The sequence below is a fragment of the Lycium barbarum genome, chromosome 5 (assembly GCF_019175385.1).
Source record: "Lycium barbarum isolate Lr01 chromosome 5, ASM1917538v2, whole genome shotgun sequence".
Classification (NCBI taxonomy): Eukaryota; Viridiplantae; Streptophyta; class Magnoliopsida; order Solanales; family Solanaceae; genus Lycium; species Lycium barbarum.
Genome location: NC_083341.1, coordinates 113,307,646 through 113,379,734, shown reverse-complemented (window position 1 = coordinate 113,379,734; position 72,089 = coordinate 113,307,646). Strand labels below are relative to the sequence as shown.

General features: G+C 38.0%; 2 protein-coding genes across 3 annotated transcripts; both read left to right on the top strand.

Moving 5' to 3' along the window:
- Window positions 1-20,083: 20,083 nt before the first annotated feature.
- Window positions 20,084-29,051, top strand: LOC132641167 (protein PECTIC ARABINOGALACTAN SYNTHESIS-RELATED). Its single transcript, XM_060358061.1, has 11 exons — window positions 20,084-20,559; window positions 24,933-24,983; window positions 25,084-25,174; window positions 25,545-25,621; window positions 25,804-25,892; window positions 26,133-26,252; window positions 27,189-27,305; window positions 27,389-27,532; window positions 27,622-27,745; window positions 27,840-28,031; window positions 28,298-29,051. The coding sequence occupies exons 1-11, from the start codon at window positions 20,263-20,265 to the stop codon at window positions 28,655-28,657; spliced, it is 1,662 nt and encodes a 553-aa protein (XP_060214044.1). The 5' UTR covers window positions 20,084-20,262; the 3' UTR covers window positions 28,658-29,051.
- A 29,909-nt stretch (window positions 29,052-58,960) lies between these two features.
- Window positions 58,961-65,938, top strand: LOC132641166 (uncharacterized). 2 transcript variants are annotated; one of them, XM_060358059.1, is made up of 14 exons: window positions 58,961-59,230; window positions 60,276-60,435; window positions 61,193-61,450; window positions 61,663-61,837; window positions 62,132-62,193; window positions 62,378-62,541; window positions 63,143-63,240; window positions 63,619-63,677; window positions 63,753-63,887; window positions 63,966-64,213; window positions 64,320-64,479; window positions 64,649-64,724; window positions 64,824-64,868; window positions 65,614-65,938. In XM_060358059.1, exons 1-14 carry the CDS (start codon window positions 59,178-59,180, stop codon window positions 65,823-65,825), a joined length of 1,905 nt encoding a protein of 634 aa, XP_060214042.1. In that variant the 5' UTR covers window positions 58,961-59,177; the 3' UTR covers window positions 65,826-65,938. The 2 variants fall into 2 exon arrangements, with proteins under 2 accessions (XP_060214042.1, XP_060214043.1); XM_060358060.1 differs by lacking the exon at window positions 61,193-61,450.
- The last annotated feature ends 6,151 nt before the right edge of the window (window positions 65,939-72,089 follow it).

Sequence of the window (72,089 nt, the reverse complement as noted above, 5' to 3'; positions counted from 1 at the left end):
TGCTAAACCAAGAAAACTACGAACTTCCGTAGGTATTGTAAGTCTTGGCCAAGTCTTCACGGCTTCTTTTTTCTGAGTGTCAACTCGAATGCCGTCATCCGAAATAACATGACCTAGGAATGCCACAGAATTAAGCCAAAACTCGCACTTTGAAAACTTTGCATATAATTCCCGAGCTCGAAGAATGCCAAGAACAATTCTTAAATGATCTGCATGTTCCGATTCTGTGCGAGAATACACCAAAATATCATCGATAAATATTATCACAAAGAGATCCAAGAATGGTCTGAACACATTATTCATTAAATTCATGAACACCGTCGGGGCATTCGTCAACCCAAATGACATTACTCGGAACCCATAGTGCCCATACCTCGTTCTGAAAGCCGTTTTAGGGATATCTTCTTCTCTAATTCTCACTTGATGATAACCCGATCTTAGATCTATCTTGGAAAACCACTTAGCACCTTGCAATTGATCGAACAAGTCGTCAATTCTGGGGAGGGGATATCTGTTCTTTACCGTCACTTTGTTCAACTGTCTATAATCAATACACATTTGTAGCGAACCGTCTTTCTTTCTCACGAACAAGACCGGTGCTCCCCAAGCAAGTCTTTCAACTATGCCTTTAGCTCTTTCAATTCTGCTGGGGCCATCCGATAAGGAGGAATGGAAATGGGCTTGGTGCCCGGCAATACATCAATGGCAAAATCAATTTCCCTTTCTGGAGGAAGACCTGGTAGTTCATCTGGAAATACATCTGGGAATTCGCTTACTACCGGAACTGATTGAAAAGCTAGTGGCTTTGCCTCGGTATCATGAACTCGAACTAAGTGACAAATATAACCCTTAGCTATCATCTTCCTTGCCTTAAGGTAGGAAATAAACCAACCCTTTGGAGAAGCTGTATTACCCTTCCATTCAAGTACGGGCTCTCCCAGAAATTGGAATCGAACTACTTTTGTCCGGCAACAAGCATTAGCATAGCACGATGCCAACCAATCCATACCCATAATTACATCAAAATCTATCATCTCGAGTTCTATTAGATCAGCTTTTGTCTGACGATCACATATAACAACTACACAATTCTTATATACTTGTATCGCTATCACGGGATCACCAACCGGAGTGAACACCTCAAAAGGTTTAATTGGCTCGGGTCTCACCCCAATACAATCAGCAATATACGGAGTAATATATGAGAAAGTAGAGCCCGGATCAATCAGAGCATATACATCAAGGGAAAATATAGCCAATGTACCTGTGACAACATCTGGGGAGGACTCAAGATCCTGCCGCCCAGCTAGAGCATATACGCGGGGCTAGACAGCACCTGAAGTAGATGCTCCCCCTCTGCCTCTACCTCTACCTGCTGAAGTCTGGGGAATCTGTGTTGTCGGGCGTACCGAAGAAGAACCCGCTGCTAAACCTGTAGGATGAGTCCCAGCCCTATCTCTTGCTGAAGGACAGTCTCTCATCATATGACCAATTTGCCTGCAGGCATAACAAGCATCCGAACCCTGACGATACTGTTCGGAATGCAATTTGCCGCACTGGCTGCACCGCGGTACTGGAGGTCTCCTCTGACTAGAATCTCCCCTAAACTGAGAATCTGGGGCCCTCGAACTATGGCCCTGTCCTGACTGGAAAGAACGGTCAAACCTCCTGTCTGAGAATCTGGGAGGCGCACTGGTCGCTGACTGACCTGAGTGCCTAGAATGCATCTGTCTCAGTCCCCCTCTATACTCACTGCTCGTTCCCATAGATCTAGCCCTCTTACCTTGTCTCCGATCATTATCACGATCACTCCTCTGTTGCTGTCGTCGTTCCTCAAGATTCTGAGCATGAGCCTTTATCCGGGAAATATCCATTCCGTCTTGCAAAGAGGCCGTCAAACAATCTCTGAACAGATATGGCCCTAGACCACTCACAAATATATAGACCCGGTCTCCCATGTCGGCCACCATAGTTGGAGCGTACCTGGCCAATGAATTGAATTGCATACTATACTCTCGGGCACTCATGCTTCCTTGCTTTAAATTCAAGAACCAGTCCGCTCTAGCTCGGCGGACCTCGGGTGGCAAGTAATGACGAATAAAGGCATCCACAAATTCTTGCCAAACGGGAGGTGGTGCATTCTCTCCTCTTGATGCCATCCAATTTTTGTACCATAACACCGCCACATCGCGGAGTCTATAAGAGGCCAACTCTACGGATTCGGTCTCGGAGGCATGAATAATCTTTAAGGTCCTCAACATTTCATCAATGAAGTTTTGCGGATCTTCCTCCGGCTTCGACCCAAAGAATTCCGGGGGATTTAAGGTCATAAAATCACGGTCTCTCGTACTAGTTGAACGATCTTTTGGGCCCACATTCTGTCGTTGTGCCTGAGCGGAAACCAATTGTGTCAATAAATGTATGGCCTCGGATACTTGTTGACCCGAAGCACCCGGTGGAGGAATCGGAGCTGAGGCTCCTCCTTGCTCTTCTACATCGGGCACAGCCTCATTTTGTGATTCACCTTCCTCTACATTCAGCGGAAGCTCTCGTTCTGCCCGTCTTTTTGTCGTAGCCTTTCCCTTCTGGGCGGCGGTAGCTTTTTCTTTTGGCGGCATTTTTCTGAAACCACAACACACTTTTAGGAAGGATGTAATCTTAGGCACGGCTCTATCGCACGATCTTATGAGAAGAAGGATGGTCATTTTCCTAAATGCCCTGTAGCCTCTTGTTTATTAGCGTGGCGCGCAACACACCATAAATAAGACTCTACTAGACACGGCTCGTAGACACTTCCTAGGACGAACTGCTCTGATACCACTTTTGTCACGACCCAACTATGGGCCGCAACGGGTACCCGGAGCTAGCTACCGAGCACCGCTCGCTCTACTACTCATCTTACTCATTTAATGCTCATTTGCAAAGTTATACATAAAAGTATAAGAAAACATATTTTTGTATAGAAACGTAAATGCTTTATATTCATTTTCCTCTCGGCCATCAAAATACTATATATACACGTGATAACATCTTGTGAGACCATCTAACCCATACTGCGTACCTACGAGCCTCTACTGACATACTGTATATATAAACGGAACAAGACTCCGCCGTGCCCAAAATATGCATATATACCAAAAGAATAACCATAAGCACCTCCGACCGATGGAGTGCTCTCAATCAGCTGACCGCTACAAAGGATCTAGACCAAGCTCACCTCCCTGTCTACCTGTGGGCATGAACACAGCGTCCAAAGAAAATGGACGTCAGTACGAATATTGTACTGAGTATGAGAGGTATAAATAATGAAGAAAGACATTAATAGTATAATGAGAACATCAATGTGAAACATCTGGACCCGACTGACATTCATAAATGAAATAATGCATGCTGTCTTACTCATACTTATCATCATAACATGTATGCATCATATGCAAGCTGCCCGTCCATATCGGAACGGTGTGATAATCAATAACATTAGCCCGCGTCCAGGCCTCCTGCGTCCGGGGTACCATCTCATGCCGCCCACTAGTGGTGTCTGCCCATGCCAGAAGGTCATGGTGTATCCGTATAGCTGCCCGCCTTAGCGCTGACTGCCCGACCAACTAGGCCCGGTGTGAAATGTTCATGCCATACTTATCATAAAATAATTGATAATATGCTCATTATAAAATACTTATCTTATCATAGTACCTGCATAAGACTCGAGATTGACTTTACTCTATCGGGGTGACGTAAGGTCGTGATCCCCCGATTACATTATGGAGCAATCATGGACATTCTGCCTCACCTTGAAAGAACTAGCACATAAGGTGAGTGTAGGCAATGAATAACATCATCATCATTCTAGCATCATCATATCGTGTCTCTTATCTCATATAAGCATTTATGGAAGTAGGCTTTTAACTTTTCGGAATATAGGAACTCATGAAGAAGATAGGGATTCGAGTTATAAGATTCATGATGTTAGAAGGAAAGGACTAGCCTCACATACCTTGTCGCTTAGCTACGTTATCGATCCCTTGTCTTCCTTTAAGGTCACGTCGTTACCTTCACGAGAGAATTGGACTAACATTAGTTAATTGACTACAAGAACGCATCGTTAATTCTAGGAAACATTGGGCAGCACTCCCTTTTTTTATACTACTTCTCCCATGTTCTATATCAACTCCCAACATTCACAATACTACTCACAATATCACAATCAACAATCAACAATCATCATTTATGTATATTTAGCAAAATCCACCATTTTCCTCCAATTTTCCCATATTTCTCCTTATAACTCATCTTTGTGTTCTCACGCGTTTAATACTTGTTTCATGATATAAACATCATTATAACGTATTCATAATCACCACTCTTCAACTTTCATGATTCAATTCCACTATCATTCAATTATGTCACTATTCACTCAGTAATGACCCACTTTCTATGTTCTTCTACATTTCAAGTATCTAAGCCTTCCAATACATTAAACAACATGAAATGATCATGAAACTTACCTTGGATGATGGTTGAACAAGTCTTGAGTTGAAATACTCCACTTAGACAAAACCCTAGTTCCACCTTCTTTGGAGTTCCTTGACTTAGATGAACTATGAGGAGTTTCACACTCTTGATTTCATGAATTTGGTTGTTATTGATCTTGATTTTCATTTTAATTCTTGGTTTGGAGTGTTTGGAAGTTTTTAGAGAGAGATAGGGTCGTGTAGTGAGAAGAGGAAATGAGAAAATGAAACTTGGATCATATTTTTATAAATACAAAACCAGTCCCGATGCCATTTTACGGTCCATTATACGGTCCGTATAAATTTATACGGTCCGTATAATTGACCGTAAAACTGACTCAGTGATCACCCCTTTCTGTGTCAACTTGACGGTTCATTTGATGGGCCGTATAATTTTATACGGTCCGTATAATCTACCGTAAAACCCACTTTTCCTCAACTTCTTTCTGTGACACTTTAACGGTTCATTATACGGCCGTAAAACCATTATACGGTCTGTATAACCTACCGTATAATTCGCCAGTTCACTGAGTCCTATTTTGTCACTTCGTTTAATCTCCGATCCTTACGGGACCTTCTTAACAGTTGTTCAACACCTCGATACCAATCAAATGAATGCTATCACTCGTCTCCACAACATCGTATACACTATATCCTTGTTAGCCTATTCACTGTACGCTTAACGAGAAAATTTTCGGGGTGTAACACACTGACTTCGGCTCCACAGCCCCCGAGGCCAGCTCCACAGCCAGCTGGTCCCGCTGCACAGCCCCAGGGTACAGCCAAAGTTGACCCTTATGCTTTCTCGATGGAAAACTTTAGAAACTTTGCAAAACAGGCAGCTACAGCAGATCAGCAGTCGAAGGTTATAATGGCCCAGCTCGATGATTTTGTGACAGAGAGAGTGGGTGCTATTGTAGAGCCTGTGGGGTCGACACTGTCAGCTCGGACGGCTTTGACATGAGATTGACAGCATTAGAGATGGCCCGGCCGACCTCTTCCACAGATGCTTTGAGGGTACAGTTAGAGCAGCTTAAGGATGATGTATTATTGTTAAACGCTCGTGACCCGAGCCTAGTAGCAGCCTCACCATCTGTTGCGGTGAAGATTGAGGAAGAGCTTTCAGTGGTGTAGTTAGTTGCGCCTACCGTGGCTGGTGGTCGGGGAAAGAGAAAGAGAGTGGTTCTTGATGAGGAAGATGAGGTAGAGGAGGTGAGAGAGAGTACTCGCCCGAGGGAGGTATAGGAGGTGAGAGAGAGTACTCGCTCAAGGGGTTCGAGTCCTCGCTCGAGGGGTTCGAGTCTAGAGGAGCAGCAGGTGGAAGAAGCCATGAGGAGATCTCTGGTGGAGAATCTCCCTGTTGGGACCACATGAGCCACTTCGAGCAGTGCTCCAGTTTGGGTACCATTGCACCGCCCCTTCCTACTCCAGTGCCAACAGCTACAGGCACTACTATTGATGTTGCTACAGATGTTGTTGCTGATGCGGCCACTGATACTACTGCTGGTGCAGTTGCACCACTTGATGCCTCGTAGACCGATGAGTCGCGAGAGGAGCAGCGCGCCTAGTGCGCCACAGGTATTCCTACTCCCTTGTTTTCTTTTTACTGCATTGGGGACATTGCAGATTTTTTTTAGTAGGGGGTGGGAGTATTTGTTTTTTTTATAGTGTATATATGTGTTTAGGACCCCCTCGGCTTTTCTTTGCCATGGTTCTTTTCCTAAGGGGTTTATTTTCTATTGAACCTGGAATGTTTAGGTCGTGTTTAGATAAAATGGAGTAATTTTGAATTATGTGGTGGTGGTTTGATTAACTTAAGGCAGTCTTGTTATGATTTGAGAAAAAGCACTCCCCTCCAAAAAAATTTGAAAACTTAGACTTGGTTGTTTAATTGACATGCATGCTTCTATGTGTGACATTTAGATTATTGAGTTAGCTTGTGTGCGGAATTTGAGCGGGGAGACTAGTGTGTTGACAATTCTGATGCCATGTGTTGAGAGGTCTTGTATATATATATATATATATATATTCTCTAGTTGTGTATGTAATCTAGAACTTGTCTGGTTAGTCGTGCCTATATTCTGAGGATAAGTGAAGCTGTGAAATGATCTTAGGGCTTGTTTGTGTTAGGAACCCATTTTAGCCTAACTTTAAGCCTACCTGTAGATAAATATCCCTTGTTAGCCCTTTTTTAGCCTTAAAACTGTTCTTTGACTAGCTGTAATAAGCCAATACATGTTCTGAATATCTCTTTCTTTGCACCTGGTCCCTCCTTCTCACTAAAATGATAAGATTGAGGCTAAAAGCCTAAGTTGGGAGTGATAGGTGGAATAAGGGGAACATGAGGCGTAAGCCTAAAGTTGGGTAGAAGTGAATTTCCTAGTTAAAAGACATCGATGTGGTAAGTGTAGAGAAAAAAAAAAAAATGAGAAAAACAACAAACCAGAAAAGAAAAATAAAGTAGAATAGAAATAAAACAACACCGAGGCAATGAAACGAAAAAAGGTAAAAGAAATGAAAAAAGTGTAGTGTTCAAGGAGGGCGAGTCACAGTTATCCAAATATATATCCGACTCATCCCCGAGGCTACATTACAAGCCTAAAAAAGTCCTAGTGTGATCAAGGTCGAACTGTCCAAAGGCGAAGGTACTGAAAATAAGGGCAAGCCTCTAGTAATTGCATGCTTAGCTAGCGAATTTATTTGTGAGTGTGAGTGTTTCTCTTCTCCTTTGCCTTCTGTCCCATTCTGTGTGTACATATATGTTGGGACATTCTTTGGTCTTTGTAAGGGCATGAAAATTTGTTAAGTGACTGGTTTCCCGTAAGTCTTGATTCGTGTGTGCTATGGTTTCTGTGATAACTAGATGTCATTAATTGAAGCCTCATGGTTAGTTGCAACGAGTCCTTGATTGGTTTTGTCTTTAGTGGGGGGGGGGGGGGGGAGTCATTGTGATACACATGATATGCCGGTAGTTAGTTGCCACAGCCACTATAGATAGTTTTACTTTGTGATATCAAGACATGTGTAGATTGAGTCGGTTAGTTAACTTGCTTGAGGACAAGCAAAGACTTAAGTTAGGGATGTTGATGTGCCGTGAAATTATGGCACATCTAATGCTTTTTAACTCTAAGAATGCTTTTAAACTCTAATTTTTACTTATTTTCGAGTAAGTTTGTGTTAGTTTAATGTGTTTTGTGTTTTGTGCAGGTATTTCAAAGTTAGAATACTCGGCAAGAGAAAAACAAGGAAATCAAGTGTTCTGTACTGATATGCACTAAGTACGGACCATCGACATGTCGACGGCCCTTCGTTTTGGATTGTAGAATTGCAAGGAAAGTTCCTGCAGCCAAGGAAGCTCGACGACATATAGAGTTGGATGATCGACAGGTCGTCAACATGTTCGACGGTCCGTCGAGTTACCTCGTCGACATACTTCCTGCAAAGTGTAAAGTGCATCAGACCGTCGACTTGCACCATCTACATGATCGACGGTCATCGAAGTGCAAAGACGATTGAAGTCCTGCAAGTTGAAAATTTGTCATCAGATCGTCGTCATGCACGTCGACAAGTCGATGAGCGTCGAAGCACAATGACGATCCGTCAAGTTGCAAGCCTACTTGGAACAGAATTAGGATTAATTATTCCGAGTTTAACTTGTATAAATACCTATTTAGGTTTTATTTTTCAGACATCTGGAGTTTTAGACTTGTAGTAATTACTTTTGGGTTTTTAGTGCAATTGAAGATTTCCAGACAATTACATTCGTTTACTTTCAAGTTTTATTCGTAAGTTCAATACAAAATTCAATTATGCAATCTTCAATCTTTTATTGTTTTCTTGGCGCCATGAGTAGCTAAACACCTTTACTAAGGTTGTGAACCCAAGGATGGGTGTTGTGTGATTGGGATTGCGATTGATATACGCATAATGAATTGTTAGGGTTTATATATTCTTCGTTTTCATCATATAGTTAGTGGTTGCAAACATTAGCTAACGCCATAAACTTTAGTTTATTTGGGAAAATAACTAGGGTTCGGTAAGAACAAATAACAAGAACTCAAGGCTTTAAACCTTGTTTAATAAATTCACTTAGGAATAAGAGGAATTTACTTGGCATAATTAACCGTTCTTCATACATACTTTCTTATATTTGGAAAAAGCACAGAAAGAAATAATCTTTTCCTATTGGGAAATAGTCTAGATTCCCATAGAGGTTAAGTACATCCATACAAACGATCCATTAGAAGTATATCAAAATCGATACCTATGACAAACCAAAACAACAATAAAACCCTTTTTTCGGAATACACCAGGACCGCAAGATTAGTATAATACTTATTTAGTAAACTTTTCATACCATATTCTCTGTGGATTCGACCCCAACCTTGTTGGATTACTATATTTGAAATCATCCGTTTTACGCTGTTAAAAGGTGTAACTTGAGCACATCAGTGGATTGAATGCATTTAATTATTTTCGCAAATTTCTATATGATTATCATCATACTTACGTGATTCTTATCTCTTCCTCTTGTTTAATAGTTAATTAATGACTTGGCAAATTTTGGGATAAGGGTTCGCCTACCGAGCTGGGAAGGGTAGGTGCCCGCACGACTTAGCCAAATTGAGTCGTGACATCAAACATCCTCCACGACAAGTTAAAAACCATAAGATCTAAAGAATATTATAGTATATTACACACATCCCAATATTCAAAAGTATATTTTTATTCCTTACACAAATATTTTTTTATGATGACAGCTATATAGTATATAGCAGTAACAATATACTGCTATATAGTATATTTTTTTGAAAATGGTAACAATTGCTATATAGTTTTCATTTTGGAAGAAGCGTTGAGAACCAAAAAAGGACTTTTCACAGCTCGAAATTTAACTTTGCAATTAAATGTGTGTAGATTTCATCTGAAAATGGGAATTATCTCAAATGTAGTTCACTTAGGCAACTGTGGAGCTGTGGATGTAGTAGGCAACAGAAACAAAGCTCCATACGCATACATTACAAAACTTGAAAGAAGAAGGGAAAGCAAGCACCACCAAAAAAGGATTGCAACGGATGCAAGATACAGTCTTCAAGTTTGAGATTAACAATACCTACCCTTTTTGTTTTTCCCTTTTATACACTCTTATGAATGGGAAGTGAAACCTTCACTCAATACTCATTAAAAGCTTCCGAGTATTCCCTCTAAACCCTTGTGCATGTGCTATAACATGTTGTTTATTTTTGGAAAGATTAAGTAGAAGACATTCTACTTAATGCATTACTTTATTTGCTCTAACAATTTCTACACGGACTTAATTTTCAAACATCTTCATGCTCTACAAATTAAAATTGCACACAATTAAGTGAGACAAAAAGGAATAAATCAATTAGCTATACAAAACCTCGGAGTGCACAGATCTTTTTTCCCATTTTTTTTCCTTTTGCTCAGTGGTCTTGATGAGAATTAGATGCCTTTTTATTCTCCTACTATTTTATCCTGTTTCTACTTTTATCTTTGGACACCATGCTTTCTGTTGCCCACTTGCCAATAATATTTTAAAGTATAAATGATGAAAAAGATAATCTTTTCTTACTTGGACTCCACAACACGAGTCATTCATGATCTTTGGTAAGAAAAACTGGGAAAAATTAGTTTTCCTTCCAAGAAAAAAAAAACTCTTTTTCTTTTAGCTTGCCAGATCCTCATGATCTAATCCCTACCATACCGTTCAGCTTTCTATCCCCATGGGCCCTAAGGTTCTCCACTCTCCACGCACTGATCGGCTTTTGGCCCTTCAATCCGAGGGGCGAATCCAGAACAAGAGCACTGGAGACATGAGCAGAGACGAAGAACTAGAAATGGCTAATATTCACCAGAATCATTTTAGTGATTTCGTGAATGAGCGTTTGCTCTAAGACAAAAAGATTGAACAAATAGACTACAAATTGTTTGCATTTATCCATGTGCCCAATCCTTTCATTTAAGTGAAATGCTTGCAAAATCCTAAACTCTGAAGCCGGCATATTCAGATTTGGAATAACAACATAGTAAAGACAACATTTGTTTTACATTACTCTAAACACTTGCATACAAAACGGAATCTCAACTCAAGGAACTTATCTAAATTCAACTTATACAAGAGTACACATTTTATAATTATGCGGTTTCTTTGATATTTATATATACCTGAGCTCTTCCCTTTTGTACATAGGTAAAACCAAATATAGGGAGATGGACAATTGGGTAACTCGAGAAGTCACTACTCCTTATGGTGTTAGCCTTTGGAGAGCCATCAGGTTCTTCTAGCCATTCCTCAAAAGTCAGTCTAATATTAAGGTCCACAATGGCAATAAGACTTGTTTCTGGAAAGACCAGTGGATGGGTTCTAACAGCTTACAGGGCACTTTTCCTGATATTTGTGCTCTGGCCCAGCACCAACACAAGACAGTAACTGAAATGTGGACACAACAAGGATGGCATTTGATACTTAGAAGACATTTGAATGACTGGGAGATCCAAGAGTAGTTGAAATGTACATGAATCTAGAAAGTTTGCATGGAGTACAGAGTGGAGAGGACAGGTGGAATGAAAATACCAAAGGTATATATAAGGTGAAGGAAGGCTACAACAAGGCAAATCAAGTTGAACCTCAGATTACCCAACTGGCCTTGGAAACATATTTGGAGAGTTGAAGTGCCCTATAAAGTGGCATGTTTCACTTGGCTCCTAACTAATGAGGTTGTTCTAACTCTTGACAATCTGGCAAAGAAGGGAATCCCCTTATGCAATAGGTGTTTCTTATGTGGTAGGGATACTGAGACAGTTAGACACCTTTTCCTATACTGCAAAGCAACTAACCAACTGTGGCAAATTTTTATCAATCTCAGAGGCATCTCAAGGACAATGCCTAGTAAGATTGGTGACACTCTTTTCAGTTGGGACGAAGCTGGATTTGGTGCTAGAAATAGAGATAGATGGAGGATCATTCCTGTTTGCATTTGGTGGACTATATAGAAAGAAAGAAATGACATATGTTTTGAAAATGGGAGTAGCAACGTGCAGAAGATTAAGCTTAACTGTATTTTGTTGTTCTGCTTTTGGTTTATAAAAGTTTTCCCTAATGAGACAGAGACAATTCTAGATGCTTTAGGTTCTATCTAGTATCGTAGGCTCAGTTTTGGAAGTTTTTTTTTTCTTTCTTTCTTCCTTTTTTGTAAATATGGTTTCTCCAAGACTACTGAAGTACTGAATTCAATACAAATGTTACCAGTTCCCAAAAAAAAAAGTGCAATGGACATTAACTTCTTAAATCTCTGTCTTCTGAACCAAATGGAAGAAAAAGTCAATTTTAAATCAACTTCAGAAATAAATTATCCCATCAGTCATTACTATGGTAAAATACACCTTATCACAAATTGTAAAAATGATCTACATTGCACACATTTAGATTTTATTGTGCATTACGACTTTTGTGTTTGAGTCCTTTTATCCCGCCTTGTGTTATATTAGATACGCAAACGCAGCCATATATAAGTGTGCTGGTGGATTTAATGTTACAGACATACTAAAGTGGAACAAGTAGCCATATGTAAACATTATTGGAATCTTTGCAAGAAAAGGACAGGCTTTTGATCCAATGGATTCAGACTTACTACATTTTTCACACTTACTACATTAAAAATCAACCCATCAAGGAAGCTAACACTAAGCAGGCTGTTTGGATAATCAGGAAGATTCTCAAGGCTAAGGAGATAGTGGCTAAAGCTGGCGACACACAAATGGAATTTCAGCAGCTTCTGGAGTTCAAGATCAAGTCCATATACAATGCCATAAGGGATAGCCCGCCTAAGGTCAGTTAGAGCAGGCTTGTTTGTAACAATGTTGGGTGCCCCAAGTGGATATTTAACTTGACTCTGGTAGCTCATGGGCGACTGTATACTAGAGACAGACTTGCAAAATAGAAGATCACTAATATCACTGCTTGCCCACTGTGTGATGATGCTGAGGAGACTATAGATCACCTATTCTTCCAGTGCAGATTTTCAGCAAACTTATGGAGGAAAATGTTAAAGTGGTAGCAGATCCAAAGAGCACCTCTGTAGTAGTCTCAAGAGCTTGAGTGGGCCACAAGGAATGCAACTGGGAGATCTGGCAAGCCTAGGTTGTCACGACCCAACCCCGTGGGCCGCGACTGGTGCCCTACTTAGGCACCCCAAACAGACTCACAACCCAGATCATCATATTAAGACTCATTCAGACTTAACATACGTTGTTCAAACTGAAAACTAATAGCAGACGTCACACAAACATTGATCGAACACTTATCTTAAGCGGTCGCCCGTGCAGAACAGTCATATCAAAATCAAAAAGGTGGCGGAATATACATCGCCCAAATGCACACACACACGTACAAACTCATGGGCCGTCTTGGCCATAGTAGCATACGGGCCGCTTAAGAACGCAAAACAGATCCACATACAAACACACCGGACCCACGACCCACAAATATGACTACAGGCCTCTAAAACAAAACAGAACATACGAACATATGACAGGACAGGGCCCCGCCGTACCCACACAGCCACAAATGTACAGAATCCACACACAGCAAAAGGTATGTACCAAAAGTTAAGCTCCGGATCAAGGCGAGCTCTCCAAAATAGCAGAATAGGTAGCCTAAACCGGAGGATCACCCAAACGAGCTTCTGTACCTGCGGGCATGAAACGTAGCCCCCCCGAAGAACAGGGGGTCAGTACGGGAGAAGTACTGAGTATGTAAAGCAGAAGGTACAGAAATCACAATCATAACTGGAGTCAGAAGGAACAAACACAAACGTCAAAGTAGCAAATCAAACCTGTACGGAAGATAAATGTACAAATGCAAATAAAAATCATGTATAGGGCTTAGGAACGTGGTCACCCCCGACGCTGGTGCCACAACACATCATACTCCAGAAGTTTTTCAAATCTCCGTACAGTCTCCAGACAAATCGTATCACACACATATCACATCATCAGAACATATCAAATGCCATATCACATCATAACTCCATAGACGGTAACCGGCCCTATGGCGAGGCCTCGGAAACCGTAACACATCATACTTCCGAATATGGTATAGCGCGCACGATCACAAAGCCGGCCCGGGTACCGACGAACGAAATTATAGCGAATGGCACGAACGGAGTAGTGCAGAAACCATATGCATATTAAAAGTAATTTACAAGACTCGACATATAATTACATATAGGCATATACCGACGCCAGAAGGCTCGGGGTAGGAGTCAGGGCGATCAAAATTTATATATGGAAGTTACGAAGTTCCAAACTGCAAAACCTTTGAAAAGCAATTCACAGATCATTTTCCGAAAATCTAACATCATTCATAGTGCAAAACGTTCAATAACGATATAGGAAATTTCAAACAGACCTTTGAGTCATAGGCAAATGATTACTTTTCATATCGAACGAAAATGAGCCAAACAAACCAAATAAGGGAAGCCTCGGGGCTTGCGGGCCCACCTTGAGTCAAATCGAGGCGGCGGACACAAATCACAAACTTTAGGCTCCATAAAGCCATCTACGAAAGTTTCGGAGAGATTCGGACACAATAGCAAAAGTTATGAAGGTTTGAACATTCTTTCAACCAAATGTAAGGAATAGGTTTCAATTGCGCTGAATGAATAGTGCCCAAACTTGAACTCGGATTTCCAAGAGCAGAATTATCCCCGAGGGTCCGATCTTGACCTAGTGTAACTAGGACATGCCAAAAGAAGGAAAGGTAAGCTTTACATACCTGGATTGCGCCTTACGCTCGTCAAATCTCAATTCCCGTTTCGTCCAAAAACTGCAAATGGTCACTTTTACCAGTTACTATTCATGAAAGTTAACATCTCAATCTTTGGGTTATACTTGGCTACCGAAATTTCGGCAGCATTTCCCCTATAAATCTAACACCCCCGAGACTTAGCTCGGCTCAAAATAAATCAACAACAACAACCCAAACATCACAAGCAACATAAATCGCAATCAAATCATTCTAACTTCAAAGTTCTACCTTACTACACAAGTTGACAACTTTCATTCAAACTTCACAATTCCAAACTTATGCCCACATTATTGTATTCATTCACCCATTCAAGATTATTCAAACCCATCCCAATTACACTCCAACAATATACAAAATTTCCCGAAGTTCATTACTTTCCATATTTCATCCAAAACATCAAAAACTTACGGCGAACATTCTAACTCGCATTGTTTCATTCCAAATTCATTAACATCAACCATAAGTCACATTTAACGTCTTTAGCATCATAAATATACAATGATATACACAAATACACCAAAGGTATATACTTTCCCATAATGTTCCGAAATCATTTTCCAACGCCAATTCAATTTATTAAACGATCATTTACGTCATAAATGTCACAACGACGCAACAACCAACTAAACAAGATCAAATTCACATGGCCTTCTATTTCCTATAACTCACGGCCCCAACACTAACCACACACACACATACGGTCCCATCTACACATCAAAGTTACGGAATTCTCGTCTATTCTCAATCCTTAACACATTCATATCAATTCCATAACATTAGAGGGGCAAAATTCTTACCTTTTCTTAAGTTTCCGACTTGTCGCAAACGCGCACCTTCCGCCAAACTAATTGTACTCCGTCGGAGAGCGTCTTGAGTACTTTACAATATGTGAAGAACAAGGATTTTTGGATCAAACACAAGGCTTGGGAATTTTTTTTCTTTCTCTCTTTCCCTATTCGGCCGAGAGCCTCTTTGTGGTGTTGCTCACTTTTCAATTTTTTTTTTGTTTTGTTCTTGATAATTACCAAGGCAACTTGATATATATCCATTATATGACCACATGCATGGCACATGATCATAAGGAATTGGGTTTGGGCCTTGGCCTTTGGCCGGCCACCCTTTATCTTTGGGCCTCAATTCTTGATCAATTTTTCTTGGCCCAATTCATTAAAAGTCTCGTTTTGTAATTCCCGAAACTAATTTCCAAAATTCCAAATTTACCCTCGGCCTTCCCCAATGTCTTGACATTAATGATTTCATAACCAACATAGTCACATCAACTAGAATCAAAATATTTCCTCATAACACACAAGTCTTAATTATTTCTCGATTTCCAATTATCCGAAAACACGGGACATAACATGGTGTTTAGAATGGTGCTGGCCTGTTGTGTGTATGCAGTTTGGCAAGAAAGGAATGACAGATTCTTTCAAAACAAACAAAAGGGAATTGAGGAGCTGAGCAGGGTAATTGTAAGGGATGTCCATTGTAGAGGAATCAGCAATGCAAGAATTGCTAGCCTGTTGAAGGATGTCCATGGAGATGCAGCAAGGCAGTAGTAGTAGTATGTTTGATGTAGCTCTAGGATCGAGTAGGGATGGGTAGAATGTTGTTTGCATTTTCATCTGATCTCTGATTATCATGTAAGGTTGCTGGTTTGTATGTACATATCTTCCTTCTAAAAAAAAAACTTATTTACCAAAAAAAGAAGTGCATATGCATGTTTAAACAATAAATCATAAATACCATGATAATTTCTTTCACATACAGCAAGTTGGAGATTGTTCGCTAACATGAGTCAATCAACTTCCTTGGTGACTAAACATCAGTTATAATTTTCGTCCATCTTAAATAAGCAAAACTAAACCTTGACGACAGAAGGTGGAGTAAACCCTAACCCCACAATAAGACACCCATATGCAATAATCCACTCTAAGCAGTTGAAGCCTATTGCCAAGCCAACTTTTTTACACAGATAAATGTAATATTTTCTACATATCATAGCAAAAACTAGTCCATTTAAGTTCTCAATTACTATTTTTTTTCTTTTTGTGTTGCCTCATTGAGGGAAATAACTCTCTGCTAATTCTAGTCATTATCAACAATTAATTCATGACATCTAGCATGTGATTAACATATAAACAGCTGGCTATGTTCCCAACACGATCCATTAGAGCAGTGAAATCTTTCCTACATTATCATAGCACAAATTAGTCAGCTTCAAGTTCTCAAGTTGCTACTTCTCTACTATGTTGAACGGCCGAGTAGAACTTTCTTTGTGATATATATAATCAATCAATTCATTTCATCTAGTGTATGCTTCTCATAAAGTATCTTGCTATCTCCCAACACGGTCGACTGACACGGATAAAATCAACTACATTGCCAGTCTTCCCAGTACCATTCCTTACTTTAGCAAGATAAAAAAACAACACCTACACCTCAATCCTAAACTAGCAGGGTTAGGCTACATGAATCCTATATATCTATTCGCTCCATTAAGCCCATTTCTTTTCAATAATGCTAGTTGCTACTAAACTGAAACTCATCCTACAACAGTCACTCCTTCTTTATCCGAACCTTAAACCAACAATGAAAATCTCAAAATGGATGTGAAGCTCACATAGAAGGAAAAGCAACTTCATAAATAATTTTAAAAATTACTCCCTCCGTTCCAATTCAAGCGTCTTACTTTCTAGAGTGCCTCTTTTTATATTTAGTAAGTTGATAATTCAAACATCCTACATGACAAGTTTAAAATCACAAGATTCAAAAGACATTCTAGCACATTACACACATCTTTTAATTTAGAACCACAAGATTCAAAAGTCTCTTTTTATTCCTTAAATTGCGTGCTCAGTTAAACTAAGACATTTAAATTGAGAAGGAGGAACAACAACAACATACCCAGTGTCTTCCCACAAAGTGGGGTCTGGTACCTTGGCAAGATAGAGAGAAGTTGTTTCCGATAAACCCTCAACTCAAGTAAAACAGAAACAAAGCAAATATGAAAACATACACGGTAACAACAACAGGATAGTAAGAAAACTGAGGCATAAAGAGACAACAAGTAGTAGTAATAGAAAAATAAGAATAAAGAATACTAGGATACTAAAATAATAAAAATGACTTATTTATACCTGACTTTCTTGATGAGGATGGATTTGAGCTTACAAGCCAATTCTTGAGAATGGATTTTACGTTCAAGAATCTTACGAGCCAACAACCGCTTCTCCGAATTCTTGATATGATGTAACTGTTCACGCTTAATCAACCTTTCCATTCCACTAGACTACATTTTCCTCTACATTAGAAACAATGCTTGGTCTAAGTTGTTCCTCTCACCTTCACTCTTATACTTCGCCATTGTTGTAGCTCCCAATTTAGTGAATTTAAGGCTACGTTTGGTCGACTGAAGACGGTTGATACATGCTTCACCACTGACCTGGACATTTCTAGGTGTATTGAAATTAGGAGTTTTTTTCTTTCAGTTTTTGGTATTTAACGTTTCATTCTCTTTTAAGAACTGTGATTATTAATTTAATTTAAAGAGAAAAAACAAATGGATAAATGCACATTAGATTATGCAGTTTTTATCCATGTGGATTTAAACCCCTTGTAGTATGAAAATAGTCACATTACGCTTTTGTTTAAAGAAAAACTCAATAAAAGTCCATTTCTAGAACACTTCTCAAAAACGATTAGTTGTGGTTTGCTTTTATTTTGGGTTGTTTAATTCTATTCTTTTATGACTGTTTGAATCAGATTTTAAGAGAGTTGTTAGTAGAATTAGTACAAGTTATATTGCAATTTCAATATATGGTTTTACTTTTAAAAACAGAATAAAATGTATTTGGATACAAAACAAAATAATTCTGCAAGATAGCAAGATACTTTGCTTTATTGTCCAAGATATGTTACCCGTTTGGCCATGAGAACTTTTGACTATCTTCCGGATATTTTTTTTAATTTTATTTGAAAATTTGAAAACACCTAAAATCTTGTTTTTACTTTTTTCACTTTCCGCACATTCAAACAACCAAATATTCTTTGCAAAAACTACAACCAAACACAACTCCAACTTCAAAATTCCAAATAAACTGAAAAATATTTGGTTTTCATGACCGACAACCCACTTATTTTTAGTCATAATAATTAAATATGTTTTATCCAAAAAGTAGCTCTATTAATTTTTGATATATTAATATTCTAATTAATCTCTCATTAAATTTATCCTTAAGTGACTCAGAGTTGAGTGAATAGCAATGTATTGGGGAAAATTAGCAGAACACAACTCGACAAATATTGTGATGACACGTGTCCGTAGTGGTGAGTAAGATCCATGTCAGCATTTTAGGCCTCAGAGGGAAAGCTAGTGACTCGGGAGGCATTAGGGCCGTGGAAACGATGAGGCACCAGTTTGAAAAGGCAATGGTCAACCGTTATGGAATGACCTTTCACATTCTATGGGTATTAATAGACATTAGCTCTCTTTATAGTCTATAATTACTATGGCATGAATTTGTATTATAAATGAGGGCATGATACGTGAGATGTGTACCTTTTAGCTCAAGTATTAATAGGGATTATCATTTCATTATAAGGACACAAATTACAGGAGATATACTACATACAAACTTGATACTTACTTTGCTTTTTTTACTTTCATTTCTATTCGGCTAAATTGATATCGCAATCAATGACTGGCCCAGAGACTCTAGCTCAAAGCTTCTCCGAGGCTCAGGCTACTCTAAACTCTTTATTTCGATAATTCTAATTGCAAATTATATCATTACCTTGTCATAGTTGATCCACATGTTCTTGATCACGTATACAAATTCAATTGTACCAATTTACAGGTAAACAAGTAATATTAGAAAATTTACATCATATAATTTGTTCAAAATAATTGATGTATATTTCAATTAATTAGATGGATTGAAAATTTAACTGAGTATAAACTTTATCAAATTTTATTTTATTCTTATCGGGTTAATTGAATGATATCCTTACACTCTTTTTTGAGGCGTTGAACCACAACCGCATAGAGATGATATAGTTAGGGGTGTGCAAAAATCGATAAACCGAACCAATAAAAATACTATTGGTTTATCTATATCGTGTTATTGGATTAACGGTTTGTAAAATATTTTATTGGGTTATCGGTTCTGTTTTCTATTTTAAGGATTTAGCTAATGGTTAAACCGATAACCCAATAAGCTTACATTAATTTTTTTTATCCCTAATTATATATTAACGGCTTTAACTTTTAATATTTAAATACAAACCTATTTCGAAATTATAGTTTTTGTTTTGCATTTTATAATGTTGTCTTGCTGCTAGTATTTTCTTTCTGAAGAAGTTGGGGTTGCTTGTTTACGAACAAATGAACTATAAACTGGTCTCGTTTTGTTTTTGAAAGATTGTTATAGTGTATTTTATAGTTTTTGTATGGTAATTTGTGTAGATTTTATGCATGAAGGCAGTATTGTTTACATGAACAAATGAAAACAAGATAAAGCAGAAAAAAATTAGTGGAGTATTCTCTTATTGGTTAAACCGAAAATCAAACGGTTAAGGACCCAAAAGCGATAACGAATATCTTATGGATTTGGTTTTTATTTAGCGTATTTACAAATCAAAAACCGAACCAAGCGATGAGCACCTGTACGTATGGTGAACTTACTTGTCCAAATGAAAGGGGTTAAATCTCACATATTCTAAACATGCGGGGCTCAAAATGAAACATTTACCCGTGAAAATGTAATCGAGAAAAATGAAGAAGTCAAGAAGAGATGAGCGATCTAGAACAGACACACACAGTGAGTGAAACAAACAAACAAACAAACCCATCCCAATAGCCGTTACCGAAATTCTTCTTCGCAGTGAAGTTAAGTGGCGTTTAGTCCAAAGCGAGCAATGGCGGAGTTACGCCATTCAAGCTCAATCGGTAACAGAGGAGTGACGGCGTCACCTAGGAAGCGTGATGACGTCATCACCTCATCTCCTTTGGTTGCTGATAACAGTAGTGCGAGTAACGTTGACGATGATGATTATCGGGGACGGTATTATCCTAGAGATCGGTTTCGTTTGTTTGTATCTTCCTATTTTTTCAGTGATGAATTGAGGTCTCATCCCAACAAGTCTAAGATCTCGCTTTTTCTCCTTCTTCTTCTTCTTCTCGTGCTTTCACTATCTTCTGTTGTTCATCGATTGGTAAGCCGAGCTTCATTTTATTCATCCCAACAAGTCTAACATCTCGCTTTCATTCTTCAGTTGTTTACACACTATTTCTAGTTTGGATATTTGTTGTTTATCAAAGATTTTGCGGTTCTAATTTGTTACTAGTTACTGCTAAGGCTAAATGTTGCTTAGGTTCGGATAGGAACAATGTATTTAAGACAACTCGTGAATTGCCTTGTATGATAAACTATTTACCGATGTTGGAATGTTTACATCGATTGTTAAGCCTTGATGTTATTAATCTCAAAGCACATCAAAATATTGCATTTCAATTACTGCAACTTCTTTTTTTTAGTTTTCTAGTTTGGATTTTTCTTGTTTATCAAAGATATTGCGGTTTGAAGCTGGCATCAAGTAGTTCCTGTTAAAGCTAAATGTTGCTGTTATGCTCAAATTAGGTTCGGGTATGAATAAGTGTGTGATTTATGAAATGTGTGTTTTTAGAGTGATGCCTTCATTTTATTAATCTCAAAACACGCTCATAGACATATGAAATATATATATATATACATATATATACACACACACACACACACACACACATCATAGACAACTAGTTGAAGCTGGTATCAACTAGTTGCTATTCAGACTTGGATGCTGCTTGTCAGTGGTGGCAATGGGGCGGTGCGGTGCGGGTTTTCTCTTAACCCACACAATTTAAACCCGCCCCGCACCTGCATAACATTTCCACCCGCATCTATCCGCCCCGCACCATACCCGCATCGCCCCACCCCGCCCCGCTGAAGAGTATTTTTATCCTTCACTTTATTAGTTGTATTTTCATTTAAAATTGTCATAAGAACACAACTTTTTCTGTAATCATCTGAATTACAATTAACTTTAACAAATGCTAAGTTCATTTTTCACTATATTTTGATACAAAGTTTTGATATTGTTGACAGAACTCGACATCATGGATATGAACAACTACATTAAGAACAATTAAAGATTATTCACCTAGTATTGCTTATTTGAGTTTTAATTATGACCATTGAGTACATCTTAATTCAGTTTTATAGCATATCATTATGTTCCAAGGTATAATTTACAAGCAAAAAAATAAGAAAAAGGAACGAGTTATTAGAGATTAATTTTGAAGTATGATCTGGCAAGGATCACAGAAAAAATGTTAAATGGACCAGTCTCCATCTCCACCGCTACAGTGCAAAAATATAATTTTAAAATGAAATATGAATGAAGAGGAACATAACTTGGTGAAATGCTAAATCATCTAATTAGTCGGCTGCTCCTAAAAGAAACTGCACCCGCCCCGCAACCCGCAAAGAATCTCTTTTTTAAAAATGAACCCGCCCCGCCCCGCCCCGCCCCTCAACCACACAAGCCCAAACCCGCCCTGCACCGCCCCGTTGCCATCCCTACTGCTTGTTATGCTCACAGTAGGTTTGGATAGGAAGAAGTTTGGGGTTTAGGGAATGTATATTTCTAGAGAAACTGGAATGATACATTATCTAACAATGTTGAGTCTGAATTGAACATGATGGAATAGAGGATTCTTATAGCTACTGCAACTAGTTGAGTTATTTGTCAGTAAGCGACTAGAGATAATTTATCATTCAAGGAAAATCACGTGTTCTAGAAATACACATTCCCTAAATCCCACACTCCTTCCTATCCAAACACTACTCAGTTTGAAGCTGGTATCGACTAGTTCTTGTTAAGGCTAAATGTTACTGTTATGCTCACATTAGGTTCGGATAGGAACAAGTGTGATTTAGGGAATGTGTATGTTTTTTTGGAAAACTCGTGAATTGCCTTGAATGATAAATTATTTACTAATGTTGGAATGATGAGCTTGAATAGAACGGAACGGAATGGAAGATTCTTATATCTAGTTCAACTAGCTGAATGATTGGGCAATTTAAAGAGATAATTTAGAAAGTGCTTTTGATAACTTTGGTCAAGTCAGGACCTTGACTTCCATATTATATATATACATTCAACATTTCTCAAAATATAGCATCTCAATTTGCCCAGACATGAGATTGGAAGTTCTTTTTTTTTTCTTTTTCTAGTTTGGGTATTTCTTGTTTATCAACAAATTTTGCAGTTCTAATTCGTTTGAAGCTGGTATCAACTAGTTGCAATTAAGGGTTATATGTTGCTTGTTATGCTCACATTAGGTTCAGATAGGAACAAGTGTGTGATTTAGAGAACTCGTGAATTGCCTTGAACGATACTCCCTCAGGTTCAAAATAAGCGTCCTAGCCTTTTTATTTTGGTTCAAACTAAGTGTCCACACATATAATCAAGAAGGAATTAACTTTATTTTTCCAGGTTTGCCCTTATTAAGTGCTAAATGACCAGATCCCAATGTGTCAAGTTATTAGTAATATAAAAAGTTTAATTAAGGGTAGTTTAGTCAAAATACTTAGTTTCTTCTAGGATTAGTGTTTTCTTAAGGGGTGTGCTAAAGGCTAAGTGGACACTTATTTTTGAAACTGGTAAATTTGTAATCCTCAGCATATCCTTAATGCTGGGTACCTCCAAAAAGTTACAGAGCTCCTAAAAAGTCTACAATTTGATCTATATCTTCTATACATTGTTGTTTACACCAAGAAAATAAAGATATAATACAATTCCATTTAACTTTTTGGATGGAATTAGTGTTATTAAAAGCGAAAAGCGCAAAAAAGCTCTAAGGTCAGTTGTGGCTTTAAGCGCAAAGCGCAAATAAAGCGTGGGCTTTAATGAAAAAAGGCGCAATGGTGAAATAATACAAATATATATATGTTTAGTCCAAGACTAATGATAATAAGCATGAACAACAAATATATGGACAACGAAATTGTAAAAACATTACGATAAAGTGAAATAGAGAGGCTCATTATCAAGGAAAAGTATGTCTTAGAGCCTTGTTGATGACACTAAAGCGCAAATAAAGCGAGGCGAAGCGCTCAACATGTTTTGAGCCTCGCTTCAGGGCTTAAGCGCGCCTTTGACAACACTGGATGGAATTGGATTTATCTTCAAAGCATCTTCCATTTCTCTCCTTCCACACTCTCCACGAGACGCATGATTGTATAATCCTCCACCATCTTTTTTGGCTTTTGCTCCCTCCCCTTCTGATCCAGCAGCTTAGAAGATGACACTTATTTTGAACCGGAGGGAGTGAATTATTTGCCAATGTTGGAATGATGAGCCTAAATAGATCGGAACGGAATAGAAGATTCTTGTTGCTACTTCAACTAGTTGAATGATTGGGCAATTTGAAGCGACGAAAGATAATTTAGGAAGTGCTTTTGGTAACTTTTGGTCAAGCCAGGACCTTGAATTCCATATAATGTTTAATAGAGATAAAAACAGGAAGTCCTTTTGATGAATATTGGTCAAGTTAAGACCTTAAGTCCACAGTATGTTTAGTAGAGTAGAAATGTATGTCTTTCGACTGCTAGTATAATTAAGTAATGCCATCTAATTTGTTAAATGCAAGTCAATCTTTTAGAGTTGTTCTTATATGAACACTAACATGTAGCTGAAGTTTGCTTTATATTATCTCTGATAGCAATCAAATTGTGGGTCGTGTAAGCATCTTTTTTCCTTGACTTTCTTCATATAAAGGATTTCATTTGTGGTATGGAATCATATGAATAAAAAGCTTGTTACTTCTGATTTCATATATATGAACAATTAGTTTTGATGAAGTAAGGTATTTCATTATAAAGGCATCAAGTAGATGCAAAGTTACATAAGCTGAAAACAAAAGTGTAAATAAGAGTTTGTAGGTCCCTATACGATGTGTCAATCTATGAATAGGGATCTTAGAGCTAACAAATTTCAAAAATTGGTTAGTGCTAATTACAGGGGTTAACTTAAACCAGCTAAAAAGACAAAGTAGACACTTAGCTTTGAGGAGGAGTTTGGAGTTGAGATTCCATCAGAACATCTTCCATTTCTTTCAGTCCACAAATACCAAAAAATAACTGCAGATCATCTACCGTAACTTCTTGATGGCCTTACCCCTAATCTATCTTGCTGTTTGCTTAGTTTGCTTTCTCACGATGTTCCTGAGGGTGGTGAAATTAAAGCACATAGTTTTAAAATAGGTAAATTGAAGCACATAGTTTTCAACATCAGCTGTCAACAATTACATGAGTAGCTGCCTCTTTCCACATGTAATAGTTCTTTTCACAATTAGGTAATGCTTTGCTTGATTAAAGAGTTTGTCATCACGACTATTATTTGTTTTGTGTGCTACATTGCCTATTTTATTTGATTAAACAAACTATTATTGAGAGGATGTGTAATGTATTTCCCTACCTGATGTTCGTTGACTCTTGCAATTTCAGCATCTAAAACATGGTTTACGGTTTTTTTTTTCTATGTAGAATGCCCCATATTTGTGCAAAAAGGATGGCATAACTCTTCAGTGTCCACGGGTAAGTTCTTGAAAGACTACCCTTTTGTCTGCCACTATATCCTATTACATAATGACTACCATCATTGTAGTCAAACGTCCAATCTGTCTAATTTTATTAGGTGAAAGAGACTCCTTCCTTGTGGGAGAATCCTTATTCAGCAACAACCTCATGGAAGCCTTGTGCGGAGCGACGTGAGGGTTTGATATCAGGTATTCTTATGCTCCTTAAATTATATCTGTACGTTTGCCTTGTCATGTCTTTTGGGCGGGGAATTTGTACATATACTCTTCTTTAAGTTTATGAGTTTAGTGTCATTGAGAAGTGGGAAAGCAAAGCTGGTCTTCCCATTCATGGAACTTGTAGCATTACTAAAGAAGTGGAAAAAATGGTGTAACAGGTTTCTGCCTGATACTCCCTTGTTTGCCAAAATTCATCAAGTCTCACTTTAGGTTAGATGTATCATTAACAGCTACAAACCTCTTGAGCTTGTTAGAATACTTTATCCAAATGGACTAAGTGTTCTCTTATCCTTTTACTTCCTCACTTTGCAAAATAGTGATATAGCTTGGTGCTTTGCAGATATTCCGCCTGAGAATGCCACAAACGGTTATATATTCATACATGCTGAGGGTGGTTTAAACCAGCAAAGGATCGCTGTATGTTTCATGTCTTATGCTATGCTTTTGTCTTCCATCTGCTTATATTTGTCTTTGTAACTCTTGGATGTCGGTTAATGAATGAAAACTATAGCGTATTTGTTAATTTATGGATCTATGAAATCTGTTATGTGTTCTCAAATGATTTGTACCACTTTAATTAGTCATGCATTTTTTTGCAGATATGCAATGCTGTTGCAGTGGCCAAAATTATGAATGCTACTCTTATTTTGCCAGTATTAAAGCAAGATCAGATATGGAAAGATCAAACGTAAGGGAAACTTGACTGATGCGATTCGTTGCTCATAAGGACGGATGTTGTAGATTTTTTATGTTGCATTATAGTGAGATTTTAGTCAAACTGTATAGAAATTAAAATTGAGGTTTATGGTTATAATATCAGTTACTTGTAGCAAAAACATTCGAGAGTAACTATCATAGTATTATGAGAATTTTCCAATAGATTGGTAAGACGTTGACTATTCTTGATAAGAGTTAACTATGTTTACAGGAAATTTGAGGACATATTTGATGTAGATCATTTTATTAACTATCTGAAGGATGATGTGCGAATTGTTCGTGATATCCCAGAGTGGTTTACTGACAAAAATGAGCTGTTCACAAGCATAAGGTATGGTCTCCTAGCTTGCTTAGCATTTTACATTTGGATGCTAGTTTCATTTTCACGTAGCAGTTCTAAGTTAGTTTTCTTAAATAGTTCTAAAGTATGAATTCCCTGACTAGATTACTCAACGTAGTGCTGTACAAATTCAAGTTAACATCATAAAAAATCCCCAGCTTCCCTTCTTGTGGTGTAGCTTCTTTTTTTTTTTTTTTTTTTGAAAACATTGCAGTAAGCAGGACTTAAGCTCATGACCTTGACATAAATCTGAACCCCTTAACCACTGAGCCAAGCATCTCAGCTGTTTGTTGTGGTGTAGTTGTAATGTCACATTGACTTAGATGGAGTACTGAATATGGATTTGGATCTGATAGTGATGCGCTCAGTTTCTAGCCAATTTTGTGGTTTTGAAGGATCCTTTCCATAAAAAAATAGGTGGATATCAAATAACAGATGTCAGATATATGCATGAACTCATCTTGCATGAACCATCTTACTGCCTAATGCATGACACCTTGCCCTACTTGTAATTTTATCAAAATTCAAGGTCCAGCCAAAACTCATCAGTTGCATTTACTTGTATCAAATATTTAAGACCCTGTTAAGTTTTCAACTTTGTGCTGTAAACCTTTTTGTTTTGTAATGGTATATAAACTCCACTAGCCCTGCTTGTTAGATCTTTTATTGCTTCATAAAGTACAAGATAAAATGCAAGATAGTTGTATCTTTAGTACTCAGCATTTGTGTAAAACGTTCTTATAGGATCACCTTATTAAAAAAGCGTTCTTATAGTGTCAAGTTTGGGATCTTCGATTACATTCTTATAGGAGGAACATTTTATTGTTCCTAGTAGTTGCTGAACGTGAGCACATTGTTGCCGCTTCATTTACAACAGTGTGTTATGTTTTGCATTTGTGTTTCTAAAGCTTGTGCAATGCTTGCCAGGCGTACAGTCAAGAACATTCCCAAGTACGCTTCAGCAGAGTTCTACATAGATAATGTTTTGCCTCGTGTCAAGGAGAAGAAGATAATGTCACTGAAACCTTTTGTCGATCGGCTTGGGTAACTAGATTCCCCTACTCATTTAGTTGGCCTGAGTTTTTAAAACTGGTATTGACCTCATAAACTAATTGCGTATTATTCAGGTACGATAATGTTCCTCCAGAGATAAACAGGCTGAGGTGCAGAGTCAACTATCATGCTCTGAAGTTCCTTCCCGAGATTGAGCAGATGGCTGATCAACTCGTTTCAAGGATGAGAAACCGTACTGGTAGTTCAAATCCTTTCATGTGAGTTAGTGTGCTTGTAACTGTTGTTAAATATTCTGTTTCGCTTCTTTTGATCTATAATGGAACTTAAAATATTTTTTCAAAACTAGGGCTCTTCACTTGAGGTTTGAGAAAGGAATGGTGGGTCTATCATTCTGTGATTTTGTTGGAACACGGTCAGAGAAAGCTCTCATGGCGGCATACAGAAAGAAAGAATGGCCTCGGCGGTTTAAGGTTATCTAGATTATGATCACTATTCCTATAAAGCCGACAGTTATCATTTCATTGGTGATATATTTATCTTCTTTTCTGTTTGTTTGGCTGATAGGATGGTTCCCATTTGTGGGCATTGGCTCTGCAAAAGCGTAAGGAAGGACGATGCCCTCTTGAGCCTGGTGAAGTAGCCGTGCTGCTTCGGGCCATGGGTTATCCTAAAGAAACTCAAATATATGTTGCTTCTGGACAGGTCTATGGTGGACAAAACCGTATGGCACCGCTGAGGAACATGTTCCCAAATCTGGTAAGCCGCTTGCCTAACTTCTTATCAAGGGACCTTTATCTATATTTTGTTCAGGTTCTATTTGCTTACTATGGTCATCTTTAAAAGAAACATGGATGGAATGATTTTGTGTAAGAGACCCTTGAAAATATCTGGATTTTTCACTTTTGTCATTTTATTTTGTTTAAGTGTCCCTGTAGACATGTTTTACCCAGCACATTTTAATATACCTAGTGAATTGTTTGTGTTCTTTTCTTGATTAATATTGTATTTTGGGATCTTAATAGGTTACAAAAGAGGAACTAGCTACAAAACCAGAATTGGATGGCTTCAAGAAGCATGTGACAAGCTTGGCAGCCCTAGACTTCCTAGTCTGCTTAAAATCTGATGTATTTGTGATGACACACGGAGGAAACTTTGCCAAACTGATCATAGGAAATCGTAGGTACATGGGTCATCGTCTAAAATCCATTAAGCCGGACAAGGGTCTGATGTCCAAATCCCTAGGAGATCCATATATGGGATGGGCTGGCTTTGTGGAAGATGTTGTCCTAACCCACCAGACCAGAACTGGTTTACCTGAAGAAACATTTCCAAATTATGATCTTTGGGAGAATCCTTTGACCAATTGCATGTGTAAAGCCTGAATTGACAACCTTTACTGTGAAGATAAGCCCTTTAAGTAGTGCATCTTTCTAGAGTTGTGCACAGGGAACTGCGAAATTTTCGCTGTTAACAGAGACAGAATTACGACAATTTACACATGGTATCCCAGAATGAGGAGAATGTTGTAGTGTCTGAGGGGATAAGAGTATTAACACAGGAGTTGCAGAAACTGGCTTTAGGAGTGGGCTCTCTAGCTGCTGCCCTGTATTGACCACCTGTGTTATTATCTTCTTTCTTTGGGCGGGGACACCACTGCAGTTTTGTATTCTGGAATATTAATTTATTCTCCAATTGTTTCATGATATAATGTATATTATTTGCAGTAATAGAAAAAGGTTCTTTCATTTCATTTGAATACAAACCAGATTTCATGCATCCCAGGGTGATTTGGTGCATCACAGGATACTCGAATGTCTTCATTGAAGCAATCAATCAACTGCCCCTGCCCCTCCATTTTTTTTTAAAGAAAATTCCCTTATTATTCAGGTGTTGAGTTTCACTGTATAGGGATTTAACTCTTGTGCTGATGATATACAGAGGTGCAATCTTTGATAGTTTTGCATTGTTTGTGATATCCAGTTTGTGTCCCTGTCATTCGAAAACACAATTGAAACAAAAATAAGAAAGAAGACAAGAAAGTTGTGTCCCTTTGTGGGGTCAAAACTGAATCGTTCAGGATTATCCATTTACTTGAAGAGTGCTTTCTTGTTCCTAATAGCCTTACTAGAAGACTCCAAGTGTGTTGAAATGGTTTTCGTAATATTGTGACATTTCTTATTTGATGGGTATGAATTTTCCATTAACAAGTACTCCCTCTGTCTCAAATTATTTGTCGTGGTTACTAAAATAGTTGTCTCAAATTATTTGTCGCTTTAGAAATTCAATGTATAATTAATTACTTTTTCTCCATTTTACTCTTAATAGGATTTTATCATTAATGGAGATGATAATAACACAACAGCACATCACTATAACAACCATGAAATTTTCAGACAAATGTCGCCACTATAGAGAGGTTTGACTGTATTACTATTTTTTCACATTTCTTGATATATATATTTTTTTTCCTTCTAATTTCACTGCCTCCAGCTCAAATTATTGAGACAAGTGTTGTAACACCTTAGTTCATTCATATCGGTAAAACACGACACACATGTTGTGTATACAAGTAGAAAATTTGAACTCTAGTGACGCGATTTAAAATCGTGTTGATGTAGACCCAAAGTGAACCATATTAGTGATCGGCTGAATTTAAACATATGCTAACAAAGTTATTCTAGATGCCTACGATGGGCTAAAATCATGGATTGTAACTTCCGATATCAGATTTATTCTGCGTGCTTATGACGGGGCAAAGTGGTGGGTGATGATCCTAATTCACTTAGGAGGGTGTACGTAACATATTGAGTCACAAAAGAAGGTAATATTCTAGGCAAATCCATATAACAAAACGAGTTTTAAAGATTAGGTGAATATTTTAAAGTCGTGCTAAGACTAGTCTCAAGGCAACACCATCACTACTTAATAAGCAGGACTGTTACAAATGCCGTGACTAAAAAAAAAATCAGAAGTTAACATGTCTACGTTTTTCCTTCTATTTGATTTCATCTTGTCATAAAATAACTTTTAATGCACGTAATTGAAAAACAAATTTAAGTCTTACGCTGACATTTTGCTATTGACACTGAAAATGTACAACGAGATGGTAACAGATAAGCTTAGGTTGGGTGAAAGTGTCCAATTTCAACATAGTGTGTCAGAAAAGTTTTATTATTAGCATCTTAAATTAGTTGAGGAAAGTAGATATATTCTGAAAAGATGCTCAATTAGGGAAAAACAGTATTAGTAATATTTTTCGTATTCTCTCAAACTCTCATATTAATAAGTGTTTACCCCAATTCGGATAATCAATTAAATTTGTGAGTGGGTATAAGATATGTAGTTAAGTCTCAATCTACTTGGTGAAAGGAAGGTATAAATATAATACAATATGAAGAGAGCAATGATAATCGGCGACTTGCTATATACTTATATATTTACTAATGTATGAATGCTACTTGATTGAAGAAGTGCAAGAAATAAACACAACAGATATGACCGAAATCTGGTATTTGAGAGAGAGATTTTGTATATAAATTGCTATTACAAAGTGTTCTTGATATGAGCAAGCCAACCCCCTAAAAGGAGGCCAATGCCCCTTATTTATAATGCTGCCCCATGGGCTTCACACAACATAAGAAATAATAAAATAAAGAAAAAGTTCTGAGTTGGATTAGGTTGGATTAGGTGGACCGTACGGTCTGACACCCGTACGATTGGCAGTTGAACACAGCAGGACGCCATCGACGCGTGACAACTGCGCAACGAATCTCCCGGACTTCCGGCCACGATCAATCAGACACACTATCTCGAACAACCGGCCATGGAAGAACCGGACCAAATGACGCCCTTCCGTCGCTCCGGTCTAAACACTTCCCCGGCTCAGCACAGGGACCTTCATGCGCGTTCTTGTCCCTTTCTTCCCTCGGCCTTTGATCTCTCCGGTTTAGCGTATATCTGGTTTTTACCGTATACAGATAGTCCCCACACTTCCCGGATCATAGATTTTATCGGAGTGACGGGGAGTGGATGAATCACTAAGCCGGTGACTCCTCTTTGCCCGTTGTTATCGTTTCGTTTTTGGCGGGAACAGTTGCCCCACGTTCTTCTGCCATCGGCCACGTGTCTCGTCCCGGATGGTCTGCTCTGACAAACCGCCGTATGCACGTCGTTTCAAGTCATTCCTCATTAATTATGGGGGCACGTGGCGCTCCCTGATTGGCCGGGGGATCGTAACCGTCACAGTCCCATGCCTATATAAGGCTCTTCCATTTCTTCATTTGAACATTTAGCTCTTTAATTAATCCTTTCTGCTTCAAACATTCTGCCTCTTACACATTCAATATCTCTATTCATAATCATCTGAAAAACTCGGTTCTTGTTGATCTGTTGCTTGCATTACGTGAAAAGGATCGATACTGCTACCCTCTCCACTCGTTATTCTCGCCTGTTGCTGCTTCCTCCTGTTGTTTCTGCCATTTTTTAAACCTTTTGACTGTTCCCTTTGCTCTTTTGCCTTCCTTTTCGAACCCATACAACCTCTTATTTTCTTATTTCCAAATGTCTGAAACAACTTCTCATGATATTCCCTCGGTTTCATCTCAGGGAACCGAGGCTGCCTCCCCTTCTAAAGCAAAGGCCTCCTTCGAGCCCACGGCCTCGGATATCATACCGGCCAAAACCAATTTCAACAAGGACTTAGAGGTCGAAAAACCTTCCTCCGTATCCGACAGAGGGTATGACGTGAGACGATACCCCTCCTCCATTACCGAGGATAGACTCGACCTTGTCCGATCTGACTGTGGATGGGACAATCGCCCGGTCCGAGTTTTTGCTCCTGGGCCCGATGAGTCTGTCACCGACCACCAGGAGGGTTTTTTGTATGTCTACACTTATCCCTTCACTCTCAACCTCGATCCTCCGGTAGATCCGGTCATTTTGGATATGTGTCGGACCTACGACGCGACCTTGGCACAAATAGGTCCGATCGTGTGGAGGGTCGTAGCATGCCTCCGATTGTTGGCCAACAATGCCGGTAAGGAGCTCACGCTGGCCCACCTGATACGCCTATACTCCCCGAGGCTGTTCCGGGGTGGCGTAATAAAACTCGCCAAGCGTAGCCGGAATCCATTTTTCTCCAAAATGGATGAAGACAGAGACAGGGGCTGGCTGGAGCGATATGTCCGGGTGAGGACCGAGGACATCATTTCGGCCGACCACATGCCTTTCCCAGAGAAGTGGAACAACAAGCGTAAGCCCGACCCTTAAGTGATTACTTTTGTACGTTTCGTTAAATTTTGATCCCACTTTCTCACCGTTTTTCTTATTCATATCAGCCAATAGGTACATTCCTCTGGTCGTCCAGGACCTGAGCGAATGGGTCACTGCACTTATCAGCCAACATGTTCACGATAACCGGACGTGGGTCCACCTGTCACGTGGCCGATGGATCGCCCAGAACCATGGTAGTACTTTGCTTCTTCCTGTACTCACCGCACCTTCTGCTATTCGTATTCATTGCATCTTTTGACTTTCAGGTTTACCCAAATGCTCGGTGGATCCCAGGCCGGAGTCGACTGTCGAACCCACAACATCGACACCTGAGTTTGACTCAGCGGGTGCGTCCCGTGCCCTTGCTGCTGCTGCTGCCGCCAAAAGAAAAAGGCCCTCGGATAAAGGGCAACAATCGAAGAAGAGGGCGAGGAGCGTCACTCGGACCTCACGGGATGAAACGGAGGTCGACATTATTGTTCGGAGAGTCGCTGTCGATGCTCCCGTGGCTCCTATCCCGGAGGAGGCTGTCGCCATTCCACCCCTTCCTTCTGCTGGTGAAGGACTTTTGGTTCCGGTTTCTCACACAGGTGCGGAAGAAATTCTTTCCCCAGTTCCTCTAAGGTCGATTGACTTCGTCGACATTTCAGGTGAAACTTCTTCCGAGGAAGCTCCCCTGCAAAGGACAAGAAGGCCCGGGGAGGCGGCTGCTGTTGAAGTCGGTCAAAGGACTGAGCCGGTCCCGGAGATCGAAGTCCCCATTGACGTTGATCTGACGCCCGAGCATGAGCCTGCTGCAACTACGGAGCCCCCGAGCTTTGCCAAAGATATTGAGGCTGCTCCAAGTTCCTTTACTCCGGCTCCGAGGCCTGATGAGTTCGATGATATGTTCTCGAGCACCCCTCACGCTATCGGCGAAGCCGCGGGATTCGGGCATCTCCCTATTCCTCGGGCCACGAGGTCGGCCAGCCGGTACTTCAAATCTAGGGCCAGGGACAGCTTGGTGCGTATTTTTCCGACCCCAAGCGTGGAGCCGAGGAGAACAAAATCGGTCGTGGTCACCGTCCCCGAGAACTACAACTTCCTTTCTCGCCCGGTGGGCGTAGCGAGCTACCTGAGGCCTCTTGTCTCAGATTCGGACAAGTGGAAGATGACCGGGGTCTCCTGGCAATGCCTCATCAACGAGGGTATGCATGCGGGCAACCGGGTAAGATTTTTAGCCGTCTCTGCACACCTTTACTGAGAATTTTAACCTTGTCTCGTTCAAGATTTTAACTTACTTTCTTTTGCAGAGTGTGGTGCTCGTCAACGAGGCCTTCGTCCGCGCCCAGCAAGAGATGGACGATCTTAAGGGCCAATTGGATGCCTAGGGCCGGGAAACGGAGAAGTATCTGCACCTTCTTCAGGAGAAGGAGGAGGAGTTGAACCGAGCCGTTGCTCTTTCCAATCTTCGGCCCGAGCTCGATGCAGCGAAGGCCGAGAATCGTCAGCTGAGGAGTGAACTGGCCACCATGACCGAATACAACCGGAGCCTCGAAGCTGAGAAGATTGGCCTTATCCGGGATAACGCCCACATTTCCTCGATGCTCGGCGAGCTTGAAACCACCTTCTCCCAACTCCGGGAGAAACTGGACTCGGTGAAGTCGAATGCTGCGAGCTTGGCCGAGAGGAATCGGCTACTCGAATCTGAAAGGGCCCAATACCAAGAGCGTGTCAGGGTGTTCGAAGAGAAAGCGAAGAGCAGGGGCCGGATATGTGATGATCTGAAGAACGAATTTAGGGAAACGGCCGATGCAAATGACACCCTCCAGGCCGAGCTTCAATCGGCCATCCAAATGCAGAATGTTCTTGGAGAGGCTCGGGATGCTCTAGCGGCGAAGTTATCCCGGGCCGAGGCTGATTTGGACGAAGCTTGGAAGAGCGTGGAAGCCACCGAGGCTCAGTCTACTATTGTTGCTGAGTACGAGAAATGGAAATCTCGGCGGATCACTCTTGAGCAAGCCGAGCATGGCTTCACTGATCTTCCGGCCCTTATTGCCGAGGCTAAAAAGATCGAGGGAGAGGCCAAGGATGCTCTCGGTTCTGACTCCGATGACTTTGAGCGGACAATGTCCGAACGTTCTGGCTCCAGCCATTCCGGGTAGAGTAGGGCCTGTACTTGGCTTTTATCTTCATTTTTTTTTTTTGCTTTTGTAGGACTTTGGTTTTTTGATGTAAAAACACCCCTTGTATAAATGAAAAACGAATCTCTCTTGTTCCTTCATTTGAATGTTCAATATTTTTTGTCCGTTTTAAGGATAACGAATTGTTGGTCCGTTTTAAGGACAAGCCGACTCGTAGTCATTTAGTTCACAGTGCCCGTAGGACTTACCTAATGCTTTAAGAACTTAGACGCCTTCGAATCACGATAAGCATTTCCTTAGGGCCGATATTTTTCGGCAACATTTTAGGGCCGGTGTTCATTCGGGCACCCGAATCTCATCCTTGGCTGGATTTTGACATACATTCCCCGTTTGGGGAGGTTAGAAAATTTCGGCTCGGATCGTTGTGATCTCGCTGCCTTAGTTCGAATTTTTTAACGATTTTGGCTTGGCTCGCTATGACCTTGCCGCCCTTGTCGAATTTCGACCATAATGCCCGGTATAAGGCGTGTGAATGAAGTAGTGCCGAAATACGGCGGTTATCACCGAGGTAAAGCCTTTTAAAGGGAAGATAACCGAGATATTGCTTATCCAAACTTTTCGATAATTTTTCATTGCAAAGTATTTGTGTACATGAGGACTTTGTTTCCTTCTGCTTTCGCCGTAGCAAGTACTAAATGGACACGATTCATTTTGATCGTTTGGTCCTTACACCGTAACCTATAGCAGAAGGTCCGGCCTTGCTTTTTCCGTAGCAAACACTCGGTGGACACGATTCATTTTGATCGTTTGGTCCTTACATCGGAACCTAACATTTTTAGCCCGGTTGGTTTGCTGGGGGCGGCCTCGGGCGTGTTAGTCCCCTAGCTCTTAGCCGGGCTGCCAGATCGGGTGAGTGCTATTAAGTCCCCACTCGTTGGGTATGACCCCGACAGTCCAGACGTTTGTCCTTTATCTTCGTCAAGTAACACGTTGTACTTGTTGCCTCATTAAAAACCTTGTCAGAAAACCCATTTTGGGACAAAACCGCACTAAGGGTGTCTTTACCTCAGCAGTAGTATCTTTTCAGATGATCCACATTCCAGTTATTGCGCAGCCGTTGCCCATCCATGGATTCCAGCTGGTATGATCCTTTACCCGTTACCTCGGTTATCTTGTAGGGTCCTTCCCAGTTCGGGCCCAGTTTTCCTTCGTTGGGATTCTTGGTGTTCAAGGTAACTTTTCGGAGCACCAAGTCCCCCACTTGGAAATGACGAAAATTGGCTCTTCGATTGTAGTACCTTTCCACCCTTTATTTCTGGGCGGCAATACAGACCAACGCGTTTTCGCAAAGTTCGTCCGTGAGGTCGAGTCTTACGGCCATGGCCTCCTCGTTTGACTCCTCCGTCGTATATCAGAACCGAGGGTCGGTTCACCAACTTCTACGGGGATAAGAGCTTCAGCCCCGTAGACCAACGAGAAGGGAGTCTCCCCAGTGCTTGATTTCGATGTGGTTCTGTAAGCCCACAATACCTCCGGTAATATTTCTCTCCAATGATGCTTTGATGCTTCAAGTATTTTCCTCAAGTTTTGGATTATTGTCTTATTCGTGGATTCCGCTTGTCCGTTTGCACACGGATGATACGGAGTTGATACAATTTTCTTAATCTTCAACCCTTCGAGAAATTTGTTGACTTTGCCACCCACAAACTGGGGCCCGTTATCACCAGTTATCTCGGCGGAGATGCCAAAGCGACAGATGATGTGATCCCATATAAAGTCGATGACCTCCTTTTCTCTAACTTTTTCAAAGGCCAGCGCTTCAACCCAAATAAAATAAAACGGGCTTTACCTGGTGCCCATGGTAATGGACCGACGATGTCCATCCCCCATTTCATGAAAGTCCAGGGTGACACCACCGAATGCAACAACTCCCCGGGCTGATGAATCATCAGAGCATGCCTCTGACACCCGTCGAATTTACGGACAAAATTCTTCGAGTCTTCTTCCATCCGGTTCCAATAATAACCGGCCCTGATAATCTTTCGGACCAAAGCATCAGCACCGGAGTGATTGCCGCAGGTTCCTTCGTGCACCTCTCTCATCACATACTCTGTCTCTCCGGGACCCAAACACTTGGCCAGGGGTCTGAAGAAAGACCGCCAATATAACTGGCCGTCCACCAAGCAAAAACGGGTAGTTTTGGTCCTTAGTGACCATGATTCTTTTGGGTCACTTGGGAGCTTACCACCACGCAAGTAGTCGATGTACTTGTTGCGCCAATCCCAAGTTAAACCCATTGCATTTGCTTCGGCGTGTCCGTTTTCTATGACCGTGTTTAACAAGTGCACCGTTGCCCCGAGGTTGATTTCCTCCCCTTCGACCGAGGATCCCAAATTCGCTAATGCATCGGCCTCGCTGTTCTGCTCCCTCGGTATGTGCTGCATGGTCCATTATTTAAACCGATGTAGTACCACTTGGGTTTTTTCAAGGTACCTTTGCATCCGTTCGTCCTTGACCTCGAAGACGCCGTTCACCTGGTTTACGACCAAAAGCGAATCGCACTTTGCCTCGATTATTTCGGCCCCCATACTTCGAGCCAATTCCAAACCTGCAATCATAGCCTCATACTCGACTTCATTGTTAGTCAATTTAGCAGCTCTAATGGACTGTCGAATGGCATCCCCGGCCGGGGTTCTAAGGATGATCCCTAGCCCGGAACCTTTGAGGTTCAAGGCCCCGTCCGTGTGCAGAGACCAAATGCCCGAGGCCTTTCCCGAGGTCAGCAGAAGCTCTATCTTGACCTCGGGGACCATAGCCGGGGCAAAATCTTCCACGAAGTCGGCCAAGATCTGGGATTTGATGGCCGTTCGAGGTTTGTACTCGATATCATACCCGCTAATTTCTACAGCCCATTTAGTTAACCTACCCGATAATTTCGATTTATGCATGATGTTTTTCAGAGGGTAAGTAGTTACTACATGTATTGGGTGGCATTGAAAGTAGGGCTTGAGCTTTCTGGAAGCGCTTACCAATGCCAATGCCAATTTTTCCAAATGGGGATAACGGGTCTCCGCATCCCCCAAAGTTCTACTCACGTAATAGATAGGAAATTGTGTACCTGATTCTTCTCGGACCAAAACGCCACTTACCGCTACTTCGGTGACAGCAAGGTAGAGAAAGAGCAGCTCGTCCGCCTTCGGTGTGTGCAGCAGCGGGGGGCTAGACAAATACCTTTTCAATACTTGTAAAGCTTCTTGGCACTCCGGTGTTCAAGAGAAGTCGTTCTTCTTCCTTAGTAAGGAGAAGAAACGATGACTCTTGTCCGAAGACCTCGATATGAAGCGACTCACCGCCGCTATCCTCCCGGTGAGCCTCTGTACCCCTTTGACGCTATTCACTACTTCGATATCCTCGATGAGTTTGATTTTGTCCGGGTTTATTTCAATACCCCGGTTTGACACCATGAAACCCAAATATTTACCGGACCGGACACCGAAGGCACATTTTTCCGGGTTAAGCTTCATGTTATACTTGCGGAGCACATCGAAGGTTTCCTGCAAATGCTTCAAATGGTCCTCTGTTTCCAGGGACTTAACAACCATATCGTCAATATAAACTTCTATTGTTTTTCCTATTTGTTCTTCGAACATCCCATTAACTAGGCGTTGGTAAGTTGCACCGGCATTTTTTAGGCCAAAAGGCATTACATTATAACAGTAAGTCCCATAACGAGTGATGAAGGACGTTTTCTCTTGATCCCCCGGGTGCATCCGAATTTGGTTATACCCGGAGTAAGCATCGAGAAAACTTAACATCTCATGCCCGGCCGTCGCATCGATCATTCTGTCGATGTGAGGCAACAGAAATGAATCCTTTGGGCATGCTTTGTTTAAATCCTTATAATCAACACACATTCAAAATTTATTACCTTTCTTGGGCACCACTACCACGTTAGCAAGCCAATCCGGGTACTTTACCTCCCGGATAGAACCTATTTTTAAAAGCTTCGTTACCTCGTCTTTTACGAAGGCGTGTTTTGCTTCCGCCATGGGCTTCTTTTTTGCTTCACCGGGGAAAACTTCTCGTCCAAGCTGAGCTTGTGAGTTGCTACTTCCGGTGATATACCTGTCATATCTATATGAGACCATGCGAAGCAATCTGCGTTAGCTCGAAGAAATTCAATTAACTTGTTCCTGAGCTCCGGGGTAAGCCCCGTACCCAGGTATACCTTTCTGTCCGGTAGGTACTCGAACAAGATGATCTGTTCCAGCTCCTCTACAGTTGACTTGGTTGCATCCGAGTCATCCGGCATGACGAACGATCTGGGTACCTCGAAATCATCCTCTTCATGTCCTGGATCCGACCCGGTGTGCTTTGATTGCTATTTGGTGTCCTCTCCTCCGGTTACATCTTCTTCCTTCTGAACCGACTCTTCGGGTCGAGGCGCTGCTTCCTCTACTGCGAACATCTCCCTTGCAGCGGGCTGTTCACCTCGGATGGTTTTTATCCCTTCCGGGGTGGGGAACTTTAGCAGCTGATGCAGTGTTGAGGGCACGGCCCTCATGCTATGTATCCAGGGTCTGCCCAGTAGTGCATTATACTTCATGTCCCCTTCGATCACATAGAACACCATTTGCTGAATGGTGCCATCGACGTTCACAAGTAATGAGATCTCCCCCTTTGTGGTTTCACTCGCCATGTTGAACCCGCTGAGTATCCGAGCTACTGGTACGATCTGATCAAGCATCCCTAGCTATTCGACCACTCTCCACCGGATGATGTTGGCCGAGCTACCTGGGTCAATGATAAGTTGGTATTTTACCAACTTATCTCTTCTTTAATCTTATATTTTTGCTATATTTGCTTGAGAAAATAGTGTATTTAATATCATTTACATCTATTTTACAGGTCTTATGTGATTTAGAAGTGATCAGAAGAAACCAAGTGAAAATTTAGTCAAAAAGAGGCCAAATGGGACAGTTTTGCAAAACTGTCCAAACTGGACAGTTTTGCAAAAACGGGACAGAACTGCAAAAAACGGGCAGAACTGCAAAAACTGAAAGTTGGGGCATATTTTGTCATTGTTTTGACTTGGAAAAATCTGGGCATAAAGAGAGGCTTAGGGCAACAAAACATGATCATCTTTGGCACAACACACAAGTTCTTGGAGGCTAGGGTTCATCACCAACACCTTGGAAGAGAAGATTTGGAGACACCAATGAGAAATTCTTTACCCATTTCTTCTACTCTTGCTATGTATTGAATATTTATGTGTGTAGTATTTCATTTCAATACTTGAATTTCGTTTATGGAAATATTCTTGATTAAAGTTTGGATTGAATCTCTTGTTTTGCTTATGTGTTGAATGATTTTATTCCTAATGAAGTGAGTTATTGTTTCTTTAATTAATCTCATTTTGAATGATTCTTAAGGGAGTAGCTAACCCTAAGACTTGCCCATTTATTTCGGTTTAAACTTGGAAGAGGCAAACTCGGGATTGGGAAAGATTAATTAACAAGAATTTGGGGCGTTAACCCTCATCTAATGGAAATCGACCTAGGAATAGGCGACACCACTTGTAGCCATATTCGGGTGTTCTTAATGCTCCTAATTGCTTTAGGGATATTCAATTAGGTAGTCTAGTTAGTCTTCGGAAGAAGCTAATTTAGAGTCATTATCCGAGGCTAAGTAATATAAACTCACCATTATTTGAAAATCATGAAGTACATTGGATCGTTACTTGAGCGTAGTTTCCCTTGTATCCATGCTTGTGGCCATTGATCATTTTACTTGCTTTCTAGGTTAGTTTACATTTTTGCATTAGTTATAATTCTCTCAAACAAAACCAAAACATTATCTATCGTTTGGCTTTAGCGTAGTTGGTGAAAATTCCTACTTTTCCTAATCGCCTACATATTGTTCTCTGTGGGATTCGACCCCGACTCATAGTTGGGTAAATTATATTTGCATACGACCGTGCCCATTCTAATTAATAGGGTGGATTTGGACGTTATCAAAAATGGCGCCGTTGCCGGGGAACAATTTGGCGTATTTAGGTTAGTTTAGGATTTAAGCTAACTTGCTTTGGTACTGTCCAGTTTTTGCTTCTGCAGAAACTGTCCAGTTCTGAAAAACTGTCCAGTTTTTGTTTCTGCAAAACTGTCCAGTTTCTGAAAAACTGTCCAGTTTTTGCTTCTGCAGAAACTGTCTAGTTCTGAAAAACTGTCCAGTTTTTGCTTCTGCAGAAACTGTCCAGTTCTAAAAAACTGTCCAGTTTTTGTTTCTGCAAAACTGTCCAGTTTCTGAAAAATGGCATCATATAATGAAAATTGGTTGGATGGTAGTTGTTCATACTTTGATGACCCATGTCCATATTGTGGAGGACCTCACTTTTGGCAAGATTGTGAAAATGCTCCCGGGAGAGAGATGTGTGCACCATCTCAATCCTATGATGGGAATATTTGTAATATATGTGGTGGTCAAAATGGACATTGGAGTGATTGTCCTAATTATTTTCCTTTCCCTCCCTCAAGTTGTTCTAATGAAAATACTAGTTGTGCTTTTGAGTTTGATAGGAACAACGATATGGCAAACAAAGGGCAAAGTACCGGATATGAAGGTATCATGGAATTGCTCCAAGCATACTTTGACCGGGAAAGGGAGGAGGAGCAAGAACTCATCGGGCAATCCATTTTAGAAATGAACAAATCACTTGAGGATGAAAATTTTTCAATTTCCATGGATGTGCCTATTCCTCAAAATGAAGTAGTTGAAGAAGAGATTTCAAATTTACAAGATGAGCCTGAAAATTCTTGTGACCCCAACAAGAGTTGTGAAATTGAAGAAGTGGTTCAACTTGAAGAAAATGAGCCAAGTCATAAAGAAGAAATCTCCAATACTCGAAAAGAGGAAATTGAGGAAATGTTGAGTGGCATTATGGGGAGAAATGAAAAATATGGGAAAATTGTGGCCAAATGGTGGGAAGTAGTTCAATATGGAGATGATGAAACTATCCAAAACATGGATTTCACCACGTTAGGATTTTTACAAGCTTTGGACGATTCTCACCATGAAGACAAACTTGACAAAGTGGATATTGTGAGCCAAGATTGGCTAATGAATCAAGCTCAAAAACTTGAAATCTATGGGGATCACCGTGAAGGCTTTTCACGGATGATGAAACAATATCTAAAAATGCATGTTGAGCAAAGTCAAGAAGTGGAGCTACTTGAAATTGATATCCGGAAATTGGAGGCCGAATTGAATGCAAAGATTGAAGCATGTAATGCTCAATATCAAAGGGCCATGGATCATAATTTTGAGTTGGTTTCCAATGAAGAAGAGGTCAAGATTGATTTTCATGAGCTAATGACAAATTACCAACCAACAAATCCAAAAATAGTGAATGATGCCGAGATTGAAGAAATGATACTAGAGTTGCATAAAAAAGTTCATGAAATCGTTTTTGAAGACTCTAGTTCATTTATGGGTAAGGATGTCAAAATTCATGCAAATTTGAAATTTGAGCGCGTTGGACCACATTCGAACCATTTTTCAACATTGTGCTTGGTTGATGATATGGAAGTTGAATCAAACAAGCTAATGAAGAATTTTGGATATGAAGAAGAAAGCGTTTTTATTTTGAAGTTTGCTATGCCAAGAAGAAAAAAGGGCATTCCTCACTTAAGGGCCAAGAAGTGCAAAATGCGACACTCGAGAGTTGGCCTCTTTGCTTTCCTACCACCGCCTCATGAGCATCACCGGAATCTTGATTCAAAGTTGGGGCGCAAATTCATATCTTCCAAATGGAGGGAAAAGTGGTAAAAGGTAACCGTCGTGCCGCGACGTTAACTTAAGCGCTTGGTGGGAGGCAACCCATTGTTTTAAAAATTTTAAATTATTTTTGAAATTTGATTTTTTAGAATAGTTTTGTTTATGGTTTTTGACTAATCTGCAAAGTTTCAGAATTTTTGGAGTTGTTTTGAGCAGGTCGAATTTTCGGACAGCCCCAAACCAGTAGCTGCTGAAAATTGCAGAAACTGTCCAGTTTTTTGCTTGTGCAGTGAGGACACTGCAATGTTTTTAGTTGGGGGTGGCATGTGGTAGCACGCTATATTTTGGTTATGCTTGATTGTGTGCCCTTGTCGGGTTTATTTTGTGACTGTTGGTGTGGCTATGGATAAGCGTTACAAATGGAACTTGCTCAAATTCTTGAAAATTTCGTTCTTTTTGCATGTTGTGGATTAGTTACTTTTGTTATTTTATTTCCATTCTTAGTTAGGTAGTTTAGGAGTAAAAATGGTGTTGGGATGTGATTTTTTACCCCTGGGCTAATTTTTGGCTTGCTTGGTACCAACTTATTTAAACCTTAACATATGAACTCTTGATTTTTGAAAAAGAAAAATGATTGAAGTAAGGTTTCTTGTTGTGACTTTTAGATTTAATTTTTGGCTCTTACTTTCACTAATTAGTCTCTTTAGGCTATGAGTGACTTTTTGAGTTCATTTGTTTCAATTGGTTCTTGGATACATATTCTACTTGAGTTTTCATGTGCCATGTGTGATGAGGTTTATTTGTGAGTTCTTTTGCATTATTTGTGGTCTAGAACTTGCCCGGAATGAGTTTCAAGGCGAAATCCTAGACTACACTTGGTTTGAAAAATGATGTTAGGCCTTCCTTGAACCGCTTTTGTTGCCTTAAATTTCCTACCCTTGCATATTTTCCCTAGTCAACCCCTTTTGAGCCTTTAACCTTTTCTTTGGCAACCATATTACAAGCTTTAACATTCTGTTCTTCATTGATCCATCTTTTGGTACCCTACCTCCTTAAGTGCGTTGAAAGTGCAAACGTAGGCTGAAAGCCTAAGTTTGGGGGTGATAGTTGGAAAAAGTTGTGATGTGGGAGTTACTTTAAGGTGAAAGAAAAAAAAATGAAGTAGTAAAAAAAAAAAAAAAAAAAATTGGAAACTTCCTTGTTATTTTGAAAAAGAAAAAAAAAGGAAGGAATAATGAAGAGTTGTGAATAAAGGGAAGACTAGTTGGTGAAATGGAAAATGAAGAAAAGGGTGGAAAAATTTCAAAGGAAGTGTGCTTTGATTGTTGAAAATTGTAGTGCTTAGGGAGGTTTATGAGTCACTATTTCCAAATTATGTTCCTACCTTAACCAAAAGCCTACATTACAACCCTTTTAAGTCCTAATTGATTTTGAACCAAGTGTGTCTATATTAGTGGAGAAATACATGAAGGGCAAGCTTATGGTACTACTTGTGCAATTGAACATCTTTGTGAGAGAAGAGAGTTAATTCTTTCTATTTAATATCCCATTGTGTTTTGACTTACATTTTCTAAATGTGGGATTCTCTCTTGAGTGTGAGGGCACATGAGAATTTAAGTTGTGAAATTGTTCCATTTTCCAATTGAGAGGAATGAACAAAAGAAAGTTGTTTTGTGATAAGGAGTCAAATTTTGAAGCTTTAGTGTCATGACTTGATTGCTACTTTGATCAACTTGGTGTTTGAGCACTTGAAAAGAAAATGAAGTTTTTAAGAAGAAGTTGGTGATTCATATGTTTTGAATTAATTGTTGGTACCAATCAAAGTCATGTTTTTGTGCTTAAAGTAGACTTTTTAATTTGGTATGATGTTGGTGCACTATTGAGTCAATTCCTTAGAAAGAGATTTTATGTTTTGAATTGCTTGAGGACAAACAATAGTTTAAGTTTGGGGGTTTGATAAGTTGGTATTTTACCAACTTATCTCTTCTTTAATCTTATATTTTTGCTATATTTGCTTGAGAAAATAGTGTATTTAATATCATTTACATCTATTTTACAGGTCTTATGTGATTTAGAAGTGATCAGAAGAAACCAAGTGAAAATTTAGTCAAAAAGAGGCCAAATGGGACAGTTTTGCAAAACTGTCCAAACTGGACAGTTTTGCAAAAACGGGACAGAACTGCAAAAAACGGGCAGAACTGCAAAAACTGAAAGTTGGGGCATATTTTGTCATTGTTTTGACTTGGAAAAATCTGGGCATAAAGAGAGGCTTAGGGCAACAAAACATGATCATCTTTGGCACAACACACAAGTTCTTGGAGGCTAGGGTTCATCACCAACACCTTGGAAGAGAAGATTTGGAGACACCAATGAGAAATTCTTTACCCATTTCTTCTACTCTTGCTATGTATTGAATATTTATGTGTGTAGTATTTCATTTCAATACTTGAATTTCGTTTATGGAAATATTCTTGATTAAAGTTTGGATTGAATCTCTTGTTTTGCTTATGTGTTGAATGATTTTATTCCTAATGAAGTGAGTTATTGTTTCTTTAATTAATCTCATTTTGAATGATTCTTAAGGGAGTAGCTAACCCTAAGACTTGCCCATTTATTTCGGTTTAAACTTGGAAGAGGCAAACTCGGGATTGGGAAAGATTAATTAACAAGAATTTGGGGCGTTAACCCCCATCTAATGGAAATCGACCTAGGAATAGGCGACACCACTTGTAGCCATATTCGGGTGTTCTTAATGCTCTTAATTGCTTTAGGGATATTCAATTAGGTAGTCTAGTTAGTCTTCGGAAGAAGCTAATTTAGAGTCATTATCCGAGGCTAAGTAATATAAACTCACCATTATTTGAAAATCATGAAGTACATTGGATCGTTACTTGAGCGTAGTTTCCCTTGTATCCATGCTTGTGGCCATTGATCATTTTACTTGCTTTCTAGGTTAGTTTACATTTTTGCATTAGTTATAATTCTCTCAAACAAAACCAAAACATTATCTATCGTTTGGCTTTAGCGTAGTTGGTGAAAATTCCTACTTTTCCTAATCGCCTACATATTGTTCTCTGTGGGATTCGACCCCGACTCATAGTTGGGTAAATTATATTTGCATACGACCGTGCCCATTCTAATTAATAGGGTGGATTTGGACGTTATCAGTCAATCAAAATACGTTTAACCTTAGTTTTAAAGATAAGTACAGAAATTACCAATGCATCATTGTGCGGTTGAATGATGCCCTCTGCGTCCTCGTTGCTGAAGGAGATAGAACCCTCGGGTAAGGGATCTCGGGCGCGCTTTTCATGACCAACAGAAACCTTGGCCTGTTTCATCACCGGCCCCTAGAGGCATCGATACCCCCAACTATCATGTTGATTGTATGCTGGGGTTCTACCGGCTCGGCCCTTCGATGAGCCTCCCTTTCCTTGTAGTGACTTTTGGCTCGTTCACTCAATAGATCTCGGAGGTGACCGTTCTTCAGTAACTGGGCTACCTCTTCTCTCAACTGGCGACAATCCTCGGTTCTGTGACCATGGGTTCCGTGATATTCACACACCAATAGCCGAGACGAGGCCCGAAGTACTAACGTTGAAGTTGTACTCCGATATCTTTGGCAAACCCTTGTTACCGGCGGAGCTTCCGGCATCGCTCCTGAATGAGAGACCCCGGCTGTTTGACGTGCGCTCGACCCGTTTACTACCCCGACCTGAAAAACGGCTTGGGCTCACCCTTGACTTTTTCGACCTAAAACTTTGCCTCTCCGAATGGGAGTATGGCCGATACCTTTCCTTCGATGAGTCGGCCTTTGTTTCGTAACCCTTCCTTGGTTTCTCAAAACTTTTATTCACATTTATTGGCCCCGAGGGGAGCTCGAATTGATCATCCTCCACCCAAATCTTCGACTCGTACCGGTTAAGGACATCGGCCCATGTCACAGCCTCGTATTCCAGCAAGCTTTCTTTCAATTTGAACAAAGCTGTTGAACTTAGAACATTGAGCCCCTTTGTGAAAGCTTGCGCAGCCCATTTTTCTGGAACCGGGGGGAGTTCCATCCGTTCCCTTTGGAACTGATTGACGAACTCACGCAGTAACTCATCGTCTCTTTGGGTTATACGAAAAATATCGGCCTTGCGGGCCTGCACCTTTTTGGCACCGGCGTGGACCTTGATAAAGGCATCGACGAGCATTTCGAAGGAGGTGATCGAATGCTCAGGTAGATGGTCGTACCATGTCAATACTCCTTTTGATAGAGTTTCCCCGAACTTCTTCAGCAGTACCGATTCAATTTCGTCCTCCTCCATATCATTGCCCTTTATGGCACATGTGTATGAGGTCACGTGCTCGTGCGGGTCCGTTGTGCCATCATATTTCTGGATATCCGGCATTTTAAACCTCTTCGGGATTAATTTCGGGGCCACACTCGGAGGAAAAGGCCTTTGGATGTACCTCTTCGAATCCGGCCCTTTCAGTAAAGGCGAAGCCCCCGAGATTTGATCCACCCGAGAGTTGTATGTTTCGACCCTCTTCTCGGTTGAGTCTACCCGTTTTGCCAAAGTATCGAGCATTTTTAGAACCTCGGTGGAGGACCCAGCTCCGGATCCATCGCTCTCAATAACGCGTGCCTCCTCCCTTCTGGGTTCAGCAACACCGCTCGTTTTTTCCGGGGTCACTGTATCCCCTCCGTTTTGCAACCGGGCTATCGCGATTCCCTGTTCGGCAATCGCCGCTCTCTGCTCTTGTCACACCCTAACCTTACTAGGGTGTGATGGGCACCCGACCCCATACTCGGAGCCGAGCGAACCCGCTAACTCTTATTACATACATAATCTTTTGGACTTTTAAATCAAATAAAGATGAAACGCATAGTACAACTTTCAGAAATATTCTTTTTCGTTGCTTTCAAATCAAACAAAATCTGTAATCATATAAAACTTATAGCATAACACAAATGACACATCGGCTGATGGAGCCGCTTACAGAACTGACAACCAATACCCACGACTCTGTCTGCAAAGTCTCTAACATTAATCAGACATCATAGCACACATACTCTGACCCCGCAGCACTCCAGGGACAAGTTGAGCTTGCCAACTCCGCTGGAACATCTTCAATAGTAGCTTTAGCTCATCTGGGTGTACCTGCGCGGCATGAAACGCAGCCCCCGAAGAAAGGGGGTCAGTACGGAAAATGTACTGAGCATGTAAGGCAAGAATCACAGTAAAAGAATCATAACTGATACAAGAGGTGCAGAAACATATACAATGTCCAGAATACCAAAACTCTCGCCTTTAGAGCGTAATCATGCATATCATTATCACATAGCGTACCCGGCCCGTTATGGGACTCGGTGGATAAAGTCATATCATCATACTTTCGTATCATCATGCATACATATACAAATACATATATATATATATACCGTACCCGGCTCTCTAGTGAGGGACTCGGTGAATGAAGTCATACCGTACCCGGCCCATTAAGGGACTCGGTGAATAGAATCATGCATGTGAACATCATATATCATATACATACCGTACCCGGCCCCTAGTGAGGGACTCGGTGAATCAAATCATCATATGCCCTCCTGGCCACCATAACACATCATCATCATCATCATATCATCATATACATATACCGTACCCGACCCATTAAGGGACTCGGTGAACAAGGCAATGGAAGGCGCATGATAACGTACCCGGCCCGGGACTCGGTGAAAGACATATTGAGGCGTGCACGAGCAGAGTAGTGAGAAACTATATGCATATAAATCAAGACTCGATAGATAAGTATACTTACCGACACCTGAAGGCTCAGAAACAAGTTTCGGGTCAATCCGACTTAGTATAAGAAAGTTATGAGCGTTTGAAGTACAGAACCTTCTACGAACATTTCAGAAGCCATTTTTGAGAAATTGAAGCAACAATCATATCAAGTACCTTTCGGATATCGTATGGATCAAATCAAATATAGCTTTTGGAATCATATGTACACATCAGAATGTATCAAAGACTTGACGGAATAATCAGACGTGCTATCATTCGAAAATCAAGACATTAGTCATATCACTTTTCTTTCGAATGTCATTCGGAAACATACAGAACTTTTACAAACGTTTCAAAGCAAATCCAAGATCTTTTTCGAAAGTTAGGGACATTAAAACTTACAAAACTCTTTTAGGAACAAAACTCTTTATGCTCATCTCGTTATTCAACTATACAATAAGTTCAACTATATCGAACGTACTCATGTCAGGAGTGAATAAGAATCACAGACAGACTCGGAAAAATATCAAATAGAGCTTCGGAAATCATAGATACATATCAAAAAGGTGGATACGAATCATAAACAAACTCGGAATCACAGAATAGAGTAGCCCCAAGATGCATATCATACCTTATTTGGCTCTAAGACATGCCAAAAGAAAGAAAGGGTAAGCCTTACATACCTGTCCCACGTCCTATTAGCTACGCTTATTCGTCCAAACTTGCTAGTCTACATTCAAGAAGATTTACATAATCATTAGATTCATTGACATATGCTTGTCTAAGTCTTTCAAATGAATTTATTTATATTCTACCGAAATTTCGGCAGCATTTCCCCTGTAAACACACCATCCCCGAGAATCTAACTTGGCCAAATAAACAATCAACAATCCGAGAATTAAACTCGGCCAAATTATCAACAACAATATCAACAATCACATTTCCTTTCATCCAAATTCATAAACTACACCAACAATCTATACTTTAGCAATAACATTCATACAAATGTAAGGAACCATACTAGTATCACATTATCTTCTTCAACAATCCCATAACGATTACAAATTCATTTCAATCCATCAAACCTTCATTCTCATCACGAAATCCACTTCTATAACAATCAAAATACTAAATAAACATTAGTTCATCATTCCTACACCACATGACATATACACGGCCAAGCTTCACACCACACGGCCACAACAATTTCAACTTCAATTGAATTATTAATCTCTCATTTCACCATAGAATCCATGACGACAACAACCAAAACACTAGATAAAATAATTGGCTCATTATTTCTACACAACACACATATACACGGCTACAACCAATACTCCCATATTTCATGAATTTCATTCATTCCTACATACTACAACATGCACAAATCACCCATAGCACATGAAAGAGAAGATTAAACCTTACCTTTTTCTTCACTTGTCTTCTTCCTCGGCCAAGGTCCCAAATTGCACCAATACATGTTTTGCTTGCTCCAACAACCACTCCACGTTAAAGAGGGCCTTCCATTTGGTGGAAATACTAGAAGGAAACAATTTTTCTTGATCAATTTCTATGGCACCATTTTTGGAAGCCATGGCTGAATGGCCCTATATATTTTTTTCTCCAAGTTTTCTTCTTGAAACTTCATGAATAATTTGTCTTGCCTTGTAAGCATTTGGTCCATATATATAATTATTGACCAAGCCTTGGGTGGGGTCCACTCCCACACCACACGGCCACAAGTGGTCCTTCAAGAATTTTCTTGAACACTTTGCGAATTTTCCTTTTTGCCCTTAGCCTTTCTCAATATTTCCATACTAATAATATTCATAAATAATATTCATAACAACTTGTACATTAAAATAATTTTTGAAAATGGTCTTGCCCTTAACTTACCACGACTATCTCGAAATATCCGAACGTACAAAATACGGGCTATAACAGCTCTTGCAACATTTTAAAAATTAAACGTAAGTCAATATTATCATTGGGTGTACCCGGTTCCTTCCGGTCCTGTGCCCGGGACAAGGTTACAGAATTATGGGTATTTAGCGAATCAGTGGCCGGTAAGGTGGCATTCTCCTGGTCTACGGTGTTTTGTCGGTTGAGACCCTCCCTCGAATTAACGGGGTTAGGATCAGATGGGTTTGGTGGTCCTCGTGGACCGCTTCCTTCGTTTTCGGCCACGATTTCGTTGTTGTTGACATGACCGGATTGCCTACTGTCAGTCATTTAGTCCGTTTTCTCAGATACGAACAGAAGGTGTTTTTGATTTAGATGGGTAAGGTAGAGATCAAGATAAAATACCAATATTATCCTAGCCCCACGGTGGGCGCCAAACTGTTTACCCCGAATTCGGATAATCAATTAAATTTGTGAGTGGGTATAAGATATGTGGTTAAGTCTCAATCTACTTAGTGAAAGGAATGTATAAATATAATACAATATGAAGAGAGCAATGATAATCGGCGACTTGATATATACTTATATATTTACTAATGTATGAATGCTACTTGATTGAAGAAGTGCAAGAAATAAACACAACAGATATGACCGAAATCTGGTATTTGAGAGAGAGATTTTGTATATAAATTGCTATTACAAAGTGTTTTTGATATGAGCAAGCCAACCCCCTAAAAGGAGGCCAATGCCCCTTATTTATAATGCTACCCCATGGGCTTCACACAACATAAGAAATAATAAAATAAAGAAAAGGTTCTGAGTTGGATTAGGTTGGATTAGGTGGACCGTATGGTCTGACACCTATATGATTGGCAGTTGAACACAGCAGGACGCCATCGACGCGTGACAACTGCGCAACGGATCTCCCGGACTTCCGGCCACGATCAATCGGACACACTACCTCGAACAACCGGCCATGGAAGAACCAGACCAAATGACGCCCTTCTGTCGCTCCGGTCCAAACGCTTCCCCGGCTCAGAACGGGGACCTTCATGCGCGTTCTTGTCCCTTTCTTCCCTCGGCCTTTGATCTCTCTGGTTTAGCGTATATCCGGTTTTTACCGTATACAATAAGTTACTACTTCAAAGTTAGCAATTTCCATTTGTCACTAATTAGCATGTTCCTTTTAATTGTGATGCATTTTTCTAATTTTCTTGAGTTCGTTTATTTGATTTAGTAAAGTAGTTAGTACAGTAATTTATGTCAATTGAGATTGAAGTAAATGTTTTTGGAACTTTTATAACAACCATTACTTTTGTGAGTGCTAATGCATACAGTTAAGGCAAAACTGAAAATACAGTTAGGGCAAAACTGAAATTCAAATTGAAAGCCGAATTTCTTGAATTTTTGGTTTGGATTTCCAGATTACGAATTAGATTTGGATTTAATTTTTAAAATTTTAGATTTTGGATTTGAGACTTTAAATTTTCGAAAAAAAATGAATTTTTTAAATCTTATATTTATACCTGGCGACTAGACGTAAGCTCATATGCCTAAACTAAGACCAATACCCTACTAAAAGTCAATCTACATTATTGGGCTAATGAATATTGCAAACTGACATTTGACAATAGTTTTTGTTTTCATTTGAAGAGCTGTGACGTTGGTCCTTAAGGAAGCATATTAATTGACGTTTAAATCTCATAGAGTTTACAAAGATTGACTAGCGGTTCACTTGAATATGAACTATTAGTAGTATGATCTATCTAGACATGATTTTACTTTAGATTAGGATTTTAATTCCTTGGAAATGATTTCATAGCTTAAATGAAACATTTTATTTGGATGACTGTCGCAGGACTGAGAAATTGTTAAGGCAATTTAACATGAATACATTATTAGGATGTTCATATTTGTAAGAAAGAGAAACTCAACTTATAAGTCCGTAACCAAAAATCTGAAATAACCAAACTAACTAATCCGAAACCGAATTTAAGAAAATTGATCCAATTCAAACTTATTTGGATTGAATTAAGAAATGGCAAGGACAAAAGTAGCCATTTGACAACCGGATGGCCACATAAAATTAAAAGACATATTGTAGCCAAAATGTATATTATACACTATATAGTGTTAGTGTATGTGTATTTTGTACAATCATACAAGTTGTACAATCAACGTACCTAAGTGTATAATCTATACACACTAATTATACATATAAATACAGTTATTATACAGTATTTACACAATGTATAAACGACGATAAACTTGGCTGAAAAAAAATATTCTCCGGCAGTGACTTTCAAATCTAGTTAATTTTCAGTTAGATCTGAATGTGTGGTGTGACGATATGAGGGACAAAGGAGATACAGAAAAGAGGATGTGAGTAGAGATTCTGATCTGTTTTGCATTTTTAAATCGGTGGCCTTCGATAGCGAGTTTGAAAGCTCCGCTACCAGATCCGTCTCCCTTATAACTCTCTTGAACGGGTCTTTTCCAGATCTGGAAAACGATTATGGCCAACAAATAAAGAACGAAATGACCGATGAAATTCCAGTGAAAAAGTCCCGCCAAAACTGCAGAGCAAGGTGAAAAACAATGGTGAAACGTGGAGCAGTAGTGTGTGACAGTATTTCAGCGAATACTGGCCAGATTTAAAATTTTCTTTAACTATCAACGGAGATTCGAGAAAATAAAGAAGAGAGGGGACGATAAATGGCTTGTGCGTCATCATTGGTTACTCTAGTTCAGTGGAGCTCCGGTGTTTCTTTATCCGAGAAGAAGGCAAAGTCAGTTGTTCTCCCAGAAAATGAAAAGAGAGAAAGTGTTTTATGGATTCTAAATTTTGAAAAGTAGGAAAAGGGTGTTAAAAATGTATATTGAAAATTTTGGATTTTGTTATAACTTGTCTTTATTTTGAGCATAAAGTGTATTTTTGGCCTAAAGTGTATTTTAGGGGGCAATTTGCTTGATTGCCCTTATTCGGGGGTGTTCTTTAGTGTTTGCCCCTCAAATTGCTGGTCTTTAATTTTTGTCCTTCGCCTAATACCTCGAGGTTCTGGGTTCGAATCCCGGCTCAGTAAAAAAAAGTAATTTCGCAAGGTAGAATTTCGTAGCAAAATAGGCCTATTGGGCAAAAGTTAGGGCAAAGTTATTAAAAAAACTGTACCTTAAGGCAAGCTTTTGCCCGAATAGGCCTACTTTGCTACGAAACTCTGTCTTGCGATTTTTTTTTAAAACTGAGCGGGGATTCGAACCCAGAACCTCGGGGTATTTTTTGTCATTTTTTAAGAGAAGGACAAAAACTAAAGACCAGCAATTTGAGGGACAAAAATTAAAGACCAGCGCCTTTGAAGGACATGAAAAAAATGTATTTGGGTCATGTAGTTCAAAGTTGGGTCATTAAATTGCTGGCCCAATTAAAGTTTAAATTTCGTGAATTTGAAAATCGAAAATCCATGGTCAATTCGCAATATTGCCCTTCCTTTGGGATGGTCTTTAGTTTTTACCCCTTAAAATGTTGGTCTTTAATTTTTGCTCTTCGCGTTGCAATCCTGAGCTTCGCATAGAAATCATGAGGTTCTGGGTTCGAACCCCGCTCAGGCATAAATTAAAAAAATAAAAATAAAGCAAGGCTTGGGTCGCGTGTATGCCGGACCCGGCACACACTTCTTAAGGAATAATTAAAGTTATGTCGGACCCGGCATAACTATAAGTTCCGCCTTAGGGGCATACTTTTAGTTATGCCTTAACTAAAAGTATGCCCCATAAGGCGGAACTTTTCCTTAAGATATAACTAAAAGTATGTCCCATAAGTCGGAATTTTTCCTTAAGCATAACTAAAAGTTTGCCTTCTAAGGAAAAGTCTATGTCTTAAGGAAAAGTTATGTCTTATGGGGCATACTTTTAGTTATGGCTTAACTAAAAGTCTGCCCCATAAGGCATAACTAAACTATGTCTTAAGAAAAAGTTCTACCTTATGGGCAGACTTTTAGTTAAGGCTTAATTAAAAGTTTGCCCACAAGGCATAAGTATGCCGGATCCGGCATAACTTTGGTTATTCCTTAACAAGTGTATGTCGGGTCTGGCATACACGCGACGCAAGCGTTGCCTTGCGATTTTTTTTTTTTAATTTATGTCTGAGTAGGGGTTCGAACCCAGAACCTCAAGTATAAGGCCATTTTTCAAGCGAAGGGCAAAACTTAAAGACCACAAATATAAAGGGCAATATTTAAAGACCACCCCAAAAGAACAGCAATCTGCGCAATTTCTTGAAAATCCAAACTGAAGTTATCATATCCAACAACCCAAAACGTTAACCCCTACATATATTAATTACGTCTCAACTTCCAATAAGTTAAGATTGTCATATATGATATTAACGTTTTATTGAAGTTCATTTGAAATTAATATTATACGAAATGAAAATAACAATAAAAATAAAAAATAGTAAAATTCTCTATATTTTTGCATATAAAAATTCTTATGGTGAATCTCGATATAAAACTCGTTATTATTTAATATTTTGTTTGGTTGTGTTTTTGTTTCCAATGTAACTAATATTAAGATAATTTTATCTTGAAATATTGGAATAATTTTATACCGCGTTCAATTTGAGAAAACAATTTAAAAATTAGATATACAGTTAAAACCTCTCTATAACAGTCATCATCTATAACAACCATGTATTCATGTTATGTTATATTATATATTATGTGTTTTCTATAACAACACTTTACTACAACAACAAGCAAAACTAAAACAAATGGTTTTGTCGTAGAGGTTTGTAATTGGTAAAACAAGTAAAATAATAAAATGTGAAAGCCCTTTCCAACCTTCTCAAAGCTAAATTTTGAAAAAAAGATTCCTTCCATTTAAGATCAAACGCGCATTTTAGATGGATTAAACCCTCATCGCCCCCCCCCCCCCCCCTCCCCTCCCCAACCCCCAATTTTGAACGGATCATTTACACTTTTATCCCTATTTTGTGATGGTCTTTAATTTTTGCCCTTCAAATGATTTTGTTCTTAATTTTTACCTTTTAAAATTGAACTTATGCCTCTCTCATCATAATATTCACAAGTTATTCCAACGCCCTTGAAGAACTTAAGCATCACTAGGCATAAGTTCAATTTTGAAGGGAAAAAATTAAAGACCAGCCCATTTGAAGGGGGAAAATTAAAGACCAATTGATTTGAAGGGTAAACCATGCAATTACTTCATTTTGAACAACAAAACATTCTCCGCCCCACTCAACCCCCCCCCCCCCCACTCCAAACACCCACCCATATGTCAATTGACAATCTTAAATGCCTATTCCACTCTTACATTATCAACCTTTATTTTTATTACTTCTTTAAAATCATGATATTGTTTTGAAAAAAAATCTGTGTAACAAATTCACCTATAAAATTTAGAATTTTTTTTCAAGATGAAAATAAATGAGAAATACTAATGGCTTATATAAATTAATGATGTCCTATAGTAAAATAAATAAGCGAATGAAAAAAATTATTAATGATAATTGAAAACCCTAATATCTAGTGAAAATAACCGAGAATCATAACCTTATAAACATATTCAATGTAGGTAATACAGAAATAATTAATAAAAATAGAGATATATTTTATAATAATTAAATTCCTAAAAATTGCCTATTTATATTGTATATGAATTTTGAATTATAATTTTGAACATATTTCATTAATGACAATCAAAATTTGTTTATATATTATTTAAACTATAGATAAGATACCAAATTAAAAAAATATAATATTATATGTTATATTGTAGACAGAGAAATTTTACCGGATTAGAAATAGGACTCTACAAGATAAATTCAATCTATCTTTAAACTCTAAGGTCTGTTAGGGTTTCTTGGAGGCTACTCCTACCCTAAACCCTAGCTTACACCTATATAAAGGAACACAAATTCCCTAACAAAGGCATCTCGAAATCCCATAAACTCCTGGGATATTCAATATGCGGCTGGATATTTCTTGACAATCAAATACATCAAGAAGATCCCTAATATCCTTTCATGGAGTTCAAATACATTACAAGAAAGTCCACATCCAAAACTTTCAAATCATCTTATATTCAAGAAATAGGCTAGTAACAGCCCTCGAATCATGGAACACATTTAGGAGAGAAGAATCAAGGGATAAACAGATTTGTACTCACAATCAGTGGCGAATCCAGAATTTTCATTAAAGGGGTTCCAAAAAAACAACAAAAGCTAAATATAAAAAATAATGTTGTTGATGGGAATTGAACCTAGGACGCTAGAGACAATTTTGAACACCCTGGACTGGTTGAGCTAACCTTTTGAATTTGTTCAGGGTATTCAAAAGTTAATTTATGTACATAAACACAGAAAATCTACCCTACATATATATTGTAATTTTTGCCGAGGGTGTTGTGAACACCCTTGGCACTCTCTAAATCCGCCCTTTCTCACAATATTTGTTAATAAAATCTCTTTATATTTGTGGTTGCAGTTTATTTTTCATACTAGAGAAAATTTGTTGCAAACATATATAAAAAGATATTACACGGATGAATAAGTTAAAAGGGTGAGGTGGGTGTAGGGGCGGAGGGATGTCTACCGTTCAAAATTGAAGGAAAATTTAATTTTTAAAGCAAAGTTGGGGTATAATTAATTTTCACCCATTTTAAATTAGGGAAAACATCAGTAATTGCCCCTAAAATACAAAATATTTACTCGTCCATGCCCCCTCCAAAACTATTTTCGCTTCTACCCCCACCGGTCAAGGGCGGATCCACCCTTTCGGGTGGGGGTGGCATGGCACCCCCTCAATTAATAAATTTCTTATATACTTATATTGTAATTTGCTTAAATTAGGTTAAATATTTGATCCTGTCACCCCCAGTTGTAAATTAGACAAAGGTGTCACGGCTGGTAGACACAAGTTTAAATCTATCTTGAACATTTTCCGACTCCCCTTTTTTTTTTTGCGCTTTTTACTTCCTTTGTAACAGTAATTCCCTTTTCGGCCCTCCCAATTTTATATTTATCTTTTTATTATTTATATTTACTTTCCTCTTTTCTATTATTTTATCTGTGATCTCTAGCGAGAACACACAAATAGAAACTTCAAAATCCCTTAAATTAAGCATTTCTCTTAATCTCAAATCTGTGAGTATTTAAATCGAAAAACTTGGGTCTCAATGGGAAATTTGGATTGAGATCAAAATTCAATTTTTTTTAATAATTTCTTTTGTTTATTACTCCCTCCTTCCATGTTTACTTGTCTATATTTGACTTGGGACACTCTTAATAAGCAATAAATGAAATGAGAAATGAATTTGGAGTACTTAATAATAAGATAAAATAGGTATAAAATGGTAAATTATGTCTTGATTTTTCAAACTATATAACTTACAAGTAAAAGTGGACATATATTTTTTAGTATAATGGACAAATAAAAATAGACTGAGGGAGTGTATTATAAAAATTTATGTTATTCTATAATTGGTAAATTCAATTTAAATCACCTTACTACTTAAATTGTGATGGAAATTTCGCAATCACTACTTAGAAAAAACATGAAATTTATGATTTATTTTTAAGAACTTGTAATTTATCTAATTCTATATTTACTTATGGGGAGTATTTACCTACTGAAGAGTTTTTTTTTTTTTTTCTTATTTTGATTGGTGTAATTCCCTTATTGAAGATGTTATTTTACTTGTGCAAATTCATTTTTTAATATACATAAGAGATGCAAGTCCCTTGGTGAAAATGTTGATTTTATTTCTGTTGTTAATGAGTGTTAATGAGTGTGATTTCTTATTTAAGATGTTAATTATGTTCGTTTCTTGATTTTTGAGATGTAATTTTTATATTTTCAAGTAAAAAAAGCCTATTAAGTTGACCCGAATAAACTAAAAAGAGACGGACCCGACCCAAATACACGTTCCTAACAAGATGTACATTGAAGAAAATTGTGGCACCCGAAACCTTCAAATCCTGGATCCGCCTCTGCCATCGGCTAAAAGTATTTACCGGGCATACCCCTCATCATAGTATATTTATATATTATGATGGTATCATGAAGGACTAAAACAGTCCTCCATGATACCATCTTAGTATATTTATATATCATGATGGTATCATGATCCTGAGGAGTGTCTCATTGAAAGACTGAAGCATTCCTTCATGATACCATCACGGTATATGTATATAAGACATGATGTCATAGATTTTTTTTTTTTTTTTGAAAACAGTGTGTCATTTTTAATAAATGAATATGATCATACATAATACCGTTTCAGTATATTTATATACCATGATGGTATCATGGAGGACCGAAGCATTTTCCATAATATCATCTCAATATATTTATATATCATGTTGATATCATAACTGGAGAACATCTCAGATAAATATTTTAATTTTTTCTGGGGACATGAAAATAATGGGGTATGAGTGGGTAATTTTTTATGCGTAATCTTTCCCCTTTAAATTATACATGATATATCTTATTTTGCATTGAACCAAACAAATTACAAAGACTAAATAATCATCAGAGATTGTGATGAAATGAATACAATTCCTTTTTTCAAATTATATAAATTTTAACTAACATTTTGAGATATATTTTGTCATCATTTTGATAGGAGAAGAATTCTAACTTATAGTACTTGTCGTGTAGTCATTGAATATCTAAATTATAATTCTAAAATATTAAATTGATCTAATCAAACTTAGCTCTAAAAATTAGTTAATTTAACTCTCAAAAAGCGAAATAATATGGAGGGATACTTTATATTTTCATAACAAAAAATAGCCATCATAGAGAGCAACAGCACTTTTGTCGGTTGACACTTGCCTATTCCTCCGAAATAGCATCCGCTGATTATGTTTCTTGCCATCACACTTCTTTTACTTTTTTAACTGACTACCTTTTTCATTAATTCCCCTCTTTAAAATCCATTCATTTTTTGTTTCTTCAAACCCCCAAACTCAAAAATCACTCAAATTATACAACTTTTATCAGCTTGTTAGCAAGAACACTAGTTTGAATTCTGAAAAAAGGATGATCTTGAAAGCTTCTGTTTTAATCATCTTCTTCACTCTTTTTGTTCACTGGTATTCTTGCAACTTTGTTATAGTAGTTTCTGTTGTGTTTATTTTCAAGTGAAATCATAAATCTGACTGACCCCCACTTCATGCAATTTGAGCATTAGTTTTAGTTTCTTTGATTTTCGTGTTATAATTAAATAGTAGGAGTACTAAGTATGTCCTTAGGAAAACAAAAACAAATCCATTAAATATGATTAAATAAAATTCTGATGCATGTGAGCTTGATAATCATTGATAATAGTTTCAATCTTTTGAGTATTTAAAGCTCAGTGGCATCTCCAAGTGTGTTACTTGAAATGATTTTCTTGATAGTCTAACATTTCTTGGAACCTTTCTATGGTAATTATTTTCTGGCAAAATCATGTACATGACATATCCAGTTTCATGAAATTTCAGAACTAGTCCAGTTCCTTTTTTTTTTGTGTGTGTGTGTCTGTCTGTCTGTCTGTCTGTCTGTCAGTCATGTCTATCAATCACTTGACTATCAAGAGGTATCGATTTTGTTGTTACAAGTTCAGTACTGGAGAAAAAGAAAACCACATGTAATCTGATGCATTTAGAAAATGCAAGTTTTAATCTTTGGAGTATTATCAGCATGGTGGCATCTGTTAGGCTGTTATAGAGTTTGGTGGTACAAGAAGTTTTTGACTTATGAGTTGGGCCAATCTTTGTATTTTGCTGCTATTGTTGATTTGTCTATTGTTTCCTCTTACATACTCCCTCCCTTTCAATTTGTTTGTCTTAGTTTGACTGGGTACAGATTTTAAGAAAGTAAGGAAGACTTTTGAATATTGTGGTCTTAAACTAAAGATATGTATAATGCTTGTCATGTGGAATATTGTAATTAAAGAGTTGCCGATGTCATGTGGGATATTATAATTAAAGAGTTGCCGAATTAGGAAAGAGGCATTCTTTTTGTAACAGGCTAAACAGGAAAGTAAGACAAACAAATTGAAACAGAGGGAGTAATAAATAGTATGTCTTCTTGAAAGATGTATATTTTATGATCCAATTGTAACATGTTTGAGTATTATTCGGGTCGTAACCACAGGGAAACCTCAGAAACTAAATCTCAAGGTGATATTGGACAAGCCAGCTTGCCGCCAAGAGGTTGGGATTCCTATGACTCGTTTTGTTGGAGCATCTCTGAGGAAGAATTTCTTAAGAATGCAGAACTTGTAGCACAGCGATTAAAACCTCATGGTTATCAGGTAGTTTAAAAAAAAAAAAAACATAACAATAGGCTTTAAGGGTGTATTTTTGGTTATGATGGAAAATGAGTTCCATGATAACCATAACCATTTTCAGGTATTTGGTTACCGGAAAAATGTTTTCCACCAAAAGATATTGACTTCTCTTTGTTATGGACGTAAGTCATTTTCCTTATAACCATCTTTAACTTTAACTTCATAGGAGTATTACCTACTCCAATAGATCACTTGAGACTCCCTCTATCCCTGTGGCACGTTTCTCATTTCGAGAGTCAATTTTTTTTAGTTTTGACCATGAAATCCGGACGTGGAATTTTTAAGCTTTTTGATATAACATTTACTTATTTGGGAACTACGTAAAAGGTACCTATAAATTACAATAATTGATAATTGAAAATATTAAAAGGCAAATGAAAACATAACAGTCAAAGAAAGACTCATTTTGACTCTCGAAATCCGAAAGGTGCCACATAAATTGGGATGGAGGGTGTATTAACTTTTAGTACTCAAAAGATTCTTCGAAACACCCTTGATGGTTTGCTAATATTAGGAGTATTATAAATCTCTAATACATATTTTTTGAAAGATACTTCCCATTCACCACCAAACACTGGGAAAAAAACATTTCCAGGGAAAATGACATCCATCATACTAAACACATTCTAAAATGAGAATGCATAGAAGTTAGATTCTTTTACAACTCCAACATGTTTTTGCTTTCATCCCTAAATTTTGTCTGCTTTTGGATTCTCTGCAGTACGTTGTGTTGGACTTTCTTTGGTATAGGAAGAAAGTCAAAGGTGCTTATACTGATTCTTATGGTTATGATGTTTTTGATGAGTGGGGAAGGATGGTTCCTGACCCTGGTAGATGGCCTTCCTCTCAAGGTGGAAAGGGGTTATCTGAAGTGGCCCAAAAGGTTCATAGCATGGGCCTGAAATTTGGGATTCACGTAATGAGAGGTTTAAGTAAACAAGCATTCAATGCTAACACCCTCATACTGGATACCACTACGGTCGGTATTTCTCTTTATCCATAACTGAATTCAACTTTATGCTTTCATTAATAGATCTAAATATTGGTATATGCAAATCCAGCTTCTTGGGCAAGTTCATACCTATTTTTATCTAAATGTAGTGATGAAAGCTGATAAAGTTCATCTAATGAGCTCTTATACATACTAGTAGCTATGACAAATACTGGACTTCTTGGTGGTACATCCAACAGGGCAAAGCTTATGTGGAAGCTGGTCGACAATGGCGTGCACAAGATATAGGAATTAAGGAGAGGACTTGTGCGTGGATGAAAAATGGTTTCATGAGTGTGAATACCAAGTTGGGAGCTGGAAGAGCGTTCCTTAGGTCACTCTATCAACAATATGCTGACTGGGGTGTTGATTATGGTAAGACATATTTGTAACTCAAGACAATTATTGGAAGATTTATTTCCATGGGTGATGATGAATTCATGCTGATGACTTGACATTTTCAAAAGTCTGATTTTCACGTGAAACCATAACTTAGGAGATTATCTTTAATGTCATAAACCCGTTGATTCTGCTTTCTAGGAAAACTTCTTTAAGAAGCAGGACTAATCTTTGTTTGGATCATCCAAGATAAAAGATCCCAAATCACTGTTTAACTGTTGAGTTTCCTGTTCTTTATGTTAAAGGAATTTTCTGTTTTTTCTTCTTCAGTGAAACACGACTGTGTATTTGGTGATGACTTGGATTTAGATGAGATAATCGTTGTTTCAGAGGTGAGGTTGTTAACTTTCTTCTCCTTAACGCAATGCATCTTGCCCTTTAATGGTACTGAGGCATGATTTTACTTGCTGAAAGGAAGAACAAGTAAACATAATGGCTGAAAGATTTGTCTTTGTATCCATACGTTTATCTAAGAATGACAAGTGAGAAATGTGATAACAATGTACTTATCTGTAGGTATTGAATGAGCTTAGCCGACCTATCATATATTCCTTGTCCCCTGGAACTAATGTAAATCCAACCATGGCGAAGGATGTAAGTGGTTTGGTCAATACGTATCGAGTAACCGGTGATGACTGGGATACTTGGAAAGATCTCTCTTCCCACTTCAATGTTGCGAGGTAAATTAAGCTTTTTGTTCTAATAATTTGTCAGGATTTTCTCGTTTTTCCCAAGCTTGCTGCCAGAAGTGTTGATCAGATTGTGAATTGTGATTTCTATCTCGTAGATATGTCATAGATTTGACGCTAAAGTTCCTTGAGCTTCTGTATGCGTTTGGCCATAGATTCCAAATAGTTTTCACTTTATTTGGAATGTATGAAGTTGGAGTTGAAGATGGAGATGTGTTTGGTTGAATTTATGAAGTTTGGAGATGTGTTTGGTTATACTTTTGGAAAAAAGAGGAGAGAGTACTTTATTTGAAATTTATGAAGATGGAGTTGGAAAACAGGTTTGGAGCACTTCTCCAAATTTGGAATCCAACTCCAAGTTGGATTTCGCAATTTTATAACCAAACATTGATTTTGAAAAACGTGAAACATTATTCTGGAAAAGAAGTGAATATTTTCATGGCTAAATGGCATAGTTAAGCAGTATGGTCAATGCGTCTTAACAACCAGATTATGTTTCAGCTCAAATTTTATTTTCTGGTTTGTTCTTTGTCCATGACACTGTTTTGTTAAATAGCCGTTGACATAGGTTTCTTGCTTACCCTTGTGCCAGGGAGTTCGCTTCTGCTAACTTAGTAGGAGTCAAGGGCCTGAAGGGGAAATCGTGGCCCGACTTGGATATGCTACCATTTGGGTGGCTAACAGATCCAGGTGAAGGATTGTTTTAATTCTTTGTGTTTGTTAAATTATAAAATAATATCCTCATTTCAGAAAGGATTCTATATAGTTTTCCAAAGTTACATAGTTGTTTGATGCATATTCATTCTCATCAGGCTCCGTTTCTTTGGGTCTACTAGCGTAAATTCATTGCAGCTTCAGTTAAATGTTAAACAGGAAAAAATCCATCATATTGCAAATGTATGACCTCTCTTACAATTTCTTGTGCTTAGCTTACTTGGGTAGCATGTCAACATCAACCATTTCGGTTACTATGGTTCTCCTCCGCCTCAAAATCACACGTTCCTCTTGGGAAAAACAAGGAGGAAAATCTGGCATGGAAAGATTATAGAATACTCCATTTTGGTGCAGGTTCAAATCGTGGTCCACACAGATATTGCAATCTTAATCTGGATGAGCAACGTACTCAGGTAATTTTGCCTCAGCGTTCTGCAACTATGACATAGCTCAAGTGACCGGATTGTATTCAATGGACTTTCTGGCAGGTCACTCTATGGTCCATGGTCAGGTCCCCTTTCATCTTTGGCGGAGATATGAGAAAGCTTGATGATACTACATTTGGTCTTCTTACGAATCCTACTCTCTTGGAGATTAACTGGTTTAGCTCGAACAACATGGAGGCATGTGAATAAATTGACTCGACTTTTGCATCATTTTAGGCATACAATTCAATCCTAAGCTGATGTTTCCAAATGCAGTTTCATTATGTGACAGGTTCTTCAAGTTCACCTGGAAAACATGGCTTGACTCACCATACTGAGGATAAAGAAACAATAAATGTGTTGCAGACGAGAGTTTTGGCTCTCAGGAGCTGCACAGATGTAAAGGCAAATGGCTGGTCGACTAAAGTTCTGGACAATGATCTAGAGCAAGTGTGCTGGGAAGAGAAATCAAATAAACGCAAGGCACCTTTTTGTCTATACAAGAGAAAAGCACTTTCAGCATCGTAAGTATCTTCAACTTCAGCTGAATTCATCCACCTCGATCGTGATTATGTTTATGCTATATTTGTCAATCTTCCTGGCTCATGAATGAAGTTGTCGTTCATGCAGAGAAGGGGAGATGGTATATAAGCACCAAAATCACGGGAATCTTCACTTACTGGTAACAGAGAGAACAGAATATTGTTTTGGTGCATCTTCAAATAGAAAGCTTACATCTAAAGAGTTGAGCAGAGGTTCATTTTCACGGTGCAGATCACATGCCAACCAGGTAATTCAGTTTGAATTTTCAGACTTATGACCTGTTCTACTAGCAGCAGTTCATGCCACAAGAAGTTCTGTGCACTCTTTGAATAAATTGAGACTCCTGTAGTTCTTTCATCTAGTCTATGGTGCCTGGTAATCACTGGCTAACTTTGCTGCTGATGTTTGCATGACAGATGTGGGAGGTGAACTACAATGGAACCCTCATGAATAGTTATTCTGGTCTTTGTGCTACCATGGATATTGTCAAAGGTAATTTTTCATCTGGAAAACTTGCCTACCCTCTACTCGTTTTATGTCCAATTTAGAGATTGATACCTACTACTATGTATTGATTCTTCTTTCATGTAGCTTCTTCCGCTGGAGTTAGGTCCTGGCTTGCAACTGGAAGAAGAGGTATGGTTTTTCTAACAAGAAATTTATTCCACAGATAGAGGACAGACCTCTCTAACCCAAAAGGAGAATGTATCCAATGGATGATAGTGAAATACAAACATTTTTTTTGTTGAGTTTTGGAAGTCTGAATGAAAAGGGATAAAATTATGGGAATTTGCAGTAATTAACCTAAGTCAGAGGAGATGCTAGCAAACTCCTACCTTGTAACTTAAAAGAATACTTAAGGTTGAACTAAACAGAGTTTAGTCCTGATCAATCAATAAGACAATAATAGGTGTCGAAGGAGTAAGCAAATTTGAAATAAGATCACCATCGCCCGTTAAAAGATATGAGCTTATTGGCTTAAAATTTGTCTATGGTATGTGGTTCCCTAGCATTAAGCATTTCCTAAAGCCATAAAATGGAAGCTAAGTGAGTCCACTCTAAGCCTACATGTATTACGGATCCTTGCAAATGTCTTAACGGTGAGCATCAGCCTCTGCGATTAGAGTTTGCAGATTAATTATTAGATGGGTTCAAGTTATATATGTTAAAGATATAAAGAGTTCGTACATTACATGTGCAGTTGAACCAATAATAGCAGGCTATTTCTCGGGGTTACCATATCAGGCTTTCTACGAATAGTTACATATTATTGCAGTTCAATTTTAACTTGATGGTGTAAAAGTCTTGTACACAGTCAGCTCATGGTACTTAATCTTATTATGCAAAATCTGACACTACTATACTCTTCTATACATTGCAGGTGAAATCTACTTGGCTTTCTTCAATTTGAACAACCAGGTGACAAAAATGTCAGCAAAGATATCAGACATAACTAATGCAATTCATGCTAAGAGTTCAAATTGCAGAGGCAGAGAAGTATGGAGTGCCAAAAATCTTGGAGCCATAAAGGATTCAATATCTATGTCAGTAAAAGCTCACGGATGTGCATTGTTTGTCTTGAACTGCAACTAATGTTGAGTACACTAAAGGAAGTTCTACATCGAGTCCATGTTGTATATTCATCTTTCGTAAAACACTTGTTGGATCATTTACTGAAATAAAATATTACTATGCTTGTGTCTTGATTCTTTGTTGTCTATCATTATCATTGGAAGGGACTGTTGTGTTAGTAGACTAATCTATATTCATTAGCAGGCCATTATTTCCCGAAAAAGAAGTCCATCTTACAAAATCTGGAGTTTTTTAGACTAGGCCTCTGGATTTTCCTGCAAGCTGTGTTCTCTTGGTTCATTGGTTTGAAAATACAAGATAGACAGAAAGGTAACAAAGATGGTAAGTTAAAAATGTGCTATCTAAGGGCAGTCCGGTGCAGAAAAAGCACCTCACGTTAGCTGGGTTCGCAGAAGGGTCGCACCCCAAGGAGTATGATGTAGATAGCTTAACCTAATGTGCTATCTAAGTTGTTAATTGACTTTCTGTTCCTACCCTTTTCGTCATTACCAGCTTCATGGCCTTCAAGTTTCGTTCTGCTTATGCGAGTTTACTTCTATATGGAAGTTCCTTTATTAAATTCAATTTCAAGTATTTCTTTTTCATTTCAACCAAATATTGCCCCCGGCCTAACTCAATTCTTAATTCAATCCTAGCTGAGGGTAGAGGTGGATATAGCACTCTCGACTTCATAAATTTATATGTAAAAATTCATTAAAATTGCAGCAAATAATAGATATGGATCAATTACTAAGATATAACGAGTTTAATGCTAAGAATCTTAAATATTGAACCCATAATTCAATGAGAAATTGACGTAAATTGCTCCTAGTATAATAATAATTGACGTTGCATATTTTTTGTATATACAAAATGGGTACGTTTTTTATATATTTGACTTGCGAATCCATTATTTTTCGCCGTCCAACCAAATGTGTAACTTTCCCTAATTAAATTCAAGATGCCTGAGGGTAAGTTCGGTTAAAACTTGAGAACTTTAAGATATACGAGAATTCTATATGTAACATCTAGATGTGTCAATTCTTGATCATTTGACTCAGGACTCCAATGATATAAACAATGTCTTTGATTGATTCGATATTTAGAAGGGCCGAATCTGATGATGCACGAGGAAAGAACCTTAATTTGTAGTATTAAAATAAAGAACCTTAATTTGTAGTATTAAAGTTTTTTGTTTGTAGAAGAGAGTTTTGAGGGTCTCACTCGTAGGCCCCACATGAAATTGTATGCAATGACGTAACCCCACAATATCCAATTGCACCAAAAAAAGTTAGAATATGATGATGAGTTGAAAGGGCAAAACAACTTTCGGGTATTTCTTTTTTAAGTGAAAAGATATCATTACTTGACCAAAATCATAGTTACAAGAAAGTTTAGCAGACTCTGATAATTCAGTAAAGGGATAAAAGAGTGTTTATTTAGAGATAGGGGTATTTTATATTTAATTAATCATTCTACAGTAAACTAAAGCCTTAATTCCCGCCGGCTCCTTTTACCCCTTCGCTAGTTCCTCTATATATGGACCAATTTAAGCACAGTACTGAAAATTAAAAAAAAAAAAAATACAAAAAGCTAAGCACTAGTTCCAAATGATACTCCCTCGGGCGATATTATATGGTATTTTTAATTTTTAAATAATTTTTATATTAAGAAGGATTTAATTTTTTTAATAAATTTTATCCTTAGATAAGTGAGATTTTACATAACAAAGAAATCATATGAAATAGTGAATACTATTTAATTACGAGTAATTTAGTAAAATTATCTTTTACTTTTTAGAGGTGAATGAATTTCTTAAGGGATGCCCAAACTAAAAACTATATCACGGGCCCAACACTTTGAATTGTATATGTCTATGTGTATGTAGTTGTGTTTGGGTAGTAATAATATATATATTTTATATTGCTAATAAACATATATAAGTTTACACTGTTTTTATGCATATATATACTATGTTCAAAATACGATTAATATAATATTGTAGTTTGTACTCCGTATCCAAAATTTTATTATATTAATGTTTTCTACGAATACAAAGTTTGCAAAAATTTATTAATACTTTTTAAAAGAGAAGACTTATTTAAAAGGAAACTATTTTCCTCTCTTTGAGACAAAACAATAGCAATATTTAAGCATCAGTTGATAGTTTGAATTTTAATTCGATTAATTTAAAGGTGTAAACTATTCTATTGTTAATGTATGTAGATTGGACCTAAACAATACTTATTATTTTTTATCAAATTTTGATTTGGATAATTCTAATTCAAATTATTAAATTAATTTTACATGTTTAAAACGAAACAAAGTAGAAATTTGATTTTCTATTTAAACGAAGAACTACTATTTTTTAATTTTTGGTGAATATTCTTGGTTTAGCTCATTTTACTTGTCGTGTTATCTTTTGCATGTTTTTTAAAGGAAACGTCAATTAGAATTATAATTTGACTAATTTACCTTATTTATTATATGATCTCCATTTAATATTATTTTTTCTTTTACGACATTAATCTCTTTTCACCTTTATTAGAGTAAGAATAAAACTGAAAAAGTAATTAAATTCTATCTTATTTTAAAATATAAATGACATGGCGGAATAGCAAATACAACAGTTAAATATCTAGATTAGATCTCAGTCTAATATAAGTAGGCGTTTGGCCATGAATTTTCAAACCATGGTTTCAAACCAGCGTTTGGACATGAGTTTGAAACCATGGTTTCAACTTTTTAAAATATAAAATTTAACCCATAAGTTTATATTTTGTAAAACAAAACCCATAAGTTGGTAGATATTTTTAATAATTACCCCCATCAATCATTTACCAATATCATTAACTTCCACCAAATTTTATTTATGTCTACCAACCTTTTAATTTTGTAAAAAAGGACCCATAATTTAATTTTATTTATTGAGCTAAAATTTGATCAATTGATGTTGTATTTTTAGAAAGGTCTTCTAGTATTAATTTTGAGCCGGTTGTTATGAATTAGCGTATTAATTTTGTTATGAACTATAACTTGCTCATTTGGTAAGATTGTATAAGAATTGAGAATGTTTTGATAGTTTTCACAACTTGTGGAGTTTTTATGTCTATAAGAGAAAATACTCCTTAAAATATTCAAATTGTATGTCCAAACATGATTTCAAACCATGTCCAAACGGGGCCTAAGAAAAGAAAGAAAATTGTATGATTTGGCTACTTAATCTTCTGAAGAAAAGCAATAATATGGGGTCCACGTTTTTTGCTGTATAATGATTTCATTTGCTCTCACTAATGGGTTGATACGCATGTGGCAATGAATCAACCATTATTAACTTATTGGGATACTTTGGAAATTATATGAATATATTTTGATTTTTTAATATGGGGTCCATATATTTTTTTTTATGTATTGCTTGTTATTTTAATATGTGGTCCATTTTTTTTTTTTTTACATGAGTTTGGAAGTGATGGGGTCTATATATTTTTTTTTTTTTTTTTTTTTTTTTGTACATGAGTTGGAGGACGGATGACGATACTCCTCCAAACTCATGTTTCTATAATAGTAAAAATATGAATCGGATGGAGTAGGATTTTGACTATATGAATTCTCTATATTTGTTTTGACTTTATTTAAGTTCTTCTTATATCATCACTTGTTTTTTTAAGGTTGTGTCTAATAGTAGAGTTCTCAGTCATTCTTCTAATTTACACTACTATATTAAGGGTCTGTTTGCAGATGGATGTTTGTTTTCTTTTCTTTTTAAATAGCAGTTGGTTATATATTGAACAATTTTTTTTTTTAAAATGAAGATGAATTTTAAATTTGAAAATTGTTTTTGATCAATTTTTCAAGTATCAGTACTAAAAAATTTCCACTCACAAAACTTCAACTCTTTTAAAGTTAAACGCATGTTCAAACATAATTTTAACTTCCAAATATCCTTTTTTACCTTTTCCCCGGATATCATATTTTTAATGTCCAAGCGCTTATTAAGTATCTAGTGGACTGAAAAGATTTTTCATAAACACTAAACTTAACCAAATTAACGATTTAAATATTATTCTCAATTTGTTGATACATTAACATAGATTATTTGCTTCCACTAGAAGACAGTATTCTCTTATTATAAATTAATCACCATATGTGTGTGTGTGAAATAATAAAAAAGAAGCATAAATTGACGCATTATTGATGTCTAGAGGAAGCTAGATTAGGTTTCAGTCTGTTTTGAAGCAAACGAAAACTCCTCAAGACTCGCCATATATACTTGTTACTCTTTTTGTTGGGAGAAAAAAAGAAAAAAGCAAGAACACACTTAAATGATAAAATTTCAAAACTCACCTCAAATTTTATCTTTAAATCCAACTTTAAATCTTGGTCCAGCAAATACTTTAGATTGGAGCTATGTTAATTCAAGTCAAATACAAGATGATTTGCTAACAATAACGGTATGAATAAAAATATTTTGTATAGTGGAGAGGTATTTTTGGCCCTTTTTCTGTTTAAAATTAGATTTTCCTTTTATCCTTAGCTATGATTCTACTTCAACTAGTAATGAAGTTTTGATCCCAATACTAAAAGGTTGGATTTTTTTTGGTGGCAGAAATGGTGAAGATACAATTGGAGGCATTTCCTCAGCTATCAGTTACATTTGATCAGTCAAATTCCACAGCATTGCACGCTGCTTCTGCACAAGGCCATATTGAAGTTGTCAATTTCCTGTTGGAGGTTAATAGCAGTTTAGCCACAAAACCGAAGAACAATGGCAAAACGGCGCTTCGTGCTTCAGCAAGAAATGGGCATGTTGCAGTTGTGAAGGCGCTTTTAAGCAAAGAATAACGGATTCTAAATTTCTACTATATTAGAAAAGTGGGTTTTGTCGTCAACCACCCACTCTTCTAATATAGTTATTAATTAAAATAATTTTTTAAAAAATAAGATGGGATTCACGTGAAGAATTATGAGACAAAAAATAAAAAAAAATAAAGTGAGGTCCACGTGAATAAGTAGGAGACAACTGTAAAAAAAAAAAAAAACAATTAAGGTGGGGTTCATGTGAAGAAGTAGGAGATAATTGCAAAAAAAAAAAGACATTTAAATAATGATAATAAGTTCAAAAAATGATAAAGGTACGCTTAGAGAAAATTTAAAGAAGAGAAATTAAGGAAAAAAGAAATAACGATTTAAATTGAATACAAAAACCGCTAAAGAAGTCATAAAACCAAAAGACTTAAAACTTATACATTTGGGTAAGGATAAAAATGCACTAATTTTAGACACATACGTCTCACACAAATAATGAGGAATAACATCAAGAAGACAAAATATAAACGGTTAAGAAACGTATACACATATTTTCTTAAAATGATGAAGTTGGTTTATACTTAAAACTTTAAGACTACAATAGATGCTAACGCATGAAAGTGCTTTTCAGTGTTGTTGAGTAGAAAGAGATAATGGTATGAAACTCGGTAGGAGAAGGTGTATTTCAAATCTTTTAATTGGAGAACCAAACCAGGAAAGTCATATATGGGAGAAACGGACTAAGTGAAATAATTTATTGATATTTTCAATTAATTAAATTATAATACTTTCTATAATAAAAATTCCATAATTATATTACTAAAAGGTACTCTCTCTGTCCTAATTTATGTGACATAGTTTGATTAGGCACGAAATTTAAAAAAGAAATGAAATATCTTTGAAACTTGTGGTCTAAAACAAATAATAGATATTTGTGTGGATTTAAATCATTTCATTAAAGGTAAAAGGAGAAGTTTCAAGTTAAATAATTTCTAAATATAAAAATACATCATTCCTTTTTAGACAGAGTAAAAAAAATATGATATTATTTTTTGTGTTGGGCACATGCTAACACGGGCTTTCATCATCAAGTTGGAGTGATAAAAAGGGACAAACCGCTCTTCATACGGCTGTCAAAGGCCAAAGTGTTGATGTGGTTAATGAGCTTATTCAATCAGATCCTACTTTGGCTACGATTATTGATGGAAAGGGTATACTGCCTTGCATATTGCAACGCGAAAAGGCCGCATACCGGCTGCACCAAGATTTATAGTTAAATTTAAAAATAGAAATTTGAGGTGAATTTTAAGATTTTATCATTTGAGTGTATTTTTTTTTTTTTTTCTCTATGGAAGAAGATGAAATTAGAGCTTGATGATGATGATAGGCGGGTCAACAAAAAAATTGGTTGATTTTTTTGAAATTGGGTAATTTGAGAGAATTTGGGGATTTCCATCCAAATAGGGACATGAGTATAAA

Excerpts from the sequence above, each read along its gene's own strand:
- LOC132641167 (XM_060358061.1), top strand. The coding sequence starts at position 20,263 with ATGGCGGAGTTACGCCATTCAAGCTCAATCGGTAACAGAGGAGTGACG. Across the intron at positions 26,253-27,188 it reads GAGCTGTTCACAAGCATAAG|GCGTACAGTCAAGAACATTC; the intron begins GTATGGTCTCCT and ends AATGCTTGCCAG. Across the intron at positions 27,533-27,621 it reads GGTAGTTCAAATCCTTTCAT|GGCTCTTCACTTGAGGTTTG; the intron begins GTGAGTTAGTGT and ends TTTCAAAACTAG.
- LOC132641166 (XM_060358059.1), top strand. The coding sequence starts at position 59,178 with ATGATCTTGAAAGCTTCTGTTTTAATCATCTTCTTCACTCTTTTTGTT. Across the intron at positions 62,194-62,377 it reads AGATAATCGTTGTTTCAGAG|GTATTGAATGAGCTTAGCCG; the intron begins GTGAGGTTGTTA and ends ACTTATCTGTAG. Across the intron at positions 64,214-64,319 it reads AGAAAAGCACTTTCAGCATC|AGAAGGGGAGATGGTATATA; the intron begins GTAAGTATCTTC and ends TCGTTCATGCAG.